The 70,733-nt window shown below is 35.2% G+C and overlaps 7 protein-coding genes across 10 annotated transcripts; 2 read left to right on the top strand and 5 right to left on the bottom strand.

The window, feature by feature from the left end:
* Positions 1–12,531: 12,531 nt before the first annotated feature.
* LOC107860743 (cytochrome c1-2, heme protein, mitochondrial) lies at positions 12,532–17,891 on the bottom strand. The gene is made up of 8 exons (XM_016706211.2): positions 17,756–17,891; positions 17,320–17,395; positions 16,255–16,475; positions 15,248–15,527; positions 15,071–15,142; positions 13,291–13,407; positions 13,116–13,181; positions 12,532–13,031 (listed from the first exon to the last, which is right to left on the bottom strand). The coding sequence occupies exons 2-8, from the start codon at positions 17,377–17,379 to the stop codon at positions 12,915–12,917; spliced, it is 933 nt and encodes a 310-aa protein (XP_016561697.2). The 5' UTR covers positions 17,380–17,395; positions 17,756–17,891; the 3' UTR covers positions 12,532–12,914.
* A 345-nt stretch (positions 17,892–18,236) lies between these two features.
* On the top strand, positions 18,237–21,358 carry LOC107860746 (kelch repeat-containing protein At3g27220). Of its 2 annotated transcripts, XM_016706216.2 has the most exons (8): positions 18,253–18,472; positions 18,588–18,667; positions 18,750–18,944; positions 19,114–19,343; positions 19,832–20,002; positions 20,257–20,362; positions 20,518–20,724; positions 20,906–21,358. In XM_016706216.2, the coding sequence occupies exons 1-8, from the start codon at positions 18,403–18,405 to the stop codon at positions 21,074–21,076; spliced, it is 1,230 nt and encodes a 409-aa protein (XP_016561702.1). In that variant the 5' UTR covers positions 18,253–18,402; the 3' UTR covers positions 21,077–21,358. The 2 variants fall into 2 exon arrangements, with proteins under 2 accessions (XP_016561701.1, XP_016561702.1); XM_016706215.2 differs by having other exon boundaries at positions 18,237–18,667.
* Positions 21,359–21,503: 145 nt separating this feature from the next.
* Positions 21,504–27,328, bottom strand: LOC107860745 (COP9 signalosome complex subunit 3-like). The gene is made up of 12 exons (XM_016706214.2): positions 27,290–27,328; positions 26,899–27,203; positions 26,072–26,187; positions 25,735–25,981; positions 25,072–25,129; positions 24,853–24,942; positions 24,127–24,192; positions 23,231–23,320; positions 22,933–23,091; positions 22,730–22,851; positions 22,015–22,087; positions 21,504–21,924 (listed from the first exon to the last, which is right to left on the bottom strand). Exons 1-12 carry the CDS (start codon positions 27,311–27,313, stop codon positions 21,856–21,858), a joined length of 1,419 nt encoding a protein of 472 aa, XP_016561700.2. The 5' UTR covers positions 27,314–27,328; the 3' UTR covers positions 21,504–21,855.
* A 469-nt stretch (positions 27,329–27,797) lies between these two features.
* LOC107860744 (sister chromatid cohesion 1 protein 2) lies at positions 27,798–34,951 on the bottom strand. Its single transcript, XM_016706212.2, has 13 exons — positions 34,589–34,951; positions 32,322–32,607; positions 32,137–32,174; positions 31,997–32,040; positions 31,443–31,501; positions 30,811–31,364; positions 30,393–30,504; positions 29,720–29,859; positions 29,199–29,647; positions 29,025–29,058; positions 28,874–28,895; positions 28,588–28,720; positions 27,798–28,162 (listed from the first exon to the last, which is right to left on the bottom strand). Exons 1-13 carry the CDS (start codon positions 34,710–34,712, stop codon positions 28,040–28,042), a joined length of 2,118 nt encoding a protein of 705 aa, XP_016561698.2. The 5' UTR covers positions 34,713–34,951; the 3' UTR covers positions 27,798–28,039.
* A 994-nt stretch (positions 34,952–35,945) lies between these two features.
* On the bottom strand, positions 35,946–39,491 carry LOC107860747 (transcription termination factor MTERF5, chloroplastic). Its single transcript, XM_016706217.2, has 4 exons — positions 39,085–39,491; positions 38,042–38,091; positions 37,698–37,913; positions 35,946–37,550 (listed from the first exon to the last, which is right to left on the bottom strand). The coding sequence occupies exons 1-4, from the start codon at positions 39,162–39,164 to the stop codon at positions 36,442–36,444; spliced, it is 1,455 nt and encodes a 484-aa protein (XP_016561703.1). The 5' UTR covers positions 39,165–39,491; the 3' UTR covers positions 35,946–36,441.
* A 972-nt stretch (positions 39,492–40,463) lies between these two features.
* LOC107860748 (ankyrin-3) lies at positions 40,464–45,323 on the bottom strand. 3 transcript variants are annotated; one of them, XM_016706218.2, is made up of 4 exons: positions 44,740–45,323; positions 42,918–43,193; positions 42,385–42,522; positions 40,464–42,184 (listed from the first exon to the last, which is right to left on the bottom strand). In XM_016706218.2, exons 1-4 carry the CDS (start codon positions 45,067–45,069, stop codon positions 40,652–40,654), a joined length of 2,277 nt encoding a protein of 758 aa, XP_016561704.1. In that variant the 5' UTR covers positions 45,070–45,323; the 3' UTR covers positions 40,464–40,651. The 3 variants fall into 3 exon arrangements, with proteins under 3 accessions (XP_016561704.1, XP_016561706.1, XP_016561705.1); XM_016706220.2 differs by lacking the exon at positions 44,740–45,323 and adding an exon at positions 44,602–44,727; XM_016706219.2 differs by lacking the exon at positions 44,740–45,323 and adding an exon at positions 43,724–44,564.
* Positions 45,324–62,592: 17,269 nt separating this feature from the next.
* LOC107861497 lies at positions 62,593–66,424 on the top strand. Its single transcript, XM_016706835.2, has 6 exons — positions 62,593–62,747; positions 62,826–62,905; positions 63,000–63,088; positions 63,344–63,424; positions 64,804–65,228; positions 65,655–66,424. Exons 1-5 carry the CDS (start codon positions 62,725–62,727, stop codon positions 65,191–65,193), a joined length of 663 nt encoding a protein of 220 aa, XP_016562321.2. The 5' UTR covers positions 62,593–62,724; the 3' UTR covers positions 65,194–65,228; positions 65,655–66,424.
* Positions 66,425–70,733: the final 4,309 nt, after the last annotated feature.

The following is a 70,733-nucleotide window of genomic DNA, read 5'->3' as shown; positions in this document are numbered from 1 at the left end:
AGAAGTTGCAAGTCCAGGAGCGCCCCTGAAGAATAGGGTAAAGAAATTGTAAGTCCAGGAGCACGCCTGAAGAACAGGGTGCAAAAATTGTAAATCCAGGAGCCTGCCTGAAGAACAGGATGAATAAATCGGAAGTCAGGAGCCCGCCTGAAGAATAGGGTGAATTTTCAAGTTCAAGTCATGAAGATTTGAATCAAGATTCTAGAGATTGCAATTTTCATTTCATTTTTTATTTTTGTTAGTCATTTGAATGTAAAAGGCAGAAGTCGTTAACCGGAAACTCGACGGAATCTCATTCGACTTTTAACTCTTTCTCTCTCCATATTACCTTTGAACTACATGTGACCTGATTTCCTTAAAATCCGGGATATGTAGGCGGTCCAAAATCAGGACTCGATCACATTTTTTCTTTTACTTTATTTTGTTTTATCTTCACTTTTAGAATAATCGGAGGATCAAAGATCATATCTTGTCTACTTCTTTATATGAAAACTCTTCGAGATTTCACACAAAGAGGGGCAAAATGTAGACACGTGATTTTTGACCCTCCCTGAGTGTAATATATTTATTTTTTGATATTAAATATATATATTTTAACCGATATTATATTAATTCTTATTTTATTTTTAATAAATTTTTAGTTAAAAATAAATAACTAAATGAAGTTAATTTTAGGATATTATTTATTTTTATTCCAATTTTTTTAAAATAATAATACAATTTTTTTTAAAAAAATATGTTTCTTTTAAATAGATAAATTAGTAGTGTTAGTACTATCTTAATTATATTTATTTTTGACTATTTTTAAAACTTTCATTGTATTTTTTTTAAATTTAAAAAATTAATTAGTTATTATTATGTTATTTTTATTGTTATTATTATTTTATTTATTATTTATTATTTTTATTTGTTTTTCTCTCCTTTTTTAAAAAAATAATAAAAAGAAAAAATTTAAATTTTGAAAATCTAATTCTATCTTATCTGATGACCATTCCCCCCAAATTTCTCCTATTTAAGGACTCTTATTACTCTAGATAACACACAGAAAACTACGTACATCACATTACTACACAGAATAAAAAAAACAGAGAGAACAACCACACAAAAATGAGATTAAAAAACAAAAAGAAAGAAGAAGATAAAGAGGAGAAAGAGTTGGGATTCAAGTTTCAGGATTCCGCTTGAATTTTTCGGTGTCGATTTTTTTGACTTCAATATTTGATTCAATTTAATAAACAGATTCTTATTCAATCTTGTATTTTTATTTTATAAGTCTTATTGTGAATTGAATTACAAACGGAGTTGTTTTAGTGATTTCATGAATTATTTAATGCATGTGATTGCTATTGTATCATGTTTTATTTGTACAATTATTTGAATCAGTGTGTATCTTTCTTTAATTATTCGTTGAAATATATTGATTCTGAATGTTGAAGTTTTCTTCTAAAATATATGATGAATTTGTTTTCATAGAAAAGAAAAACTGAAGATTTTTTTTTTTTTTTTTTAAAATATATAGACATACGCTTTCACACAGAAAAATGTATAAAGGGGAGGAGGATAGGAAAACAGTAGTATAAATGGTGAGATTTTAAAACTTTATTTTTATGAAAGTGTACAATCATATTGTGAATTGGCTTCAAGATTTTGTTTACTTTATTTATCTTTAAGTGACTCAATTATTTAATAGCATGTGTGGATATATTTTTGGGACTATTAAAAAAAATGATGAGAAAATTTAATGAAAGGAAATTCATTAATAAGAATACCATTAATGTCCCGATTTTTGGATTTAATTATTTTATGGGTTTTGAGATGTTTGTTTTAATACTATTTTTTTTTCTTCTTCTATAACAAATGTTTTGAACGAATTTTTGATTGATTTTAATTAACTATAAAAGATTTGTATATTTTATTCATTTTTATTTATTGACATTATTAGAATTTAATAAATTCAACGTTCTAAACGAATTTCACTCGGATTCATTATTTTAAGCTAGATACTGCTTTGAATAAGCAAAGTTTTTAAACGTTAGACAAATATAAAATAACTAATTTTTATTTTGAAATTATTTTAATTAAATATTGTTTAAGTTTAATGTTAAGATTAAGTGACATTCAAATAGAAAAATTATTATGAGTTTAGAAGAGACAAATCAATGTCTTTAACGCTAGGCAAGTTAGGGCACGTTTAAAATATCCGTCTCAATTAAGAATATGGTGTACTCATCTTTTTAAGACATTTTAAAATTCAAGGATGCGGTAATGCACCTTGTCAAATATTTTTCTAAAATTAATTTGAAAAATATTTTTTAACTTTCACTGATTTATTTAATATAAAATAATAGACGAGTTTTAGTATAATAAAATGAGCGATTTTTGGCCATAACACAATTCATCAAAATAGTTTAAGACAAGATAAGTCAATAAAAGCGATCGTGATAGAACCACGAGACTCGAGGGTGCCTCACACCTTCCCCTCGGTCAACAGAACTCTTTACCCGTCTTCTATTTTTCCAGACTAAAATAAAGAGTCATTTCCTTTTGATTAGGGATTCAAAAAGGTGACTTGGAACACCGTAACTCAATTCCAAGTGGCAACTCTGTAATTAAAAACTAATTCCTATTCAATACGGCCACTTTAATTGGAAAAATCCTTTGACCTCGATCTCTTCGGACGAAAAAGGGGTGTGACATCTCTGGCGACTCCGCTGGGGAATTAACTAGAATACGAACTTTTTATATTGACTTATACTTGCTTTAATTATTGTTGATATTGTGTTTGTTGGGCTTATGTGCTACTTGTCGCTAATTTACCGTTTTGATATTGATTGAATTGTATTATATACTATCTTCTCTTGCGCATCCCCTCTGAGTCTCTGAAATAGGATAGAAGGAATGCAGCACATGCATCCTACTTTCTTTTTGATATAGCCGGAGTGTCAAAGCACCTGGTGAAGGATTATAGTCACGCATGTTAGGCGGGGTTTTGATTGGCAACGAAGGCGGTGTTGCCCTGCTACCGACCAAGTTGTTCCTCCCCGGCTCGAGTGTCCGCTCGGGTAAGCCAGTCTAGACACCTATCCCTATTAGGCTTAAACTTAGAAGAACTGAAAACTCAGAATCTGGTTATGCCTATTAGGTGCTGCTTTATTTGCATCATATGCATTTGACTTAGCGGGACTCAGCACAGGGGTCGGGTCTATTTAGGACAGGTGACCTACTTTATAAAAACCAACATGTGCATCCTAAGTGCTCTTTGATATTTTTTTAGAAGACTAATTGTTTGTTGACTGGCTTTAGCCAACTTTAAAATGCAAGAGATTAAATTAACCTCAAATTTAGTGATTTTTTTTTAAAAGAAAAATTTTATTTTACAAGAAAGGAAATTTTTTAAATATATAGTAACATAGTTTTACGATTTTTATGAACTACGAGTGTCTGATTCTCACTCTTTATTGAGATACGTAGGAAGTCCTTTTTCGGGGTACGACCCTATCTTTTGAAAAATTATTCATAGATTTATTGGGGAATGTTTTGAAAATATGACTACTTTCATAATTATTTTTCTTATTCTCAAGTTCAATTTTTATATTTATATATATATATCTTAATAGCCCAGAATCTTTAGGGATCATGAGGCTAAGTTTTCAATAGCCCTGAATCTTTAGGGATCATGAGGCTAAGTTTTTACAAAAAAATATAAATAAATCTTAATAGCCCTGAACCTTTAGGGGTCTTGAGGCTGAGTTTTGTATGACATAATTTTCAAGAACTACGCACACATAATTCTCATCTTAGTGAGATACGTAGGTAATCCTTAATGGATTCGGTGATCTTAAAAAAATGATTGTCTTTCCTTCTAAATAAAAAAAAATAAAAAAATATTTTTTTTATAAATTAAAAAATAATAATAATAAATTGTTTCTCATTATTCAAATAATTAAAAAAAAAAGATATGTTTCTTTGTATCTCAAATTTTTCCGAACTACGCAAGATCTGATTCATGTCTTGGCATGATACATAGGCAACCCTCCAAAGGGTTCGATCATAACTTTTTGAAAAGTGCGCCTTAAAAAAAACCGGGATGAAACACAAAACCTTCCATGATAGGTTGGAGAATGCATATAGAAACATAATATACAACGTGGCATTATAATGTGTTAAATATATAACACTCACCCATTTGCTACTTGGTCATAGAAAGATAAAGTAGTTGATGGTTAGTTTGTGGTTTAAACTGGCATCACATTCGTACAACACTAGATACAAGGGAAACAAAATGACCCCAAAGAAGGTGTAGAGTCTAATAGTAAAGAAGAGCAAAATCAGTTGATTTCGCAGGAATTATCAATGGAAGAAATTAAGTTATTGAAACAACAAATGGCTGAAAAGTACCAAGCTTGGCTGAATGAACAAGACCCGCCTTCTTCAATTCCTAGACTTTCGACTATGAATGATCCCAATCCTGTTCAAGCTCAAACTAGCGATCCATTATACCCACCTGGATTCGGCCCATATGCTAATGTGACTGGCGTTTCTGGTACTTCTACCATGCGCCCATCAAATTCGTCTGTCATAAATAACCCATTTTTACTTCTGTAGCACCAGCTACTGCGGGTCTTCAATCGACAACACAGAAGAATATGGAAGAACCAAGTCATGATCTGCTGTATCCTCCTGAAATGACTTTCAAACCTCAAAATCCATATTATCATGCTCATCAACACGATTCTCCTATCGTGATTGAGAAAATTGTTAAGAATAAAGAACAAGAGGAGATGGCTAGGAAAGTAAGAAGCTTGGAGCAGAGTATGAGAAGTATGCAAGGATTAGGAGGACCAAAAAGTGTTTCATATAAAGATTTGTGCATGTTTTCGGATGTCCATTTGCCTATGGGATTCAAAATGCCCAAGTTTGACAAATACGGAGGGCACGGTGATCCAGTGGCACACTTGAGGCGTTATTGTAACCAATTAAGAGGTGCCGGAGGTAAATAAAAATTACTCATGGCTTATTTTGGTGAGAGCCTTTCGAGTCTAGCCTCAGAGTGGTTTGTGGATCAAGACATCGACAAGTGGAGTAGTTGGGATGACTTGGCTAATGAATTCGTGCAACAATTTCAGTACAAAGTCGATTTGATTCCTGATGAGAAATCCCTGACTAATATGGAGAAGAAGAACAATGAAAATTTCAGGGAGTATGCTATTGGATGGCGTGAACAAGCTGCTAGGGTGAAACCGCTAATAAAAGAAAGCAAGATAGTGGAGGTGTTTATTCAAGCGCAAAATGAAACATATTATCAACACTTGTTACCTGTATTAGACAAACCATTTATTGAGGTTCTCAAAATGGGTGAGATCATAGAGGATGAAATTAAGTCCGGTCGCATTGTGAGTTTTGCAATATTAAAAGTAACTACTCAAGCAATTCAAAAGGGTTCAGGAAGTGTTGGGGAGAAGAAGAAAGAGGAAGATGCATCTACTAATTTAGTTGGACAACAGAAATGGTCAAGAAGACCACGTCATCGTCGCTCTCAGGCCCAAGCCCACGTTTATGCCCAAGATCCATATAATCACTCTCTAACTCAATTATATTCCAGTCCCCTACCTTTATATCTAGTGTATAATGCACAACCACATGTTCAACCCCCAACTTACCCACAATGGAACACACCAACTCCTCAGAGTCATCCTCCAATTCCACAAATATACCAAAGCCCTTCTAGGCCTGATTTTCGATCCAAACTAAATGATGAAATGAGGCAGAAGTTGAGAGATAACTTCATATCAATTGGAGAGTCATATGCTAGTTTATTTCAGAGATTGGTACAGGAGGACATGATTACTCCTCTCCTTGGGCACACTCTTAATCCCCATTCAAGAAATTTTGATCCTAATGCACGATGTGCATATCATTCTGATGCTCAGGGTCATAGTATTGAAGATTGTCAAGATTTGAACAAAGAAATTGAAAATATGATTCAGTATAGATCAATTATGGTACAGAACATTGACAGTGAGGAAAGCTCTAGTCATGCTAGTATGCAAATTGGTGGCTAAGAGGTCAAGCTCATCAATTGTGAAGTCACTCTTCTTCCCTTACTTAGAAGGATTGTTGGTAGTTTGTTTTATTTATTTTTTCTATTTTTTTGAATTATTTTAGGATCGTAGTTTGAAATCTATCTTCTTTTGTTTGTTTGTCATTTTCGTTTAAACCCTTCTATCTTTTCTTTTAATAAAATGTGGTGTCCTTATTGTTTTGTCTTATCTTTTTTTAAGTTGTTTGTTTATCTTCTTTACAATACATTTTATGTTGATTCTAGTGTTATGACATGCCTGCAAAATTTTCAGTCGGATCTTAAAATCCATCTTAATCATGAAATATTGAATTGGAGAGCTAATGTTAGAAAAAGAGAGCATTTGAGAAAATAAGTAAAATGTTAAGGTGTTTGGGAATATAGTTACAACCTCACTTGAATATATTGAGACAATCACTTTGCGAATAAAAAATAACTTGATCTTCAATGAGAAACTTCAACTCAAGCATTTTTGAATGAGATCAAGCAGAGGATATATATAGTTTCTATTGTCAGAAGAAGCAAAAGGAAGTTAGCTAAAAAAAAGAGTCATCTGTTGTGAGAAAAGTACAATACAAGTAGACCTGTATGACTTACAAGTTTAAAAAAAGTGACACACGTGGTTATGCTTAGTCACTATCAATATTGAAAAGATGCGTATGATCTTCATGTTCCATTTCTAGATTGCATGTTATGTACTTGCATTTTTTAAGGATTGATATGACGAAGGCATTTCATTCTGCTATTCAAATGTTGTGTAATCCTTTGTTATCTCTTTTGAGCTTTCATTTTATTTCTTTTTATATTCCTCTTTTGGAATCAAAATAGAGTTTGAAAAAAAATTCAAAAAAAAAATGTCAACAAAAAGAATAGAGTCAGAAAAGTATCAAGAAAAAATGGAGTCGGAAAAAATATCTCTCTCTCTATAAAAAAAAGAAAGAGATAAAAGTCAAGAAAAAGAAAAAAAAAGAAAATCAAGCAAGAGAAAAAGATGTCTGAACTACGTTTGACCTGTTCTTGCTATGACAAGATGCGTAGGCAGCCCTACTTAGGGGTTCGGTCTAACCAAAAGAAAATTTAAATTACCCAGAATGAAATGAAACTGGGGCAAAGTTTATTTTCTTACAAGAGTCGATTCCAAAAGTTGCATGTTTCGCCCAATATTATGTAAATTTTTGAGCCACATGCCTCCCTTTCTTTCTAACCTTTTTCAAAAGTCAAGTTACAACCAAACAAATACCTTCAGATCAATCTTTGAGAATGTCAAGGCTAAACATGTTATGGGTGCATGATGTTTCGTATATAGGCATTATTTTAAAAAAAAAAACTGAATGAAAAAAAATGAATGAGTAAAAATGAGAGTCTTATTGGTGAAAATCTTTTTGGGCACCATAAGGCGACAGTGAGTTGAGAAAGAAATGAAAATGAGATAGGCGTTGGCAAAAACCCATTGAGGTGCCACTAGCCGAAGGAGGATTGTGATCTAGAGGGAGCATATTCAAAATTGATTCAATTTCAAACTCAATAAGAAGACAAGAGTTGTAATAATCAGTGTGGGTAGATCAAGTTGTTTACTTTAAAATGCATGTCATGATTGCTGGAATCGGCTACCACACCCAAATAAGTTTTCTTTTGTCGTTTTAAACAAAAAAAAAGATGCCTATTATTTTTTTCTTTTCTTTTTATCTTTTTATTTTTTATTTTTTTAATTTTTTGTATCTTTATCATCAAATAAAAATTATTGTCATTTTTCTTGTGTATCTGAGTCGAGTCCGTACCATACCAAGTGAGAAAAGATTTCAAAACTGGCTACCAGCTTCTTCATTTGCACAAAAGCAAGACAAAAAGCCAACACATGAAAGAGACATGATTGTGAGCCAAAATAAGGCATGCAGAAAATTTTTGTCAATAGAGGAGTCTGGAAACTCATGGAAATACCAAGGTTTAAAGGATTTATTTGAGGAGCATGGCAAAGCAATATTACTGTATTTGTTTCAGAGTCACTTCTAATGATCTGAGTTTGGGTCAACGATGCAGCAAGTCGGTGACAGATGATAATGGTTGGAAGCAAGGTTAAATATGACGAGAGCAAGAGTGATTGCCACGGAAGCTAAAGCCACAATCCTGCCACCATGCTTTTGAATCCACAAGTTTCATTTGATGAAATATGAAACATGTTACCTTCAAATTAAGGACTTCAGAGCATAAATATTAAGGGTTGCAATGCCTCATTTCTACAAATGCAGGAAACAATGTTGTTGCAAAGGTTTGATAATCAAATTATGGTAAAAAATTCAACCCCTAGGAGACGCACTTCCTAATCTAGATAATTCAAGTTTTATTTGTTAGGTGAAACACTTCCTAACCTGAACCATCACTCTTAGAAGACGCACTTTTTGATCGAGTAATTTCATTCAACCCCTAGGAGACGCACTTCCTAGTCTGAATAAGTCAGTTTTCATTTGTTAGGTGAAGCACTTCCTAACTTGAACAGTCACTCCCTTGATTCCTATAAGACGTACCTTTTAGTCGAGTCATCCCCTTGATTCCTATAAGACGTGCCTATTAGTTGAGTCATCCCCCGTGATTCCTATAAGACGTACCTTTTAGTCGAGTCATCCCCATGATTCCTATAAGACGTACCTTTTAGTCGAGTCATTCCCTTGATTCCTATAAGACATACCTTTTAGTTGATTCATTCCCCTTGATTCCTATAAGACATTTCTTTTAGTCGAGTCATTCCCCTTGATTACTATAAGACGTACCTTTTAGTCGAGTCATCCCCCTTGATTCCTATAAGACGTACATTTTAGTCGAGTCACTCCTCGTGATTCCTATGAGACGTACCTTTTAGTCGAGTCATCCCCTTGATTCCTATAAGACGAACCTTTTAGTCGAGTCACTCCCCATGATTCCTATAAGACGTACCTTTTAGTCGAGTTATTCCCCTTGATTCCTATAAGATAAACCTTTTAGTTGAGTCATCCCATTAATTCCTATAAGACGTACCTTTTAGTCAAGTCATCCCTCTTGGTTTCTATAAGAGGAGCCTTTTAGTCGAGTCACTCCTCGTGATTCCTATAAGACGTACCTTTTAGTCGAGTCATCCCCCTGATTCCTATAAGACGAACCTTTTAGTCAAATCACTCCTCGTGATTCCTATAAGACGTACCTTTTAGTCGAGTCACTCCCCCTTGATTCCTATAAGACATATCTTTTAGTCGAGTCATTCCCTTGATTCCTATAAGACGAGCCTTTTAGTCGAGTCACTCCCCGTGATTCCTATAAGACGTACATTTTAGTCGAGTCATTCCCCTTGATTCTTATAAGACGAACCTTTTAGTCGAGTCACTTTCCTTGATTCCTATAAGAAGAACCTTTTAGTCGAGTCACTCCTCGTGATTCCTATAAGACGTACCTTTTAGTCGAGTCATCCCCTTGATTCCTGTAAGATGAACCTTTTAGTCGAGTCACTCTCGTGATTCCTATAAGACGTACCTTTTAGTCGAGTCATCCCCTTGATTCCTATAAGACGTATCTTTTAGTCGAGTCATTCTCCTTGATTCCTATAAAACGTACCTTTTAGCCGAGTCATCCCCTTAATTCCTATAAGACGTACCTTTTAGTTGAGTCATTTTCTAAGTACAAACTGGGGCAATTTTTTTTTTGTGTTTATTAAATTTTACTTTCTGCACAAGACTCTCCTGAAAAATGGGAATTTATTTTATACTCAGGACCTTCCTGAAGAATTGGATGTTATTTTGCTATTTTACTGTTTACTTTGAGTCCAGGAGCCCGCATAAAGAACAAGGTGAAGAAAATCAAGTTCAAGAGTCCGCCTGAAGAACAGGGCGAAAGAAAAGCAATCCAGGAGCCTGCCTGAAGAATAGGATGAAGATTTTCAAGTTCAAATCAGAAGAAAATCTGAAAAATAAATCAATTGTCAAATTCCTCTCTAATGTCACAAGCAAACAAGGAGGAACATTTTGTGTTTCAAGTTCAACTCAGAATAATGACTATCTCACCATTTGAGAGGCCATGAAGATTGAAGACAAGATTCCAGAAAAGCAGAATAAATATGATCTTTCACTTGTATCTTCAATTTTATTTTTGTTAGTCATGTGAATGTAAAAGGAGAAGTTGTCAACCGAAAACTCGATGGAACCTCACTCGATCTCTAACTCGTTCTCTCACTATTTTACCTTTGAACTACACGTGAACTGATTCCCTTATAACTCGGGATATGTAGGCGGTCCAAAACCAGGACTCGGTCATATCTCTTTTTTCATATTATATTCTTTTTGAATAATCGGAGGATCAAAAATCATATCTTTATCTACTTCTTTGTATGAAAACTCTTCGAGATTTCATACAAAGAGGGGCAAAATGTAGACACGTGATTTTTGACCGTCCTCGAGTGTAATATATTTATTTTTTGATATTAAATATTTATATTTGATTCGATATTATTTTAATTATTATTTTATTTTTAGTAAATTTTTAGTTAAAAAATAAATAACTAAATGAAGTCAATTTTAGGATATTATTTTATTTTTTTCAATTTATTTTTAAAAAAATAATACAATTTTTTTTTAAAAAAATATGTTTCTTTTTAAATAAATAAGTTAGTAGTTTTAGTACTTTCTTAATTATATTTATTTTTGGCTGTTTTTAAACTTTTATTATATTTTCTTAAATATAAAAATTAATTATTTATTGTATTATTATTTTATTTATTTATTTATTATTTTTATTTGTTATTATTATTATCTTCCTTAAAAAAAAAATTGAATTTTAGAAATCCTATCCTATCCTATCCTAACCTATCCCAACCACCCCGTAATTTTCCTCTAACTCCCTCAACCTCGCACATCACACCCCTATATATATATACACACGAGAAAGACAACAAAAAACTTGAAAAAAACCAACAACAACAACAAAAAAAGAACACAACAGAACCAAAAACAAAGAGAGACATAAGGAAAAGAAATAGATAAAGATGGAAAAACAAGCAAAACAGAAGAGAAAAGTAGACTAAGGAATAAAAAAAGTGACGATTTGAGTTCAAGTTTAGATTCCGTTTGAGTTTTTTTTCGGTGAAGACGTTTTTTGTTTCTATTTCAGTTATTCTACCACACTGGTTCTTATTCGAATTCTTTATTTATAATTTTATTTACTTTTTGGGGTTAAAGCATGAATGAAGTTATTCCAATTGTTTGTTAAATTATTTCGTATGTGTAATTAATTATTTAGTTTATGTTCTACGTCTTTATTTGTAATTCGTGTAATATTTTTCGAAGATAATGTTAATTATATTGACTATGAATTTTGAATGAGATGATTTCAAAGTTATTAGTTTTAAAGAAGTAAATTGCGTTAATACAAATAATTAGTATGTATTGTGCTATAAACCACAACTTTGATTCATGAATGCAATGCATGCAAAAAGATTTTAAAAGAGAAGGGTTGAAAAAATAATATGCACATGCATATGCACACACATAAAAATGGAAGACACATAACTGAAAGAAACAAAATCTTAAGAAGAAAGGTAAGGATAAAAAAAAATAGATACATGAACATGCAAACAGACAAGACCCATCATATTTGACAATAGAAAAGAGAGGATAAAAGTAATAGGAAAAATAGCAAGCAAAAATATAAAACGAAAAAAAGAAAAGTATTTATTTTTGAAGTTATAAAATATGTTTTTGACATTAGGAATTGTATTATTTTTTATTTATTAATAAATTTAATAATTGTTTATTAAATTAATTAATTATTTTAGTTGAATATCTTTTAAGATTAAGTAGCATTTTTTTGAACAGATAAATTGTTTCAAGTTTTTATAAAAAAAAAAAAAAAAGATAAATCGATGTTTAGCGTTAGACAAATTTTATACACGTTTAAAATATTCATCTCAATTAAGAATGCGGCATACACATCTTTCTAAGATATTTAGAATTTAAGGATGCAATAATGCGCCTTGACAAATATTTTTCTGAAATTATTTTTCATTGATTTATTTAACATAAAATAATAGACTAGTTTTAAATAAAATGAGCGAATTTAGGTTTTAACATAATTGGTCAAAATAGTTTAGTTTAATTATAAGTCAATAAAAGCGACCGTGCTAGAACCACGGGACTCGAGGGGTGCCTCACACCTTCCCTCGGTCAACAAAATTTCTTACCCGATCTTCTGTCTTCGCAGACCAACAAAGAGTCATTTCCTTTTGATTAGGAATTCAAAAAGACGACTTGGAACACCATAACTCAATTTCAAGTGGCGACTCTGTGATTAAAAACTAATCCCTATTCAATACCGTCGTCACTTTAATTGGAAAACCCTTCGACCTCGATCCCCTCGGCGAAAAAGGGGTTTGACACTGATTTGTAAGAAACTAAAGAGTTCTGAAAACATACGTAAACTGCAAATCGACCAACCAATAGCAAAGAACTTTATACTAAAATTCTTATTGAATCAATTGTATTGGTACCTCTTGGAAAAGGATTTAAGTTGGAGAAAATTGAATGTTTTGTCACAAAACTACAAATTTGGAGAAAGGAAAAGCCAAGTAAAATTTCACAACAGCCAAACCAAGCTCCACAAACAGGGATTACAACCTCGAAACAAGGTGAGAATGTCTCCCCTATAAAACACAAACTTTAAAGTTACCCGATTCTCTTATTTTGACTTCAGGTAGAAGAAAATTTTAGCCTGTTCGCTTTACCAAAAAAAACAGGCCATTCCAGACGTCAAACAAACAAACGCATTTTGCGAAAGATAATATTATTTGCCTGCTCCACAAGCAATCAAACAGGGGAATGTTCTAATTGACAACATCAAGGACCAGCTTCCGTGACTTGAGAACAGACCACCTCAAACGCCTGTAGTAAGCAGCTTGAAGTAGTGCAAGGGACAGTACAAATATCCACTTGAAGCCCATCTGCGGTGGAAATGCAAATATATCGGAAACTACCATAAAATAACACAAACATCATCATCTGTACAAATACCAAAAACAACAAACCAGTTTTCTCTCTTCCATCTCTGGTTCAGCAGCCCAAGTTAAAAATGACACAATATCTTTCCCCATCTACACAATAATGCAAGGACAAATTAGCTCATTTATAGTGAAACAGAGTAGTGTAGCTCATGTCTATAAAACTACATGCAGCCAGCTCCAACCAAGTGAGGAGACCAACCTGAGCTTCTGTTGCAGGGGTACCATCTTCATACTCAACAGCACCATCATTAAGCATTTTCGGCATTGCAATGGCTCCCCCAGGGAAGTAAGGATTGTAGTGCAGTCCTTCACGAATCTACAGTATGGTTGTAGCATGACAGATCAGTCAAAGAGACAAGGAACGCCAATATTATGTGGACAAGATCTAATAATCTAATTATATTCAGCTAATAAAATGGCTGACTTTGATTAGATTATGTTCAAAAACAACCACAACATTTAGGAAGGCTAGGTAAGCAAGCAAACCAACAAATGCACCATGAGATGTTTCTCGAATAGAGATCCTAGATGGGATCATTTTAGGATCCCATGATTGGATCATAGTAGGACCGTAAGATCCAAGCAAATATACAAACAAGTATTATATTTTTTGATTGACAGCTCAAAATGAGATTAAGAAAAATAAGTTCACAATATATGTGGGTTGGTTATTATAGTATATGGTTTATCTGCACCTGTTGGTCTTGGAGTTTGTTGCCCAGCCCGTAAAAGTTAAGGAAATACAATATACTAGGATCAATGCGAGTGAGTGTAAGTCTAAAGATCTACTGTCTGGATTGATCTAACACAATCCTACAATCAGGCTCACAAATTCTCATGTGAGATCCTATGCAACTATAATTTGATCCAACATACTCTGATCCTCTCACTTCTCGATTTCCACAAGTGATTTGGTTAAATTAATGAATTCATACTGTACAATTATTGATTTCAATTCAGGTCACAGTTGAGACTACATAGAATAAGATGCCTATCAGTGTCAAAGCAGTGCACAAACCCTGCCCTCTCAGCTGCAGCATCGAACACATCACGACAAGGGCTGGAAATTTATCCATGACTATCAGTGTCAAAGCAGTACATAAACCCTGCCCTCTCAGCTGCAGCATCGAACATATCACGACAAGGGCTGGAGACTTATCCTACTTCGCTTACAGTCAGAAGCAAGAAATCACTGTGTAACCATGTTCTTGTGTCATGTTGCGGGTAATTTCATTTTTTGGACCATAACAAAAAGAATAAAACAACTTAGAGACAAACATGCGGATTCAAATGTTTTTAGAGAAACGAGAAGGAGAGCTAATTCCACTTCACAAAGTTGCTCACGCCACACAACCAGCTACAAAATAAAGGGGAAAATGAAGATAGGGGGAAAAAACATTTCATACTAAAAGGCAAACTGCCCCTTGGGGATTTCTTGGTTATCAAATGAAAAAAATATTCCATATGGAAATTGTAATCCAAAGGGCTGGAAATTTATCCATGACTATCAGTGTCAAAGCAGTACATAAACCCTGCCCTCTCAGCTGCAGCATCGAACATATCACGACAAGGGCTGGAGACTTATCCTACTTCGCTTACAGTCAGAAGCAAGAAATCACTGTGTAACCATGTTCTTGTGTCATGTTGCGGGTAATTTCATTTTTTGGACCATAACAAAAAGAATAAAACAACTTAGAGACAAACATGCGGATTCAAATGTTTTTAGAGAAACGAGAAGGAGAGCTAATTCCACTTCACAAAGTTGCTCACGCCACACAACCAGCTACAAAATAAAGGGGAAAATGAAGATAGGGGGAAAAAACATTTCATACTAAAAGGCAAACTGCCCCTTGGGGATTTCTTGGTTATCAAATGAAAAAAATATTCCATATGGAAATTGTAATCCAACAGTGCAGAAGGTATAAAAGCTTCACGATTCAAATTAGCGTCTAAGATACAGAGAGGACAATGATACTTACTGAAACACCAGCAGGAGGATCACGATAGCCAGTTAGAAGAGCAAACACATAGTTTTGACCATTATGACGTGCCTGAGAAACAGAATGTAAGATATATGGGCCAGATAATTAATGACTGAAAATAGAAATAGAAAGGACGTTCAATCTCAAAAACCAGAAACAAAAAGGAGGAAATACTTTTGTAATAAGACTTAAATCTGGAGGGTAGGCTCCCCCATTAGCAAATCTAGCAGCTGCTTCATTTGGATATGGCTGAGGAAAACGATCACTCAGTTTACCAGGACGAGTAAACATTTCACCCTCATCATTAGGCCCATCCACCACCTCAATTTCAGCTGCCATAGCCTTTACTTCCTCCTCTGTATATGCCACCCCGACCAAGTCACGATATGCAACAAGTGACATTGAATGACAAGATGCACATACTTGTTGATAAACCTGGTGACCACGACGAATCCTGTTTGCCACAAGAGCACCCAAAATGATTCAACTAAAATAATACTATGATACAGCTAGCTGACTTCTGAAGCAGGTCTCAAATACTTTCTTTTTATCCCAGCAGTATAAATTTAAACAATTGCACAATATCTTTTTTTTTCTTGTGATAGGTAATGCAAAATGCGGAATGTCTTGCCAGCTTAAAGATGCAAAAAGTCTTGATTTTCAAACTTCTATGTATTGACACCTTGAAATTAAAAGGACAAGAAGTACATTTGTAAACCAAATGACAAGCAGCAAATTTCATAGTTGGTGCTTGGGAATTTAATGATGCCACATCCAAATCTTATGGTGTTTTTTCCATATCATATCTGACGCTTCCATGTGTTTAGGCCAAACATGAGAATGGAATGATATTTCATTTAGAAAGGTCCTTCCATGCTATGCCAGATAAATGCAAATGGAATGCAGCGTTCTTTAAGTGATTGAGCCGTATAAGTTATAACTGTTGAAATGCACCTGGCAAAAATTCCTCTTATCACAAAATCAGATACCCTGAAACCCTTATCCTTTTCTTTAAAGGGATGGAAGCATACACACTACATAGAACATTCTTTACCCATAAAAGTCTTGACATTTTTATCCTTTTATCTGAAGGGACAAGTGGGGGAGAGGGCAACTGAAAGCAGAGAACAAAAAAGACAACAGAGAGCCAGGGGGCAATAAGAGATTCAGGGGAAACTCACGAAGCATGATCATATGAACTAAGAATGCCTGCATGAGGCCAAGGATAGCTTGGACATTCCAAACCGTGTTCAGCCTCATCAGCCGATGCTACTGTCGACAAACCTAAGAGTCCAGATACACCCGCTCCAACGAGTGCTAATGTTTTGAAGGACTTCATGCCAAAAGATCCAAATTCTTCTTGCGCTTTTTTGGAAAGAAAGGGTGACAAAATTGGAGAGGCCTGCAAATTCATGTAGTTTAACAAAAGATTTTGGACAATTTGAAATTGATAGGACGCAAATCATTCAACTAAATCTATTTTTAGTCAATCTAGCCTTGGTGGACAGATGTGACTCTTCACATCTGTCCTAGCCTTGGTGGACAGAGTTACCTCATATCTGTTGCTGGTGGGATGTGGCAGGTGTCCGTGGATTTCGTCGAGGTGCGCGAAAGCTGGCCCGGACACCACGGTTGTCCAAAAAAATAAAAAAATCTTTCAACTAAATCAGTTACAATCACAAAATTTCCCACATCATATATGAGCTCCAGCACAGTCAGTAGTGATTTCTCAGACTACTTTTTGGCATAGTGCCGCGATAAGGATGTTACATGATCAGGCAGCACAACACTTTTACCTATATAACCGTAAATACAAGCAGGAAAATGCAGACCCCATTCGCAAAAAACAATTAAATGCAGGCTCACAAAATGCTTAACCTCTTTCCAATTTGCATGGTGACAGAAAGCTTTCCAAATTGCTAGATTGGATATATTTAAAGAACCCACTTCTACTAGGCTTAAGAACATTAATCTTCTATTCTAGTTTATTCTTCTACGCACACAGAAATCAAAATATGACCTAACATATTGTCGAACAAAAATAAACAGCTTTGAAATGTGCTTCTAGTAAGAGCCAATGAAATGCATTTCAAATACGAAACATCAGTGTACAGAAAAACGAGAGCAGAAACATATTTTGAAGAGATAAAGTATGCATTTTGAGGGCAATAAAATCTCCTTATATACATAAACCAATGAATCAGAGTACAAACATAGGCTAAGAAGAAAGCGATGCACAGCCATACCTTGGATTCAGATTGAAATTTCCTGCCTAATAAGCGATGGATTGCTCTACCTCCCAACATTATTAGTCAAAGCCCCCTGTCAGTAAAATCAGAAAAGTTAAAATAGGAAACATAACATAAAACATTAACTCAGAGATTTGATTAAAGGGCAGCCCATTGCACTACAGCTCCCACTATAATAACAAAGATCCATTGTACACAGCCTCAACAGATTTGATTATTTGCTTCAAAGTCAATACGCCTAAAAGAGGACTACAAATTTAATAAATCTCCTACTACAGTCCCCTAATTCCCTATAAAACAACTTTCTGCCATCTGCAAATTCCTTTTGCTCAAAACAACGTTAACAAGTAAGACGAATCCTAAGATGTTTTTGAAAATGAAACAAGCTAAAGTTTCGAGGAAATTGAGGAGAAAAGGAGGACGAAAAGCTCACCGGAGAAGGACCGTACGGAGGATTGATCGACGGCGATTGGACAAATAGCTCCTGAGAGAGAGATCCGGAAAACCAGAATAGTTTTTCAATACTGTTCTGAATATAGTAAGAGGAGGAGGCTTTGCTCCAGTACGAGCTGTTCTAGCTTTTTCACTGGGCCTTCCGATAATAAATGAATTTGGGCCCAAGGAAGAAGATACCCAGCTAATTTGATTGGGCCTTCGGAGGATCGAAGAAAGTTGGCCCAAAGTAGAAAGAAGAGTTTGTTCCGTGTGTCCCATTTTTCCAATTTAATCACTCAATTTGTCCTTCAAAAGGACTGGTCTAGAAATCGATTTTATACAAAATATAATTTGTGATTAATTCAATATATAAATAGAGCTAAGTGGCAGTTAAGATAATCTATAGTATGATTTATGTTTAATTTTGATACTTATGTATATTAGTCTGAATTTCATTTACTATAAAACTATATTAAACTTTAAAAAGGATAGTTTCCATTTTCCACGCAAATAGAAAAATGGAGGCAGAAAAAACAACGGTGAAGGGAAACCAGAGAAGTGGGAAAAAAAAAAAAAAAACCATTAGCGGCCGCGCTTGTTCCTCTTTAAATAATACATCAACTAATATCTATCATATTCATATATATGAATGGCAGCACAAATGAAATGAGTATTCTTTCAGCTTCTGTATTTCTATTATTACTACAACAGAATGGTAAGATCGACGACAGCAAAGCACGGTTTCGCAAAACCCATCATTATTCTTCTTTCCTTTGTTGCTCTTATTGCTATTTCCTTGACCCGTGATTTCCATTCCGCTTCTTCTTCAGCTTACCTTTCTCGTGCTGCCACTTGGTCTCCTCAAAAATACCATATTGTTCCTCCTAACGTCTCCAATGATTCTCCAAAGGTTGGTTGGTTAGTTACTCCACAATAATTAATGCTTTTATTTATGATGTTATGATTCAATATTGCATTCATTTTGTACGTAGATTGCGGATGTTGTAGGAGGAAGTAACAGGGATCGTTACCCTGAGAGAGCGTTGTCCATGACCTATGCTGATTTGCCTGCTCCTGCATTGATATGGGAACAGATGCCATCTGCACCTGTCCCTCGTTTGGATGGCTATTCTATTCAGATCAACGATTCCCTTTTTGTTTTTGCAGGTTATGCAAATCTAGACCATGTAAACATTCTCATCTCCCTTGTTATCCCTTTTTTTCTTTTGGTGACGTTGGGTAATGCTAACATCGTGCCATAGGCTAGGGTGGCCCTGGTTTAGTCCTGATGGAACATGGCGCTTACTCGCTTAATCCTAACAGGGAAGTTAACTGATACTATGTATGCTTATATAGGTGCATTCTCATGTTGATGTGTACAATTTTTCAACAAATACATGGACTGAGAGTTTCGCAATACCAAAAGATATGGCAAATTCACATTTAGGGGTGGCTACTGATGGAAGATACATATATATAGTGACAGGACAATATGGTCCTCAATGCAGGGGACCTACAGCTACAACATTTGTTTTGGACACACAGAACAGAAAATGGGAAAGCTTGCCACCATTACCAGCACCAAGGTATGTGTCCTAACTGGCTGGCTATTCCTAGAACACATCTCTCACAAGTCTATTGTGACATTAAACCTAGACTAGGTTGTGTACCTTATCTCTTACAATAATCACCTATGAAAATGAGGGTTGTTGATATAATATCATTTTCTCATGCCGCTAAGGGCTAGTGCTCAATGAAGTGGTTTGAGAAACTAGGGTTTGTAGATCTAATATCAATTTCTCATACTTCAAAATCTTCATCTGCTGAGGTTAGCACTGCCCCTAGTGGTAAGGTACAACAGCTAATGTGTGGGTTAGGCACATGTCACGGTTTCAAATACTACTGCAGACAAAAGCTAATGCGTGCATCTTGGGCCCGCAGAGATTTCTCAGTTATAAGAAAAGGAAGGTTCAAGATTAGCATTACATTCTAGTGATATCATATTGAAGTAATGAAAACATCATGGATGAGTTTGATACCCAAAGCTAGAGTAATGACTAGGATTTTTTCTCAGGTATGCACCAGCAACTCAGCTTTGGAAAGGCAGGCTCCATGTGATGGGTGGAAGCAAAGAGAATCGCCACACCCCTGGAATAGATCATTGGAGTCTTGCAGTCGCAAATGGAAAAGCCTTAGAGAAGCAATGGCGCAAAGAAGTTCCCATTCCTCGCGGAGGACCACATAGGTTTGTCAATTATTCTTACTAAAGCTATAGCCTCTTGTTCCATTTTATTTTTGTGAGGCGATTCTAAGTTAGTACTATGTTGAGGTCAAGTGGTTCAAATGTGAGTATTTTGAGAATGTTCATTACATGAACTTTGGTGCAGATCAATTCATAATGTCTAACAGGTCCATATTAGAAAATGTCCTCTCCTTTCTTCGAAGCTACACACCAGAACAATTTATTTCAAGACCTGATTTTGAAACTTTTCTCTACAGGGCCTGTATTGTTGTTGATGATCGGCTTTATGTAATTGGTGGTCAAGAGGGTGATTTCATGGCCAAACCTGGCTCACCCATCTTTAAATGTTCACGAAGGCTCGAGGTACATGTTGCTAAAGTTTTTATCCATGTTCAGTTATCTAATTATTAAGCATTCGTGTTTCAGTATGGTTGGCTAAATTTGAGGTTTTGTCTTCCTTCTAACAGTCGTATCTAAAAGGTTTTTCCTTGCTCTTATTTCTATACCTGTGGCCTAAGGTGGTTTATGGAGATGTTTATATGCTGGATGAAAGTACGAAATGGAAAGCGTTGCCTTCTATGCCAAAACCGGATTCACACATAGAATGTTCTTGGGTTATTGTAAATAATTCCATTGTTATTGTTGGAGGCACAACAGAGAAGCATCCTGTGACCAAAAGGATGATTTTAGTTGGAGAGGTGTTCCAGTTCAACCTAAATACACTGGTATTTACCTTTTCTATTCACTGCAAACAATCATCTTTTATCTTAAACTGCATAATTAGTTTTCACCATAGAGCCTTCACTACTCTGTTTCATTGCCTTCAGTTCGAGATACTGCATCACTTATTTCCATATTTAATATTGTTGGTTACTGAGATTGTTTTTTGTTTTACAACTTGTATAGACATGGTCTGTCATAGGAAAGATGCCATATAGGGCGAAGACGACACTGGCAGGATTTTGGGATGGATGGTTGTATTTCACCTCTGGACAGCGGGATAGAGGACCAGATAATCCACAGCCCAGGAAAGTAGTAGGAGATATGTGGAGAACCAAATTGAAACTGTTACATTGATGCGTTGTTTATTCCTAGCGACCATGTCGCTTTTCAATGTAATTGAATGTCAATGTCAACTTCATTCATTATTTGCAAAGAGAACATATAGATTTAATGTCAAGGTTAGGTTCATACACTAGGCAGTATCATTTAGGCAGTCGTAATTAGCTTATTTGGCGACTCATCGCCATCTCTGACTTCCAATAGAAGTTTGTCAAAAGCGCGTTGATTCCAATTGTACGAAAAGACTACAAACAAATATATAGTGAAGCCCAGAACATCCTGTTTGCTTTTAGCATACTTTGTTGAGTTCTACACCTGCTCAAAGTCTGCATCCGTTGACCATGCAGAGCATCTTATTTTGCCATTACATGCTCCAGTTTTAGCTAGGCAGATATCCGCAAGGCATAAGGAAAAAGGAAAAGAGGCATTCAACGAATAATGATAGAAAGAAGGGTACCCATTTTTGTTATAACTCAGAACTGGGAGATCTCTTTAAACAAAGTCCACCAAAGAACATAAATATTATGATCCTCCTAGCAGCCAACTGCAACTAGAAAGTTTCCTTGCCAGATCAACTAAAACTAGAGCAAGCAGTTGAACCTGGCCAAAAGACAAAAGGCAGAAGGGCAAAGGGAACAGACATGATACACCACTGACTGAACCAGGAGTTAACTACACCTATTTCCTTATCTTATCCATTTCTCGAGGACAAAGAAACAAAGTTTGCTTATATTTCAAATGAACATATCAGCATCATTTGATATATTTACTCAGAGAACTAGACTTGGCTCATCTCAGATAGTGAATTTCTGAGGAACACCATCAAAATCATCAAAATCAAATCTCTGTCTCTCCTTACCAACCTGAATAGCAAGGAAACACAATTTCAATTAGTGAAAATACAGTAGTTCTATTAAGTAGCTAGCTAAAGAGGACTTTGACATAGTTTTTACCTTCCCTAGGTACATAGGATCACATGACATAAGTTCATCCATAGAAGTCAACTTTTTCGACAGCACCATCAATCTGCAGCAGATAAACAAACTTATATCATTGCAGTTTTTAGGTAAACTTTCTGTAGCAATTGATAGAACAGTAACAATAAAAGCAGGCTTCACATATTTGTTGGTTCTTCAAAACATAGGTACACAAAGAGCGTGATAGAGATGTCAAGATTAAAGTAACGTAAAAGAGAACCCTAGTCTTATACAGTGGTAAGACTCTTTTACCCTCACAGTAATATCAATAATTGATGTAAAGTAAAATTCTCAACCTATTGTTATATCTTTTTGATAACCGTGGTGAATTCTCAACTTATTTATGTACAACTACTAAATTTCAGTCTCACCCACCCTTACCAACTCGTTTTATTAGAAACACCCTGCTTATGTAGGTACAATGGTGCAGATATCCACTGCTGGATGGAAATTGGCATCCCTTTGTACATATCACCCATCATTAATAACACATGCAAAAGTTTAAATTCATTCCAAATTTATAGGGAGTTAGAAATTAAATGTAAATTTTTTAAAAAACCAAACAGTAGCTATAGCCACCACATTGGACAGAAAAATGACAGCCTAACTACAAGAAAATTGTACTCCTGCTTAACTAAAATTACATTCTAGAATATCTGTGTCCAATGACCAACGTTAACAAAAGTCTCACCTCTTAATTGATGAATCGATGTGTTCAATCATTCCACATGTTTTATATTGCTCAGGATCCTCCAGAAATCTAACCATACCATCCTTCTGATTGATTGTTGCATATATCTGACCATCTTCAATCTGTAAACAAAAGAAAACATCAGCATTTCAAGATCCAATGTTGAAAACTTACACAATCCAGTAGATTAAAAAGCAGGATACCATCTGAAGCACATGCATTTCTGCCTCTTTAGGACCTCTTAGCTGGACAGTGTTAGCAATATCTTGGAGGGAAAGAGTTAGGTATGTTTGAGTTAACCGCTGAATATTGCGTTTATACATAGAAGACACTACTTGCATTACTAATCCAAGATTATTATCCTGAAAAATTAGGAAAAGAATATTTAAACTTTCACAAAAGATAGACTAACAAGGGAGTTTGAGAATTGAGAGCACCCATGCTTTCATCTTAGCTGCTAGAAGATCAAGAAATGCACCAGTTCACCTCAAGAAAACTTACAGTTTCAAACTTTTCCTGGTTTGTTTGAACAAATGTCTCAAGCTCAGAGATTTTTCCAGTGCCATAACTGTTTGACAACTCCAGGTAGGGCTGCTCAAAAGGGAAAAATGGAACAAATAAGTAGTTCAAATTAAATTCCACACATGCCAGACACTATCCTTGATATAGGTGTCTCTTCAGTCTCCTCCCAATTGTACACTAAACAAATTTTGACGACTCTCAACATTTACTTTTCCAATACATCAATTTTTATTGTATTAAATCACCAATGGTGCCAAAACATATGTAGTAATGTACACAACGTACTCACGATCTCCTATCAAGCCTACCATATATCTATATACAAAAATACATTCTTCCTTTCACTTCTACTCCCTCGATTCCAAAACAGTTGTCATGTTTACTTCTCGAGAAACAATTTGACTAATTTTCAAAGATGAATTAAATTAGACTGATTCAATAATTTAAAATAAAATGTACATATTCAAAAACTATACGAGAAGTCTTATCAATTGCAATTTTTTGACACATCAATATGATGAAAAAATACACCCTAAAATGTTGGTCAAATTTCATATCATTAGACTCTCAAAATGGAAGTTGTCCCAGGTATTTTAGAACAGAGGAGTATTAGATATTGATCTATTTTTGTTTCATCATCATTTATGCAGTCCTATGCCCAGCCTACTAATACAAAATAATGCAATGCTTATATTTTGAAACCGCATTTGAATCAGTACCAGATTTCTAACATCAATATTGTAATGCCAACTGTGTTTACTCAACTGATCTTGTATTGTCACCAAATCATTTGAGGGAAAATATTCCTTCCATTTTTGCTTTGGGAAACCCAGACACACGACTAGGAACAAATGTTTGCACAGTGAAATAATTACCTGGCAGTAGTTCTTTAAGTTCCTTTGAGCCACGGAAGAAGTGTATTTTGGAAAACTGGTAGAGAACTGTCATCAGAAGCAAACCTCAATTTAATCAGGAGAATGAAACCTGGAGGAATAAACACCGGAAAAATGGCCCTAAATATTCTTTATTTCGTTGAGAAGATTTGTTGTTGTTCGGTGTGTGTGTGTGGTGAGGTTGGGGGGCGCTTAAATCTCTGCTCAAAGTGCATATTTACAAGCCAAAATCATTTTAAAAAGTTGACTCTTTGCGACCCAAACTAAACGAGTCCAAGGGTGAAACTCTTTGTAAAATAAGAAGGTTATACTGTAGTGCAAGCTCAAGCCCCTGAAATGAGACTCGCATAAATCTCACTAACTGCCCTCCAACGGAGACGTAACACTGTTACTAAGATAGTACTCCCTCCGTTTCGGAATAAGTGAATTGTTGGAGTATTTATTGGTGTTTCAAAATAAGTGAATCATTGAATTTTTTTCCAAATTTGCCCTTATGATTTGACAACCAATTAACTTTTGAAAAGGTATTACAAGGTCAACTTTTTCTTTTTTGGGGTAAAAATGGAAAGTTATGTTAAATTTATGTCTTTAATGGTTTTTTCTGTGCCAAAATCCAACAATTCATTTATTATGAAACGGAGGGAACATATTGCTTAGGAGGATAAATATTATCACCAAAAGTAAGTAAAAAATGGTGGAAAAACACACCTGCCCAAGATGAATCAGTGAAACCAAAATGTACTTTTTGTAAGCTTCAATTGCAATTGCATTTAGAGTAGACATAGGCGCTGTCACAACCTAGAAAAAATATAAAAGCTGGAATCAGCACAAACTAACAATTATGTCAATATATAGTAACATGCAAAAAGGGAATAACAAAAGCAAATACAAGTAAAGGAAACATGGAATGAGAAAACAATAGCATACGTTGTGTAAGAGTTCCAATGCTTTGAGGAACTGCTTTTGTCCAATGCAAACCATTCCCCTGTTATCATGTCCAAAATGATAAGACGTGTCAACAAGAATAAGACACAAATCCAAGAAAATCCAGAGAGTGACTGAAAGATCACATCAGTGAGTTTAATTAAGAAAATATATTACTCAATGCCATTTTATAATTGATGCATCACTCGTGATTAACGTTCCTTCTCCAACCCTATAGCTTCCCTCAACACACTTTAAACTACGGACCTTCAACAAAGGCAAGGTCAGCAAAAAACATTTCTGCTGATGGGGCTGTTAAGAACTTGGATAGCTTGGAGAACTAAACACTGACAAAAGTAAAATGCAGATGTAGATTAATGTAATACCAATACAATGGGCGAATGTCAAACCCCTTTTGTGAGATAACTATAAAGGCATATACAATATTCATATGCGAGCTAAGATTCTCCTATTTCCTAGATTAGAAAACAAATTGATGGGAAAGCGCGATGATTTAAATATGTATTGAACTATCCTATGTCCACAGAACATATTCCAATTTTTTCTTTTTTAAAAAAGGGATCAATAAGAGAAATTTTAGCAAGGCATGGAACAAGGGCACGAAACCACCACAACTGAAATAACTTCAAAGCTGAAACAACTGACCCGTAGTAACAATAGAGAAAATAGTCTCGTGGCTGATCAGTTTCATAAATGTCATCCTCCAGCACAGAGATGCCAGTTTTATAGCACTTTGCCAATATACATAGAAGAAGAAAATCGGCATGCAATGTTGTTAATTGCTCAGAGGAGGATTGCAGTTTCCGAATAGCAGTCAGCATTGAAGCCACACCACGTATTGGAGCTTCCAGCGAGATAACTAGCTCCTTAAACCTTTTACAAAGAGTAATGACTGCAAACACAAATTGCGGACATGCCTCTATAAGTTAGACCAGAAACAGGAATATTCACAAAAGCTATTCCAGAAATCAAAGAAAATTACATTTATCGGGCGCCATACGGATTTGTTCTACGTCACATAAATTGATAAATTTAGCGATAGGAACAAGCAGTTCGTTTATTTGCTCCTTTGCAACTGGGAATATCGTGCATGCCTCCCTGTCAGTTAACAAACACAACCATATGAGTAATACACACTAGACATAGTACAAAAGCACCTCCCACCGGTACAAGTACCCGAAAATCCTATCCCATCTGTATGAGTTTCATACATAACCTACTGTGTGTGAGTTTCCTACCTGAACTATGACCTATTAATTATTTAATCTACCTACCCAAAATATCACCATTGTTCACTTAGGAAAAGTGAATAATTGATAGTTGATGTATACTTTGATAAATAATTGGTGATAGCACAGGTAGTGAACTCGCACATCAAATTGTTTTTGACCCTTCACTCTATAATCTACCGGTGGTTAATATAAGGAGTGTAGGATGAAAAATACACCTAATGCATTCTGATTTTTTGAGCTTCCTACCTGAACTATCACCAACAATTTATCAAAACACACCTCAACTATTAACTATTTGAGTTTTGCATCCGAAATTTCAAGTAGGAAAAGTGAACAATGAATAGTTGAGTTGTGTTTTTTTGATAAATAAATGGTGATAGTTGAGGTAGAGAACTCGCACACCTCAGGTAGGAAACTCAGACACATGATAATTCAGGTATAAAACTCATAAAATGAGACAGATAAAGCATAGTTTTTGACAATTATCTCAAATTAACGCAAAAGATGTTCACTAAAATTAAATCATCTGTTCAACTCGTAATAGAAACCCTAAGTAGAGGTTATAAAGATAACATACAAGATATAGAGAAAGCCGAGGGAGTGTTGGGAAGGATCGAGTTGAGGGAGAGAAGAGAACAATAGAGAGAAGTCGGAATGGAGTAGCTCTTCCGATTGTTTGAGAAAGCTGTGAAGCTGTGCTTGGTCTGACGCAGTGCTCGATAGTGCTTGGATTTGAGCCAAAAGCGATTCCATTGAATTCATGTTCAGATTCATCTCTTTTCGCTCACCAATTCCACTGATGAATTGATGGTACGAGCGGATTCCTCGAGTGTTCAACACCTCTTTGATATGAGCAACGGGCTGAGGGGCCTTCAACTGGGCCTGCAAAAAGTTTCATTTATATAAAAATACATTAAGCATGTTATTATCAAAAAAAAAAAAAAAAAAAATTGATATATGAATCAAACTTGAGTAATTGTAACCGACTTCATTAACTAATTTTAATCATGTAAGAACTAATTTTATTTAAGAAAAATATATTTTCATTCTAAATGACGTGAATAGATTTATATTTATATGATATATGATTCATGTATTTGGAAATGATTTATTTGACATAAAACTTAAAAAGATTGTACCGTGATATAATCATTTATGTGATAGGAGAGATTTGGGAAACTTGCGACATTTGTAAGTAAAAAAAAAATTCAATAACAACCCAATACAAAATACAATATTCTTTTAAAACGATAGTAGTCTCGCATCCTTTCACACTGTTGATTAAAATGCCTAGGAATTGATTAACTGCTTCAAATCCTGGTGGAGCATATTTTCACCATTTCCTATTACCACCTCCATATATATTTATCTCGTAAAAGCACCTTTTTGTCTTGTTTTATTTTGTGCATTGATCTTATGATAACCTAAAAATAGAACAGTTATAAATTGAAGTAAGTTTTAGATGACGCCTTAAAATAAAAGAGGAAAAAAATTAGAGTAATGACTATACACAAACGGTAGCCACGAACACTTTAACCAGAGCTACACAAATATTGACAAGTCCAACTAAATTAGCATTCATAAGCTACAAAGAGTTAGTAACCAAACAAAACATAAAAAAAGCATTATATGCATGTTGCTTGATTCATCTATTACTACTCCTCTACGGTCAGTTTCCTGTGCTACTATTTACCGACACTGCTCTCCTATGCGAACATTCAGGATTTTGGCCCAAAGCCTTCGGCTTCAAAGGTCTGCTTTAGTCTAGGGAGTTCTTGCAAAAGGATGTCACTATAGGCATCTTCCTGCTGCACGTCTATCCAGCTTCCAGATTTCAGAACCTGCAAGAAAATTAAGCGAATAGGTAAATGATGCACTACATCTCTCTGCATATTGCATTGGATCTAGATATACTCGCAGACGAATGCATAAAATGAAGTTCTGATGCATGTGTGGGGGGAATCTTATAGGTCAAGAACAGTACTGGCGTTTAAGAATGGGTAGGTAGTATATATGGTTGGATGTTTTTCAACCACAATAGAACCGAGGAAAATCCTGTTTAATGACCAAATGGAGAGCACAGAAGAGATCCAAATGGGACTACTCTCGTGACTTCAAGATTCAATGACCAGCCGAAACCTAGCTAACGCTATCATTTACTGCCAATGCTCTTAAATATATTATCAACCACTTCCATTCATCCGCAAGTTCCATATTTGACAGACCTAAAATCACCGGAAAGATGAAAAGAACCGAGAAACGATACCAGTATCTCGTAGAACACCTTTGCACTATCTCTCTTTGTTTTCCCCTTCAGAAGCAAGGACAAGTTAACAACTTCTACCTCCTCCTTCCCTTTTCGAGCAGGAATGCTTTCAAGCAGAAATCTTGCAACCTTTCTGCATGCAAGAAAGCAACAAATTGGATCTCCAGCAAAAACAGAAGAAAGTAATCTTCAGCAAGTCTCAAAAGAGTCGTAACCAAAAGATCCCATAGATCCTGGGAAGGGGGGATCGCGAAAACTGGGAATGAGATTTCCTAATTCATCATACCTTGTTCTCAGGGAAAATTTACCTGCAACCAAGACAAACTTGTGAGAACAGCAATCCTACTGAAATAATAATGCACCACTAGAACATATCCCCCCCACCCCTCCCGGGAAAAAGAAAAAGAAAAAACCTTAAGAGCACATTATTGTCTTACATTTTTCGGAGGTCCCTTCAGATGAATTTATCTCCTGAAGAAAGAGGGCATTTGTAACAGTTAGCACTTGTTAACATTAAAATAACCGATATGGACAACAAATTTTTTTTTAAAAAAAACAGAAGCAATTTCCTCGAGTTATGCCAGGAATCAGACTAGTCAACCACGACATACCTCATCTATCAAATTCATTTCAATTTCTAGATCCTCCACGGGACGTGTTCCTTTCTCTGTGCTTTCAGTTGGACTTGCTGGTTCTATGTGTGATCTATAAGTTCCTTCCATATCATGAAATCTCAACGAACTTGAGCCAGTGACAGGTGTTGCAGGAGCAATAGGGGTGTGTTCATCATATTTGAGTCTATTAGGAGATTCAGGTACACCCACATCCAGAGATGCTGCAGGAGCATTAGGTATTTGTTCTCCACATCTGAGGGTACCAGGAGATTCTATGTCCTCATGCAGAGATGTCGCAGGAGCAATAACTATTTTTTCCCCAGATCTGGGTTTATTAGGAGACTCTGGTATATCCTCACGCAAAAGAACTTCTTCTGTTTCTGCAGGCCCATACCTTGTAGATCTAATTTTGCGAATTGCAGATCTAATATCAATCGAAAGACCCCCTGCGTTGCCACAATTGGTTAGTTAAATTTCCCAAAACACAGAAAAGGCAGTGCCAGTGTTGGAAAGCTTACCACAAGGAATTAGAGGCTCCTCAAAACTCTGAGGAAGTGAGGAAATTTTATGTGCTTTCCATGCAAAGTAACTGGAAAGAGGAGCTTTCCTTCTCTTGCATACTAAGTCACTTGCATCACCAATCCAGTGCTTGAATATCCTGCATGTTTAGATCGTGTTGCATCAGTCTCTTCTAACTATGCAAATCGGACTGCACTGGACTAACTAAAGAAGGTTGCAACAAAAAAAATCATCAGCAGAAACCCAAAAGTGCCTCTGGTGAGTGCATCCACAACTTCATTGTTGTCATACTAACAACTAACAAGATACCATTTGAAAACTCTCATGTAGAATCTCATGAGCACAATAACAAGAACAAGAGCATCTAAATGTTCAGACACAGAACTCCAGTGGCAATAAAGGTCCAGGTCTAAAGAAATGGATAGCACTAGAAGTTGTCTGAACTCCAGTGGCAATAAAGGTCCAGGTCTAAAGAAATGGATAGCACTAGAAGAAATTATGACTATCCATTAATCTACATGCATAGATGACTTTCCACACTGCTATAACTTCATCAGTTATTGTAGAAATAAAACCACATTTGAAAAGCAGCATTTCTCTGAGATCAATCCTGCATACAGTTATCTTAGTGCAATGAACCTTGAATGGTTGAATGGATAAGAAGGATCGTACCGATTTGTAATCACAATAGACTCATCAAATATACATTTCCGCTTCCTTGAAATCCGAGTACGCTCCTTGGTAGCTGGGGTGCGAACAGATATGAATTCCGGTGAAGTGGAACCTGAATTGAAAGAAAGTGACGCTGGTTAAATAACCAAGCAATTTAAAACATGATTTGTTTGAGTATCCGAGAGGACAAATTAGATTGTATCCAACAAGTGACAAAAATTAGAAGGGGCCACGCACCAGTTCCTCCTCTTCTTTTTTTTTTTTTCTTGGCTTGGGGTAGGGAAAAGTGGGGGCTGTTGCCCTTTTGGGGGGGGTAATAGCTGATTCTATGTCCAATAAGATTCAGCTGTTCAACTTAAACAATAGTGAAAACACATAATAAGCACAAGGTAACAAGATGAGGATCCACCAGAATCACCTGAAATCTTGGTCTCTGGATTCACATCAATAGAGAGGGACACTGATCGATCATCTTTAGTCTGATCCTTCTCATTTCTAGAGGAAAATGCTTCAACAATTTTCTTTTGCTCAAAACTACAATGCTTTTCCACAAGAAATGATTCGCTAGGGCCTGCTGGTCCTTCGTCTACATTCACTCCTACATCAGGGTGTTTTAAGAGCACAACTGGCTGATGTATTTTCTCAGATTGTTGATCAATGTTGATTTCTGTTTCAGCATCTGTGATAATCATCGGTTCTGCATGTTCTTCTAGAGATGGCCTCTTTTCACAAAGATGCTCGTCATTTACCAAGTTCCCAGCATTGGATTCTCTCATCTGCTCATCATCAGTCTTGTGATCATCTGTCTTATCAGAGGTCATCTGAATTTCAACATCCCCAAAGGTCATAGGTTCAAAGCGCTCTTCCAAGGAGAACCTAGTCTCATTGAGGTTCCACATAGCAGCCACGTGGCCTGACCCAGGTGATGGGTGGAAATCAAAACCTTTGTCCATCAGGTAAGGTGAACGTATGCTATACAATGAAAAGTTAAATTCTTAGCACTAGCACTACATCTATGTCTATTAACAGAGGTGTAGGATCAGTGCATACTCTTTAACTGGAGTGTGATTTGTGGTCAAAGACGCTGAATGAGTGACATCTTCCTCGTACTGAAAAAAGCAGCTTATATGTCATGTATGCAAGAAATTCCATACAAAAAACTAATAAAGGTTAATTCTTAAGGCTCTAAGCTCATTCTTATTCAAGTACCATCAGAAATTTGAATGGCTTGATGAATCAAATAACTTCTTCAAATTAAACACAGCACTTACCAGTACTTGTTCAAAGAAAAGAAGTTACATCAATCTATGATGTATCTTGGCAAGTACAAATCACACTAACCAGTTTGGAGAAAACAATTTACAAATCAATCAACTGATTCGATAATATGTGCTAACACCAACTCTAAGGATCTAATAGACCTCTAAAATTTGTCCTCAATAGAAAAAAGAACTAAGAGATATTCAGGGAACAGACATATCTCGCTAAGCAGTGAAAGTGATATTAGTGAACACAAAGCAGAAAGTGAGCTATGCTGCCTTCTTTAGTAAGACAAGTTCCACATGAAGAGATATGCTTTTAAAAGACCAAATAAGTGATAATACCTCGCTAGATAAGCCAAAAACTGCTTGCTCATTTTCCCGGGTATCTGAAACAGAAGGCAGAATATTTTTTTTAAAGTAACGTGCAGCAAAGAAGTTAAACCAAGTAACCTTGAATAAATAAACACAACAATGTACCAGACCTGAAAGCATGATTTTTTCACGGGATGCCACATGACCACTTCAAAGCAGTATAGTTGCAAACCAAGATGAAATGATCAACCCCAAACCAACAATCAGAAAAAAGAATTTAAGGAAAAACGAAAAAAAGGTAAATATACAAATTGACACTTGACACCACGTCATTCATGGCAAGTACTTATTTCACCTGTTTGCTTCTTGATCTTCCAAGACTTCCAGATCAAAGGTATCCAGTTCAAATTTCTTTGGTCGGGTGATAACACGGGCAGGAGCATACATACCCTCAATCCTTAAAGCTGATAATTTGCTAGTTGGTCTCTTGTGAGTTGAAAAATCAGCAAGTTTAATAAGAACATGATTACAGTCATGGAAAAGATATTCCACTTTTTTCGAATATATCCTAACTACGCCCAGGAGCAAGTGACCTAAGATTCTGTATGTAACCACAGGAGCTTGATCCAGCAGAATTTTGTCTGAGAAAAATAGCAGTAAAGCAAATCTAAATCACTCAAGTAACGATTAAAACTTTTAAAAACTACTTTTACGTGCTGCAATTATAAAACAGAATCGGAGAGCATCAAGAATCTGAAATCAAAAGGATTCAACGGCAATGAGCACTTCATTACATACATACACAACAAACCATAAACATGTGAACTAAGATCAAGATTAAAGAACTTATTTAACCCCGCCAGGAAACAATAACCCATATCATCAAAGGAATTCACAGGAAATAACATTTGACACCACCTATAATCACCCAAGTTAGCAGTGAACATTCACAATCCGACATAAAGCCAGAAACCATTTTCTGTGGTTTGGAAGACATGCTTGTTCCCATGTAATTATATTGTTTACAGTGTCTTCCGAATTCCGTGTTACAACACTCATTACAGCTAACACAGCAGAAGTTGCAAACTAAGTGAGATTTTCAAACAACCTGTCAGCCACATTTGAACCTATTCTTCTTCATGGCCATAATTACAAAATCAAACCACAAAATGTATGGTTAGCACTCAACTGGAGAAGCCCTATCCAGCCATTCCAACTCAATCTGGAAATAGAAGAATTTATTTGATGTAGGGATCGACATTAGCAGCTTGTTTGGATGATTGTTGCCTATTCTATTGAGATGTGTTGTTAGTTTAGATACAATGTTTGTTTTGATTGTCACTTAAATTTATTGTATCGAATCTTTAAACTCATCGTTATATAACTATGAAAAGTCCTATTTGTAAAACGACCAATTCAGTGTGATCGCGTTGTTACCTTTTTTTTTCTCATTTTTGTCTTTACTAATTATTTAATAATCATATTTTATCGTTTACACAAACTTTTCTATAATTGCTCTATCCTTCAAAATCAATGTATGAGATTACATAACGACGAAAAATGATATTTTATCCAACGTTATATTCATTAAAACAATATAATACGATACAGTACAACACAACACAGTATGAAACAATATGTAACAACCATACAAACAGAATGTAAACACGATGGAGACAAAAGGTAACTACTAGCTGCAATTTGGGATAAAAACAAATTATATGAACTATGCATTCGACAACTATGTAAAGAAATCCGCCAAAGTCATCGCAGCCGCACTTCTTTTTTCACAACTAAGGGTGTGTTCGGCTAATGTTTCTTTGGTCCAAAAATTTGAAAAATATTTTCTTTAGGAAAAAATACTCCTTAAAAGTAAAGAAAATGACTTCTATAACAAGAGTAAAGAAAAAGACTAATATTGTCTCCTCCACACCCTCAGAATCACCTACCACCACCAACCCCAAACACCCCCACAGAAATCTCACCCCACGCCCCCCCCCCTGCCCACCACCCACCCGCCCCCCCCAAACCCTGCCCCCTCCCCCCCCCCCCCCCCCCCCCAAACACAAATCCTCGTAATTTTGTCTCAGATATAATATTTTTGACTTGCTTACCGTAACGAACAAGTCTTTTGTACCTCTATTACATCTTTGTCTAAATTGTATTTGGTTTTAAGCTGAGGGTCCACCGGAAACCGCCTCCCTACCTCACTTCTGAGGTAGTGGTCCAGACTGTGCACACTCTACCCTCCTCACTTCCCACTGTGTGGGAATGGAATACACTAGATATGTTAATGTTGTTGTTACCGAGCCAACAAAATAACTAAGAAGCTACTTGCATTTCTAAAAAATAATTTCTAATTAACGACACTGTGGTTAGAACATACGTCAGGGTTCACTAAAGGGTAAAAAGAACTTGCAATGTTACCATAACCTGTTTTCTCAAGAGAATAAAATGCAAACAAACATATACCCTTTGGAGAAAAAGGGGTTACAGAAAAAGAACAAATACACAACCCCAACATAAAAAGACCACATTTTTTTTCTTCTTGTAATAACTTTCTATAAATGAAAAGGGGCAAACTAAAAAGGGAAAAAGAGAAAGTCAAAAGGGAAAACGCACCGACAGAAGAAGTGATATTAGTTTGCTGAACTTGCTCTTTCTTGAGACGCTTATAACAATGAGCAGCAATCCAAATGGTGCCTAAAGGCCCCTTCTTTGATAGAAGTAACTGCGAGTAAAACATGTTTTTTTTCTCTTTACCTATCTTTGTTTTTGTAGAAAAAGAGAGACAAATGCCTCCCTTTGCTTATATATATATGTGTGTGTAGGTTGTTGATTTTAGAGAATTCAAATACAGAAAAACCGCTTGGGAGAGAAAAGAGAGAGAGAGAGAAAAGGAGGAGGGAGTTATAAGAGTTGCAAGAAGAATTGTAAGAGAAGTCTCTCTATTTCTTTATTTTTTTTTATTTATGTGTTTTTGTAATTTTGAAATATGTTGTTTCATTTTTGGAATGTACTGGGAGACCAAATAAACCCTACCAGACTGACCATAATGACCCCAACGCTATTTCCATTATCATTAAATCGAAACATAGTGCATAGGTACTCTTTGATGCAAATAAGGACCAGACGATTTGACATACACAAATATTTTCTTTCATTTCAACAATATGTAATCTTTCAATAGCTTCATTTTTTGATGAGATTCTATCGAGATAAATGAGCTCATATAGCTGTTCATCCATATTTGAAAACTATTTATATTTTGTAGAAGAGTCGATTTATATATGAAATACTTCAATTTAAAAAAAAAAAAAAAAAAATCTAAGATACATTATCATTATTTTTTAAAAATAACGTGTCTATTAAAATAACTGATGATAGCTATACATGAGAACTTAAAATATTGAGAAGGTTAAGTGATCTCTTTTCTGATAAATAAAATTACTCAATACCTATACTAACATAATAGGTACTCTATAAAATCAATTAATATAGGGACAAATTGGCTTGTTCTGACATTCAATTAAAGTTAATCCTGTGAATTTTGAAGAAAAAACCGAGAAGGATAAACTTGTAAAAATGACATATAATTCAAATACTGTACTTTTTTTTTCCCTTAGTCTGATTTATCTACAATAAATATATTTCTATTTTCTTTTTTAAAAAAATCCATTTTTGTTCTTATCAATTTTATGGGGTTTATCACAAACGGTAAGTTTAATGTACGGTGGGGTTATTTACTGGGCAGCTGCCAGCTCATTAACTTTGACTGCACCACGTGTCACTTTCACTCAACCTTATCAATTTTATTCCAGAACCATTGCCCTATTATCACTACCGAAATCATGAGAATGCTCCTTGCCCCGGAAGGGCTATTATAGATCTCTCTTTTCCACATGTAAAGAAGCAGTCAAGTTGAGTTGTAGGCCTCATTAGTACATACATAACAGCAGGAAAATAAAATTTTCCATGATTTCTCCAAACAAAAAACCTGAACTAATCAATGACTAAGAGGGGTTTCATTGTCTAGTTTATAAAAGAAAACATAGCTCTTGCAAAGAACCCTGTTGAAAACTATATGTCCTCACAAACAGTGTGTTGATCTCCCAAGACTGAGAAATCACTTTGTAAAGAACCTTGACGACTGCAAATAAATCCTGTCAGCAAAACTTGGATCATATTCTAAAGGCCTATAAACACAACGAGTACGAAATACAAGATAAAATACATTGCCTAAAAGCTATTCCACCAACATTTTCGATTACTTTAGCCTATACAGTTGTACACCAGGCACATGAGATGTCTACTGACTTAATAAGATTCCTCTAGCATCCATTGAGACAACTTTGTCACTGCTATCTTCACCTAGCAATATCTGAAAACCATAACTTTTGGCTCAATGGACATGAAATCTTAAAATCTCCAGACCTTTAATAGTTGGTGAATTCCATCAGAGACGTCTCCAGTGGCTAATTATCTAACAATTTCTGCATTTTTTTCTCCAAAACCTTATCGAAAGAATCATGCGACAGTGACAACATCTGGTTCAGTAACAACCTTACACCTTTATCAGTCATAATGGCAAACCTTGGCTTGATTCTCTCTTCCAAACTATAACCAAAATACTGAGGAAACTTGACCAGTTCTGATCTCGGATAACCCATGGTCAAAAAGAACTCCCACTTCAGCACAAACTTAGCCAAGCTAAAAGTATATAGAGCACCGTATCTTGACACCATTATGGCAACTTCATTCATACTGAATCCCTTATCCTTGAAGAACTCGGTGACAGGCTTAAGGTTGGCCTCAATGCTAAGACCAAAAGTTTGAGGAGATCGGTAGAGAAGAACTCCAACATCAACCCCCAATGAACGGAAGTACTTTGTTGCAGGCCTTAGCTTGTCTTCCACGCTGTAACTTATGATGTTTGGATATCTGGTTAGAACCTTGCTCACATTCTCAGAAGATAGACCCATTTCATAAAGAAAGTCCACTGTTGCTTTCAATTTAGGTCGACTGTAAGTGGGAAGTGCAGGAAAACGGTAGATTACTTTAGCCCACTGTTCTTTATCAATGCCCAGTTCTTCCAAAAATGCCATTGTTGGAATAAAATTCTCTGAGAGACTAATTCCACATAGTTGAGGCCTTTTGGTTAGAATGGTTGGGATCTGTGATCTTGGCACTCCAAGATCAAGAAGAAACTCAACTACTGGTTTGATTTTTCCCTCAAGACTATAGTAAGCAAAAGCGGGAAACCTGCGTGTGATTACTCTAATCTTTTCAATGTCCATGCCCAATTCAACAAGGTATAAAATATGTGGGGGAAGCTTCCCAGTGGGTCCAATGTCACTCACTCGTGCCAGGGCCTTCAGCTTCTTGGATTCAAGGACAGCACTAGGAGGTGAAGCTGGTGTGACAGGAAGGGGCACTTTTTCAACAGTTTCTTCTATTTTATCCACAACGGGTGGGTTTGGAAAGCTCTCCACAACATCCAACAGAATGCTTCCATATTCCTCATGGAGGGCCTCAAGGTATGGGGTGAGAGCATCCCTAATCTCAAGAGTTGTTAGTTCTCGTCCTGCAAATTAAAGCAAATTCACAATTTACAAATGAAATTAAATGAAAAAAGCGCTGTGAATATGCCCGTGCACATTCTGCAGATTCACAGATGTACAAGCAAATAAAGAGAGGGAAAGAACAGGGAATCAATCTGCTTAAACCATACCTACTAGGTAGCGAGACTTGTGAACAGAATGCAGCCGCGAGACTAGGTGATCGATAAAAGACTCTGATCTGTTGATAGCTCTTGCTGCAAGAGCAGCGCTTAAACCCTGTTTCTTCAGAAACAAGGTCAAGACAGCCTTTGCTTCTTCCTTTTCAGCAGCTACAAGGGTTGGGGAAACCACCCTTACGTTAAAAGATCCGTCTATCTCAGATTCAGCTGTCAATCAAAGATAATGTACAAATATTATGGCAAAACCATAGCAACACTGTGAAGAGGATACACGGTGATGGTTCCAACAGTCTACTGGAGATAACACGATTGATATTCAGAGTTTAGAAACTTACCGTACTTCGCTTGGCAAAAGAAAATCTTCTGAGGAAACGACAGTTCAATCCTGAAGAAAGTTTAACTAATGATTTAACCCCAACTTAATGAGAAAACAATATCCCACAAAACCACGAATTACAACAACATACCCAGTGCGATCCCACAAGTGGGGTCTGGGGAGGGTGGCGGTGTACGCAAACCTCACCCCTACCCAGCGAGGTAGAGAGGTTATTTTTGATAGACCCTCGGCTCAAAAAAAGCGTTTTCAATAACAGATTTGACAAATTCAAGTAAAAGCTATAGTGAAAATATCGTAGAAAAAAACACGAATTACATGTCTACAAAATTATAATCGCATCATATGTTTGTGCAATGGCAAAATTAAATGCTTCTTGATGTAACTTCTTCTATTCATATGGTTAGGAAAAAAAGGAGGCATATTTAGAGCTCTGATTCTGCACAAGTGCTATTATAATGTATATTATGTTACAAAACCACTGGAATGTTGCTAAGCTGTGATAGATATTGCCACAGAACAATCATATTCATCACAAACAAACTAAGAACAACTACGCCTCAATCTCAAGCAAGTTTCAGGTAAGCTATATGAATCCTCACTATACGTATCGCTCCATTTAAGTCCATCTCAGTACAATATTACTAAAAATTAGTTTCTCCGGCACTAGGAGTTCCCTGCAATCCTAAAAACATACACTCTCAGTTCCTAGATAAGTGGTGTTTTTAGCTTGGACACACACCTTAAAAACTACTCACTCAGTGTTTTCACTAACTTAACCTTAATAAATAGATGTAACTCTTTAATAGTTTCTTCGTCACGTAAAACTCTCTGTCTTGTAGATTATCTAAAACATGAAATGCTAAAACACAATTTATTTAGGAAGGGAGGGAGTATAAAACAGGTTGTTCTCATGTTCAAATTGAAAGTGGTCTCATAGGTAACATGTCACAGCATCTAAACATCAAGTTTCATACAGACCCACAAAGAAAAAACATTAGAAAAGACTGGAAATTTAGTGATATTAATAGAAGATGACGTTACCGATAAAGGGGTATTGGGGAAGTTCTTGAAAGAAATGCAAGGTTTGTGTTTGGGGTTCGTAGTTGCATGAAAGATATCATTTTTCAGCTGCTCAATGGTGGTGGCGGTGGTGGTGTTACTGCGAAAAGTATTTTGAAGCATTGATTAAACAAACAAGGTTAAGTAAAAATGAAATTGTAAATTGGGGGTGGATTTGAAGATTTTTGGGGGAGGGGGCTTTTGGACCGCATATGTTATGTGGTTTGTTCTCTAGTGCCCAATACAATCTTTGAAACAGCAATAACATGAAAAGCCGCACGTGACTAGGTAGGAGGACATGTTTATGAAATAAAAATTTGATTTCGTGTGTATTTTCTGAAAAATATTTATTTTTTTCAAAAAATAAATATTTTTTTTTTTTTTTTTTTTTTTTTTTTTTTTTTTTTTATATTTGACCGGCAAGCAAGAAATATTTATATATAATCTAGAAAATTACAATGGGTAGGGGTGAGGAGGTGGCTGGTGAGAGCTCTGTGGGTCGGGTGTGTTGGAGGGCAGGAGGAGACAATTAGTTTGAAACGTCCCTTACGAGCTTACTTTTTGGAAATTATTTTTCTCTGATTCATCACTTTATAGAGGTTTTTCTTGGGAAAACGCATCGTTTCCACCCCAAACTATACCCGAAAAGTCGAAGCCACACCTAAATTATACTAGTGACCTATTACACACCTAAGCTATAAAAAAGTGAAACCATTTACACCCTGTCAGGCTACCACCACTTGCAGGTGGTGTAGTGTTTTACACGCGCTGTCACATCAGCACCACGTCAGTAAAAAGTATCACTTTTTTATAGTTAAGGTGTGTACTAGGTCACTTATATAGTTTAGGTGTGGATTCGACTTTTCAACTATAGTTTGGGGTGGAAACGATAACTTTTCCCTTAATATTTTTAGCCGTTTACTTTTGTTATTTAATAGGCTGGACGCGCCTAAAATAAGTGTAATACACGCGCCTTAGAATGGGGATTGCGGGGAGGTAATAATATCACTTTTTTATAGTTAAGGTGTATAATAGATCACTAGTATAGTTTAGGTGTGACTTAGACTTTTCGAATATAGTTTAGGGAGGAAACGATGCCTTTTTCCGATTTTTCTTTGTCAAATGTGGTGGTGTGAAATTGATGACAAAGATAGTTTCATCATCTTGTTCTTCCTTTTATCTTGTGTTTACCCATTCGATTAGTAAAATAGAGAAAAATTGTAGAGACTCGACTACTCTGTAGTAGAACAAGTGACCTTCCTATTATATGTTGGACAACAATTATCTCAACTAACTGAAGCTTAAAAGGAAGAGAACTAAAACCCAACTCCTATATGGTGAAGCTGGGGAGCGGTAAAAGCTTTGATCTTCTAAAACTTACCTTTTCGCGTTAAAATGGCATTTACAAACGAAGTACTACAAGATGAAGTACTACAAATACTAGTAAGAGAAACTCTACAATAGGAATTCTTCTAAGCATATGACAAGATGAAGTAGTAAGCTAATAACTCTACATCTACACTCTTGTGCTTATCACGGGGGAATGTCTCTACTTGCAAAAAATAGCTTCTCTTGTCACGAGCTTTATTCCCCTCACCCAAAGTTCTGCCATCTCGGAACCACCCTCACACACAAAATGCACTTCCTTGTTCTTGGTTGTGATCACCCTAAAGATTCCAGGAAGCTCAGCATCCCCTTTCCTTTGCCTGATCTTCTGGAACCTCAAGCTTGGTCCCACTTCTGCCTCTCGGCATACAACATTACGCCTGCTTGATTTTCCCCAACGCAATATTCCAGCAGCTTCGACCATTGTAAGAACTTTCATATGTGGAGACCCCTTACCTCCCTTAATGTGCTTTTTCACCTGAGCGCCAGTTAAGACCAACTTCCTAGCAAGCTCATCCAGTATCACCCGTTCTGCCTCGTTTTTCTGCATCTTTCTAGCAAGTGAAAGTGCAGTTTCACCCATTGTGTTCTTGATATCACAACGTGCTCCGCAGGAGATCAAGAATTCACATATGCGGCCATGCCCTTCCCTTGCTGCCAGCATGAGTGGGGTGTAACCATCCCCATTTGACATGTTTACGTCATAACCCCTGGTTGTTAACAGCTTAACTGCATCCAAGTCACCACAACGAGCAGCACAATGCAGTGCATAGAAACCTGCAGCAATTCGATTACCCTGTTCAAGAGCAAAGTCGAGCAGAACTTTTTCAAATCGATCGCGATTTGGATTTAGCGCACAGAGGGTAACAGCAGTCTCCCCAGACTTGTTTTGCAGCTTGACATTAGCCCCAGCATAAACAAGCAACCTGAAGCCGTCGACATGACCCTCTGCAGCTGTGATCATTACAGCAGAGAAACCTTGGTCATCTTGGCTATCCAGATCAATATCTCCTCTTCCAATCAGAGCCTTCAAGGATAAAACGTCCCTGGATCGAGCCACAAACAGTAATGGTGAAAAGACAGACATGTCGCTTGTGTTGGGAACTTTTCCACTCTGTATGACTTCCAGAATTGCACCCTGAAAACCAAGCTTCCATCGATTGGATACAGCAATGGAGCTTGCAGATTCACCAGCAACATTAACCAAACCAAAATCAGCACCAGCTCTAGTCAATACTTTGAGGCAGTCTTCCCTCTTGAATCTCGAAGAGATCATTAAAGCTGTATCTCCTTTGTCTGTTCTTGCATCCAGATCACAGCCAAAGTCAATCAAACATTTAAGAACACTTGAGAATCCAAGTCGGGCAGCCATGTGTATCGGGCGAAACTCAATGTTCCGGGTGGTTTTAACTGGAATTTCTGCATAAGCACCACATTTCAAAAGCACTGAAACTGCTCCTGCATTACCACAAAGAATAGCATGGTGGAGAAGAGTTCTTCCACAGTGAGATGTGCTGGGAACAAACCGCTGGAGGAGCATTTGCAGAATAGAGCCACTTGCTTCGAAATACTCCACAGCACACCAAGTAATGGCATAGGGATCTGCTAATCCAGCACCGACTCGAAATTCTTCACCTGAAGCTGCATCCCAGGACCAGGCTCCAAGTTGCACAGGTCCATCGGTTTTTGCGCCAGCCTTGAGAGTCCAAAAAGGGAGGGGGAATCCTAATTAGTCAAGTGCTGAGTAAAACTAAAATGGCTCAATATTCAGTTTTTAATAAGGATAAATTCGAGAAGGGTGCTTCGGTAATTGTTGAGACAGTAACTGAAAGAAGTCAAGTGTTTCACTAGAGAAGCAGTTAATCAACAACTAGTGATCAATTTTAAGTTAATTACCTCAAGCAGTACACGGACTACAGAGACTTGCCTACTGACGACAGCAGCCACAAGCGCTGTGCAGTCAACATTTGTATGTAGAGAAGGTTTGCTTGACTGAAGCAGCACACGATTTGTAGCGTCCACATTCACTCCAAGCTGTCATCAACAATGCAGCAATTTATCAAGATATTAATAAAAATGCATACTTTAGCCATGGTTGCTCCCCAAAAAGGATACAAGATCAACACACAAGCAATCAAGGAAAAGTAGATGGGCAAACGCTTAAAAGGGTATCTGTACATCAATATTGTTCCCACCTACAAGTATATCAAGCAGCTAAAAATAAAAGAACACATTTGAACTTGCAAATTAAAGGCAAAATAGCGTCTAACGGCATTGACAAGGAGAGTAATGTAACAATTGAAATCTCTAGATTTTTCCTAACCGTAAATGTTTCAAGGGTTCAACTTTTGTTGGAAACATCTGACTTAATGTTAGCAGTGATATCCTGCATAAAAGTAGTATCTTAAATAGCTAGCTTAATTTTTCACCTTAAGGAGAGTGTCCACCACATTTACATAACCCCGGCAGCATGCAGTGAAGAAAGCATTTATAGCAATACGTGATCGAATCAGGTCTGATCCCATGAGCACCTCCACAATTCTTGCGTGCCCATGACAGCCGGCTTCTAACAGAGCTTCCTCACAAGCCTGCTGAGATGCCCCAGCTTTAACTAACATCTCCAAGATCTCAAGGTGCCCCTCCCTCACAGCTGATGTGGTTGGGAATCCCCAGAAAAGTTTATGGTTAACATCGGCTCCAGTACTCTGCGAAGTTCGAAAAATGTCAAAATATGTTACTCTATAAGTTTCTTGAAATGCATAGTTTGATTTGATGAGAAAAACAAGAAAGCAAAAATTAATCCTCAAAGTTTAAAAGGAAGTTTTTCAGCTTCATAACCAAGAGCTAAAAGGACCAAGTAAAAATAAGCCAGCAGATATATAATCTGCAATAGTTCAGTTGTGCCCGGAGATGACAATAGATAAACAGAGGATAGAAACTATGCTGTTCACTTTCAGCACTAGTTGCTTGCACACTTGTATATCCATTCATTGAAAATGATCCAGTGGAAAAGTACGGGAAGGACCAATTTCTGCCATTGTTCCGGTATAAGCAGCTGAATGCTTATTCCATCATTCGTCCTGATCCACTCGACAAATATGATTAACAATTTTCTTTTGATTAAACATCCACTTACAAAGGTGTTTTGGATTTTTCACAGTTGAGACCGACTGTGAATTTTCATTGTTATAGTCCACTAATGAATAGAACATATTTAGGTTCATGTTTCTCTTACCATGCTAGGAATTTGAATTTTCAAATGACTTCAGCAAAGCCTTTTCATCCTATTTTCTAGTCAAGGTACAAACATCAGACTGGTGCATCTGATCACTCAAACTGAGGGTACAAAAAGGTTTACAAAGATTCAAAATTTACTTGTAAGTGTTGACAACGAAATAAACTCCTAACAAATACCCCCATATTAATAGTTTATTAAAGCAAGTTTCTTTGTAGGGAAAAGTTGGCTCAAGATTTTTTTTCTCCAAATATTCGTAAAGGATATACTGCGATTTGCTAACCGAAAACCAGGCAATACTAAAAGACAAGTTGCAGTGACGATAGGCAAATCAAGTATTAAGAAAAAATGACATTATTTCTTAAAATTTTAAGTATAATAGCTGACAATACTTTAGGCAATTTGAAAATAAAAATTACAGTGACGATGGATAAATCAAGTACTGGAAAGACATTTTTCCGAAAAATCAAGTAAAATAGGTTACTTTTTTCTTGATAGGTAAGAAATTTCAAACGAAGGATGACGACAGAAAACAACCGATGGTATGGTCAAAAGTACAAAAGAAAAAAGTTTTTGACTAGAACAAAAAAGTTTTCAAATGCAGAATTAATAAAGGAAAATTGTACAAGGAGAAAAAATTGATAACAACTACGAGCTTTTTCAGCTACTTTTACAGTACGATAAAATTTAGGTCGTATCCAGCAAAATTCAAAATTCAAATTTCTTATGACATACGATGCAAAGCGTAAAGTTAAAGTCACCAAAGCCTTCAATTTTCAAACGAGCATTTATTATACCAGAATAGCTAGTTGAAGGACTCATAAGTCATACAGAAAACGCTGCATTTAATATAATATAAAATGTAGGTGGAGAATTACCAGCTAAATATATAGTCAATGATCCAAAAACAGAAGCTTTCTCTTGCGTGAAGAAAAAATAAAAATCAATTCAAATCATTAGGCATAAAACTGGAACTTTAAAAAAAAAATTATTAGCGTTTTGAGTAGAAACTTTACCAGTAGTTTTCTGACTAGAGCAACATTTCCATTATGAGCAGCGAGGAACAAAGCCGTAACGTCAGTTTTGAACTCCTCATACACAATCCTAACTTCATTCGGTAACTCATCCTGAGTCACAACCTCTGCTTTTCGAACCTTCAAGCAAACATCCCCGACGAAATTCACATCAATAAACGGATCGGCTATACATTCAAGCGCTAAACTTAGATCGTTTGAATGCGACGCTTCAAGTAGACGACGGGAAACTTCAACCTCGTAGTTCACCGGAAACACCTGTTTTCCGGCGAGGAAACCACCTCCGACACCAGAATGACCGAACACTGTCATTTTTCGGACGAAGGAGGAACCAGAAGTTACTTTACTATCTTGTCCTCAGTGTATTTTAGCGTGCATCGGCGACAGAGGGTACAGACAGAATAGTGCTGCAAGGAAGGAAGAAAAGAGCAGAGAAAAAGGAATGGAGCAGTGTGAGTTTTTATTTGTTTAATGGGACACGAACATCGAGGGGCGAGGGGAAACTTGAAAGAAGTGAGCGCCAGTGTTAAAGGAGAGTGGAGTGAGGGTTGAGTTGAGGAGGCAGTCTTATATTGGGCCTCACTTCACTATTTCACCACTGTAAAAACGTTGGTGTTTTTCTAGTTAGACCCACACAAACCAACTAGTAGTAATTTAACATTGGGTATATTTTAGTTTTCATTTTAGATTTTTATACTTGATTGGATAAGAAAGAGAGTGATGGAATAATCGATAAAGTTTTTGTTATTTAGTGGTGTGTTCAAACCGTGTAAATATTTTCTTGTAGAAATATGGGGTAGGATAAATTCTTGTGGTTCGTTCCATCTCCAGATCTCGTGCATAGCTGGAGTTTAGTGTACGACTTGTCCTTTTTATATTTGATTGGATAAGAAATTATAGGATGTTAATTTTTAAGTTATAATAGTAAGAAATTTCGAATGATGGATAAAAAATTGAAGGAAAAAGTCCAAGTTGGCTCATCTACATACCAAATTACTTAATTTTACTATCCAACTTTGGATCCCTTTGTATTCTTGGTGTTAGCAATTTATCTCATTTTTCTCTTGGCACTAACATAACTCTAGCACAAAAACGAAATAATTAGCTAACAACAAAGGTATGTAATTGACCATAAAAATTGAGGAACTACGTATAAAACAAGTTTGGAAAATTGACCTTTTCCAAAATTTTCTATTATATTATAGTACTACTCCCTTTGTAACAACTCACGTGACACGTTTTTTAGCCAACGCCAAAAAAATTGATACTTTTCATATCTGATAACTATTTAACTTAATTTAATTATTAATGAGCTAATTTATAGGCACATAAATATATTTGATTTATTTTAAACCGCATCACTAATAGTAAGTGTAATATTTTACTCAGCAGTGGAAATCCCCCAATCTTGCTTGTCCAAAGGATGGAGAATCTAATGTGGGACATGAATTTGTTGCTGGGATTTTGGAGGAGAGTGGGGAGAAGGGGGGATTATGAAGGACGGCAAGTGCGTGAACTTTGTTCTCGTCAATTATATTTGCATTTTGCAGGCAGCAGCTGTAGGGACGGCTTCCATCCATCCAGGCTCCAGCTACTATGCCCGCAGCCTATCCAAAGTCAGAAATATTAGGCCATATACTGATCATCATACTTTTAAAGATATGCTTTGTTTATGTGTCAAAATTTTGACACACATATCGTACTATGCTCTTTTAGGGACTCAATTATATCTGCATTTAAGACATGGAATATAAGTAATGAATTAGCCAGAAGAAAACACGCTTCCCAATGTCAAAATAGTAGTAGTAGTAGTAGTAAATTATTAAGTGGCCAACGTGCTACTCTCAATGCCTATTTCATCACAATAAAGTTTCCAATCTACTATAGTACTTGTTTGTCGTTTACTTGTTAGCTTACACAACAAAATTGAAAACTTTATATGTATGAGTTTGCCGGTATTTCATGTTCCAAAATTTTGATATACGTGGAACGTATGTTAAATTTAAGTATTTCATGAAGATTCCTAAAGTACATAGTATAGTGGCCATCTTGACTAGCATTGCATCGACTTGGCCTGCAAAGGAACGTAAATAAAGAGATATAATATGTGAAGATTCATTACTGATCCTAATTTGTTTGAAGTAGAGACAAAGTCATGGTGCCTTTATCAAGACATCCAACTGAATAATTTATGAAGATTTCATAGAGCAACATTATATTTGAAAATTTCTATTATTAGAGTCTATAACTTGTTTGAAATTGAGACGTTATTATTTGTTGTTGTTGCGTTCAAAGTATATGAAAAAGTGTGAATGAAAAAATAGAGGGAAAATGGTGGAGAAGGGAGACACCAATTTAGAAAGTGTACTCCCAAATTGAAAAATTCACTCTTTCTCCCACATTGGTGGAAGAAGAGAACTTGTGAGTGTTTAAAATAAGGAACACTTACTCTACATGGTAAGTGAAGCAAGAAATAAGAGATACCTCGCGCTGTCATCGTTGCTTTGCTCAGCTTTGAGTTTGATTTGATTGATCAATGAGATCTATATTTTCGGACAAAATTTATTCGACAGAAATTTAATTCGAAGGAAAAGTAAAAATGCAGTAAATTTTTCTGTGTTTTGATCCTCCAGTTACTGATGCTTCTGAGAGATGCACTGTTTCGAACTGATACTTCAGAAGGATGCAATTCTTCAACGAAATGATACACTGATTCATGAAATGGTCTGCCTGTTCAGAAAAGATGCAATCTTTGGACGAACAGACATGATTTTTCAGGAAAGATCACACCTTTTAAGTGAATCATTGCCACTTTTCAGAAGAGCCAGATGAAGTCTATATAAACCTGTTTTCATCCACAGGTTTAGAAATGAAATTTTTCTGAAATAAAAACTCTCTTCTTGTCTTAAAAACATTCTGTGTGATCAATCAAACTGTTGAGTGAGCTTGTAGAATCCGACAATTTGAGGTACCACTATTGTTCGGATTGTAGGCCATTTTATCCTGGGAGGAAGATTCCATAACCTCGGGTTCAGTGAGGAGAATTATTCCTTAAGGATACTCCGTGAAGTCGGGGGACTTGACCTTAAATTCTGTTTCATCTATTATCTAAAATCTAACACACTTCTTGGATAGATTATTAAGTAATCTTGTGTTGAAGGTGTTAAAGAACTTCAAAGGTATTCTTGTTTATACATGAACTATTGTTGAAGTTGGTGTTGCAATTATACAGATTCTTGTACCCGAAACTACATAAAATAACAATTTTAAGGAACAAGTTGCAGAATCTGTATTGCTTATTTTTGGAGATTAAAGCGTTAAGATTTCTACTCCATTTGAACTTAACTAGTGATTCGAAGACATAAAATCTTCATCAAAAGTTAAAGATCACTCGGTTGACGATTGGAAGTCATAAAAACTTCATTGTTAACTAGAAACAAGAAAAAGAGTTCAATTGCTTAACTTTATAAGTAGTATTCTGAAAATACTAAATTTTATTGTCTTGTGGTGACAGAAAAAATGACTAACGAAAGTCAAATGCAAGATGCGGCTACGACTGTGGGGGCAACTAGTATTGCCTCAACAAGCCGAGCAAATGCTCCGCAACCAATGGCACCTGCGGAGAAGCCCAAAAAATTTGCGGGCATTGACTTTAAATGATGGCAGCAGAAGATGTTCTTCTACCTCACAACACTATGTCTTCAAATGTTCACTAGTGAGGATGCTCCTGAGGTGCCAGAGGGAACCTCGGACAAAGAGCGTTTCATAATTGTAGAGGCTTGGAAACACACAAACTAACTTTGTAAGAATTATATCTTGAGTGGTCTCCAAGACGACCTTTATAACGTTTACAGTGGAACTAAGACATCGAAGGAATTGGGGGGAGGGGGGCGCTAGAACGAAAATACAAGACAGTGGATGCGGGAATTAAGAAATTCTTTGTTGCAAGGTTCCTGAACTTTAAAATGACAAATAGCAAATCGGTTGTGTCTCAAGTGCAGGAATTGCAAGTAATCATCCACGATCTCCTAGCGGAAGGTATATCTTTGAAAAAATACCTTAGTTAAACAAATTGAAAATGTTCTTAGTACTCACATAAACTATTTTGTAAGTTTGATTGTGAATGATGCATTTCAAGTAGCAGCGATCATTGAGAAGCTACTACCTATGTGGAAAGACTTCAAAAACTACTTAAAGCACAAACGCAAAGAGATGACTGTTGAAGATCTTATTGTTCGACTGCGTATTGAAGAGGATAATAAGGCTGCCGAGAGAAGGTCAAAAGGGAATTCTACAATTAATGGAGCACATATTGTAGAAGATGACCAAAACAATTCTAAGAAAAGGAAGAAAGTTGAACAAGGAAGCAATTAACCCAAGAAGAAATTCAAGGAAAAGTTTTTCAATTGTGGCAAGATTGGTCATAAGTCCACGGATTGTCGTGCCCCTAAGAAAGGCAAGAAAAAAGACCAAACAAATATGATTGAGTCCAACAAAGAATGTGATGATGTGTGTGCTATATTTTCAGAATGCAACTTGGTGGGGAATCCTCACGAGTGGTGGATGAATTCTAGTGTCACCCGCCATGTTTGTGCCAACAAAGAGTTGTTTTCGCCATTCGCTCCAGCTCAAGTAGAAGAAATGATCTACATGACTAACTCCGCTACGGCTAAGGTAGAAGGAACAGGAAAAGTGGGCCTGAAAATGACTTCAGAAAAGGTCTTGACACTTAACAATGTCTTGTACGTTCTGGAATTATGTAGGAACTTGATTTATGTTTCACTTCTAGACAAGAACGGATTCAAATGTGTAACCGTTTTTGGAAATTTGTAATTAGCAAAGGAGAAGTGTATGTAGGAAAAGGCTATCTCACCGAGGGGCTTTATAAGATGAATGTAATGAATGTTGAAATCAATAAAAGTTTAAATTCTTCTTACTTGCTTGAGTCTTATAATTTATGGCATGAACGTTTAGGCCATGTTAATTACAAAAATTTATGAAAACTGATTAACTTAGAGGTTTTGCCAAACTTTGAGTGCAATAAATTAAAGTGTCAAACGTGTGTGGAATCAAAATATGCAAAGCATCCTTATAAGTCCGTTGAAAGGAATTTCAATCCCTTAGACTTAATACACACTGACATTTGTGATATGAAGTCAACACTATCACGTGGTGGGAAAAAGTATTTCATAACTTTAATTGACGATTGCACTAGATACTGTTATATCTACTTGCTAAATAGTAAGGATGGAGCAATAGATGCGTTTAGGCAATACAAAACTGAATTAGAAAATCAGTTAGAGAAAAAGATAAAAATGATAAGAAGTGATAGGAGCGGAGAATATGAATCTCCCTTCACCAAAATATGTGTAAAGAATGGAATTGTCCATCAAACTACGACTCTATATTCACCTCAATCTAACGGAATTGCGGAAAGAAAAAATCAAACTTTGAAGGGAATGATGAATGTCTTACTTATAAGTTCTGAGTTACCGCAAAACTTATGGGGGAGGCTATCCTTACAGCCAATCATATACTCAATAGAGTTTCCCATAGTAAGACAGAATCAATTCCTTATGAAAAATGGAAAGAAAGGAAATCCAACTTGAAATATTTCAAAGTGTGGGGGTGTCTAGCAAAGGTCCAAGTTTCTATGCCTAAAAGGGTTAAGATAGGACCTAAGACGGTGGACTGTGTGTTCATAGAATATGCTAAAAGTAGTAAAGCACGTCAATTTTTGGTTCATAAATCCAAACATCCGGATATAAATAAAAATATGATAATTGAATCAGATAATGATGAATTCTTTGAAAACATTTACCCGTATAAAACTAGACATGAACAGTCTAGTGGAGGATCTAAATGACCTTGAGATGAACCAAGTGATAATATACATAATGAAGAGAATTCAAGACGTAGTACACGTCAAAGAATTTATACTATGTTTGGATTAGATTTTGTAACATTTCTCTTAGAAAATGAGCCTCAAACGCTTAAAGAAGCGATGTCGTTGTTAGACTCATCCTTTTGGAAAGAGGCAGTCAATAGTGAGATTGATTCAATCTTAGGCAATCATACGTGGGAATTGGTTGATCTTCCTCCAGGAAATAAACCTTTGGGTTATAAATGGATCTTCAAAAAGAAAATGAAAGTGGATGGTACTATTGACAAATACAAGGCAAAACTTGTAGTAAAAGACTTCAAGCAAAAAGAAGGCCTTGATTACTTTGATACATACTCGCCAGTAACAAGGATAACATCAATTCGAATGTTAATTGCCTTGGCTACGGTATATGGTCTTGAAATCCATCAAATGGATGTGAAAATCATATTCTTAAATGGAGAATTGGAGGAAGAAATTTATATGGAACAACATGAGGGTTTTGTGGTTCCAGAAAAAAAGAATAAGGTGTGTAAACTTATTAAGTCATTGTATGGACTAAAGCAAGCACCTAAACAATGGCATGCAAAGTTTGACCAAACCATGTTGTCAAATGGGTTCAAAATAAATGAATGTGATAAATGTGTTTATATTAAAGACACTCCAAATCACCAAGTCATTTGGTGTTTATATGTAGGTGATATGTTGATCATCAGTAGAGACATTTTTGATATAAATGCAACAAAACGAATTCTCGAGAGCAAGTTCGATATAATGAGACTGTGACAACATTTGGCATTGTCACAGTCTCATTATATCGAAAAGGTACTTGAAAAATTCAAGTATATGGAATTCGGTATTGCCAAGACTCCATTGGATGTGAGCTTTGCACTTGGAAAGAATGAAGGTGAAAGTGAATCACAATTGGAGTATGCAAGAGTATTGGGATTTTTAATGTATATAATGAACTGTACACGACTAGATATAGCATGCGCTATTAGTAAATTGAGTCGGTACACGAGTAATCCCAACAAAACTCATTGGATGGCAATGAAAAGAGTTTTGGGGTATCTTAAATACACTCAAGACTATGCCTTGCATTATAATAAATATCCCGCAGTACTCGAAGGATATAGTGATGCAAATTGGATCACCGGATCGAACGAAATAAAATCCACAAGTGGATATGTATTTACTATCGGTGAAGGAGCAGTCTCTTTGAAATCATCCAAACAGACTTGTATTGCTTGCTCTACAATGGAATCTGAATTATCGCATTGGATAAAGCCGGTGAAGAAGCAGAATGGCTCCAAAATTTCTTGGAAGATATTATTTATTGTCCTAAACTAGTGGCACCAGTATGTATACACTGTGATAGCCAAGCGGCAATAGGTAAGGCAAGAAGCATGATGTACAACGGTAAATCTCGTCACATACGACGGAGACATAATACCGTTAGGGAGCTTCTCTCTAGTGGAATTATCACTGTTGACTATGTTAAGTCAAAGGATAATATGTTGGATCCACTTACAAAAGGCCTATCTAGAGAAGGAGTGGAAAGGACATCCAAGAGAATGGGTTTCAGGTCCAGGACAAGTCAGCATGGCGGTAACTCTACCTAGCAGACTGGAGATCCCAAAAGTTAGGTTCAAGGAGATCAAACAAAGTTGTGTCTGACAGGTTCAACATTGTCAATTACCCAACTCATTCTCATGGTGTAGACAATGTTTAGTAAACAAGGATAAGACTTAAGGTAAAAAGTCTTTTAATGATTATTTAAATTTGGCAGATTTGACCAAATAGTTTAATCTATAGGATTGAACGTATAGAAATCACCTATGTGAGGGCGAAGTGGAAGCTGCTTCAAGGAGAATGTTAGTTAAGGCCTATTCTCTAAGCTCTCATGAAATCGAGAAGTGCTCATGGCTGAAAAGAACAAAACCAAGAGAACTATAAATGGTAAAAGGCTGGTTGTGTGACATGTGTTGTCTAGGTGTACACTAAATCTCGACGGTTCAAAGATATCAAATCTACCGATTGACCGAGTGCATTTGATGCATGTTCAACTACGGAAAGTTCAAAGGAAAACTCACTTATCCAGATGCAGTCAGTCTTTGCTTAATGATCACATACTTGTCCGTAAGATTTTTACGAAAAATAGCCATTTCACATTCATGTGGGGGATTGTTGGGTTCAAAGTATATGAAAAAGTGTGAATGAAAAAATAGAGAAAAAATGATGGAGAAGGGAGACATCAATTTAGAAAGTGTACTCCCAAATTGAAAAGTTCACTCTTTCTCCCACATTGGTGGAAGAAGAGAACTTGTGAGTGTTTAAAATAAGGAACACTTACTCCACATGGTTAGTGAGACAAGAAATAAGAGATGCCTCGCGCCATTGCCGTCGTCGCTTGGTTCGGCTTTGGATTTGGATTTGGATTTTGTCAAATGATCGATCGATGAGATCTATATTTTTGGACAATTTATTCGACAAAAATTTAATCCGAAGGGAAAGTAAAAATGCAGTAAATTTTTTTGTGTTTTGATCCTCCAATTATATGCATGCATGGCACTGTTTCGAACTGATGCTTCTGAGAGATGCACTGTTTCGAACTGATACTTCAGAAGGATGCAATTCTTCAACGAAATGACACACTTATTCATGAAATGGTCTGCCTGTTCAGAAAAGATGCAATCTTTGGACGAACATACATGATTTTTCAGGAAAGGTCACACCTGTTAAGTGAGCTATTGCCACTTTTCAGAAGATCCATATGAAGGTTATATAAACCTGCTTTCATCCACAGGTTTAGAAATGAAATTTTTCTAAAATAAAAACTCTCTTCTTGTCTTAAAAACATTCTGTGTGATCAATCAAACTGTTGAGTGAGTTCGTAGAATCCGACAATTTGAGGTACCACTATTGTTCGGATTTTATGTCATTTTATCCTGGGAGGAAGATTCCATAACCTCGGGTACAGTGAGGGGAATTATTCCTTAAGGACACTCCGTGAAATCGGGGGACTTGACCTTAAATTCTGTTTCATCTATTTTCTAAAATCTAACACACTTCATGGATAGATTATTAAGTAATCTTATGTTGAAGGTGTTAAAGAACTTCAAAGATGTTCTTGTTTATTGAAGTTGGTGTTACAATTATACGTACCCGAAACTGCATAAAATAACAGTTGCAACTTGCAACAAAGGGAAAGAATTTATAGAATAGTCAGGGACTCAGGGTACCATTTTTGGCAGTGAGGTGAAGCCACGAAGTTAAAACAAAGGTACTCTCAATAAATGTAATGAGTCCCTTTGACATTATTGACAAGATAATATGGGCAGAAGTCCGATGAGTTCACCGCCCAATGTACTTGTGTACTCTTGGACAATTTGGTATGGTTGGAGGATAGGGCTTGTTCATATAATAAGGCAATAGAGATTGAGAGAAAATCAAGATAATAATGAACCATCCAAATTGGTGAAAGTTTACACATGTCCAATTGCACTCTGCACTGTACTTCTGAACTAACTTTCACTTCCATTTACAACTGTGAAAAAAGCTAAATATTTTCTGTGTCTTGCACGCCACTAGTCAATACGTAGTACTGGAGAAGCTATTTAATTCAATATCTTTCTTGGGTCTTCGGTTGAACAAAGAAAGAGACAAGAATATAAATCGTGTTGGAGCATTATTTAAATGTAATGTTATAATTTCTCTTATAAGTCTTTAGTAATCCACTAATTAAGATATTTTTTGATTCATTGCATTAAAATTGAGATGATGGATAATTCAAACATATGTTTTTGGTTTTAAACTAGATAAATTTTTTACTTCCAATTTAGGCCAATTGATGAAAATGGCTTGGGCAAAATTGCAATTTTGTCATTATTTTACTTGTTTCGTCCAGGTATAGCTAATCTTTAATTAGATTGTTACATTAACAATATTTTGACATAAAATTCGACTAGTATTAGTAATTATGCCAAAAATAAATATACTGAAAGAAATGAAGTTACAAAATACTATGAAATTTATACCAGAATTATAATCTTGATAACCAAATAAGCCTTTACTTTCTCCTTTCTTTTATTTCTTTTTTTCCTCGTTGCATGAAGATATATACTTCATGCCTAAAACTACATAGAGATTCCATTTCATGGCTAATATTAAATTAGTGGAAATGTAGCAAGTATATTGAACAAGGAAGAAATGTTGGAGCTGTGGCATGTGCCAAGAACCAAGTTGAGTATTTGACTCGACAAAAATAATTTGTCTCTATTCATTTCACATTGCTTAGTAGTCAATATTTTTCTAGTAGTCATGTGCTTTATGTGCATGTCACAGTTTTTGTGTGTATGTATTTTGACAAGGCATGTGCTCTAACCTGAGAAATAATTTATACAAGACATGCATGTTATAATAATTAGCATAGTTTAACTTTTATGAACTTTTTTTTTGGCGTTATAACATTATATACTGGTAGTTACTATTGTATGCCATGTTTTGGCCACCCACTTTTTGGAGTCAACTAATCATTTTCACTATGTATACATAATTTTCTTTCTTTTTCTTTTTCCTTCTTTCTGGGTGAAACAATTCCAGATGCCATTTCCAATAAAAGTTAGTTAAACTTAATTCGACCACAATTGTTAGGCGAAAGAAGATAAAACATGCGTGGGTAAGTCAGCTAATGATTGTGTTTAATTTAGTTAAAAAGTTTAGATTTTTCAACTAAACGAATTCAACTAATTTCTCTTTCCTAATGTAGGTATCAGTCTTGATACATGATCTTAATTATGAGTTTGTGTATGTATATGTTTTTCGATTAATAATCGTGCGAAACACGTACAAGGCTATTTTCAGTGGTACAACCAAACTTTTTTGAAAAGGGTATTCGAACTTTGAATAAGTAAATTAAATAAGTTTCATTTTTAAAATAAAAAATGAATAGGCGCACTGAAAATCTTAGTATTAAACTACACGTTTTAATAAGATTTGTTTATTCTCAAAATTTAGGAGGAAAGATACAGTAATAATTTAAAGACACACCAATTGTGAATTGGGTAACTGACACTTTTGGTTTTCAATAGGAAAAAAAGTTGGTATTCCTTTTAATTAAGATATGTACAAGTGTAGGTCCATTCTTACAAGCTTTAAAAACATTAGCGCTACTGGAATATGAGAATTGAATATAAAATGGCCACAAATTTAAAGCCCTACCGATAATTAGACCTACGCTGCGGAGTATTATAATGCTTTTTGAATTCCGTTGACCGTTGGGCTTGTTCGTTTAGTTGTGCTTAAGAGTGTTCAAATCATAATATGTCACAACACAAAATAAACTTTGACCTATTTGAATAACATAAATTTTTATCGAAGAGTGTTTATTTTACTATCTTTGATGGTTGTAGCTCCGCCACCGACTATTTTGCTGGTTTCTTTAAGAAGATAGTAGTCTCACGACATTGATACTTGCTCATGATGATTGATGGCTTTAATTTTAGTTTTAGGCACTTGAATTGGTCCCATTTCAGGTTTCCACTGACTTACAAGACATTTGAAATTCTCAAATTCTGACCCAATTTGCCAATTACTACTTCAGTGGAGCTAAATCCATTTGTCATCCGCACATGGGACAAAAGGGACCTTTCTTATGCTCATTGCTCTTGTTCAAATCAAAGTGCCGCCCCCTCCTCTCCCTCCGGCCTCTTTTTTAAAAAATAAAATAAAAATTGTTATGGCAGTTTCTCGATCAATTTGCAAGTACCTCAATTGTTTAATCTGTAACTTATTATTTGTGATCATTATAAGCATTTGATAATTTTGTTCATTACGACTTGAATATTTTGTCACAATTGTAATTTGAACTTAGAGTCAAAGTTTGGCTCACTCTTTTTCCCCCTTCCTTGGAACTCTCACCCCTTTTGTTTACTTGGTGACTCAAACTTATAATTTTTGGATAGAAAGTGAGAGGTGTTTACAATCCGAGCAACTTTCTCTCGTGATATTTGGCTCACTTTATTACACATTTGTCTTTTTCTAGAGTAAGATAATACTATCAAAAAACAAGTGTCCATGGAAACTATTCAACATAATTTTAAACTGTTTAACCGCTACTTAATAAAGAAATTTATAGTATTTCATCCCAGCAAAGCATTGTCTTTTTGTCGAAGCAAAAGCAAAATGATCCTGCCTAACTCGTTTTATCTTTTACTATAATTTGGAGTTTGGATTGAAAATTAGGCATCGAAAAGGGAAAGTAGGTAAAGACTTTATTACCAAAGAGTGCACCATCATGTTTAATTTAACAAACATTTTTGTACTTATTTGAATTGCTTAATCCTCAAAGTTCCCGTTTTCAAGCAAATATGATTTAGTTTTGCTTAGTGCTGTGTTTATTTTTAATGAGACTTTGGAGTATTTCTCTTTTCTTCTAATAACAAAGGTAGCCCATACTTTAAGCTATGTACAATGTTTTTCTCATCTAAGAAATACTCAACTTAGAAGCAAGAGGGGGATACCCACAATCAATTCATAGAGAAATTATATGCATAATCCTATTTATATACGAAAGTAATCATTGTCATCCAATTAATTACTTTGATACTAATAATCTACTATTTTTGGGACATGATTGCTATCTAGACCCACTAATCTTTTAATTATACCAGTTATTAATAGCCCGTGCAAGGCACTGGCCCAACAAATATTTTTTAAAAAATTATTTTAATTATTGTGATTTATAATTTTTTTAAAAAATATATAATAGATTTTTTTATAGATATTTTAAGTTGTTAATTATTGTAATTTATAATACTTTTTATGTAATTTTCAAATAATATATATCACTCTCGTTGTCCAAACTTTTGTGGCATTGATGGTCAATTACATTTTTTAAATAATTTAAGTTTTAAATTATTGTGATGTATAATATTTTTTCTTCTATTCCAATTTAATTTTCATAATGCTTAGATGAACATAATAATTAATTATGGGTGATATGGTAAAGTTACGATTGAAGTAGCGAAACAAACATGTCTTAATGACTCACAAAAACTAATTAGAAGTGATATAGGAAAATTACTGTGAAAAATACTTGTGAAATTTTTTTGATTAACTTATCATTTTATATCTATTTTACCTTTTTTATCAAATATTATTAATTGATACAATGCTTAAATGGTCATAATAATTAATTAGGAGTGACATAGTAAAATCACGATTGAAACAACGAAACAGACATATCTTATTAGAAGTGATACAACAAAATTACTATAAAAAATACTTGCGGAAAAAAATTAAATGGGTCTCATATAAAATGTCAAGTAAATTTAACTTTAAATATTATTAATTTTTTAATACTTAGATGACTTTATAATAATTTTTGAATATTTAGATGACTTATAGTAATTAATTATGGGTAATACAGTCAAATTATGGGTGAAATAGCTGAAGCAAACATGTCATAAATATCTATTTTATTTTTTTATTAAATATTATTAATTTTTTAATACATAAATAATTTATAATAATTAAGTAGAAATGACATAGTAAAAAATTATGAAGAAAGTAACTTATGAAACAGGAGAAGCAGGCATGTTTACAAGACCCGCCTGCTTCTCCTTGTCATTCCCTCTTATAAGATATAATATAATTGCTATATATATTGCAATTGAGTGCAAGCTAAATAAGCAGTTGATTTTACTGAGATCTTATTTTAATTTTTTTTTCATTCTCCACAATGCTTGCGGATAGACTCACATGCAACTTATAATACATGAGTTCAACTGAATTCTGTATTTTTGATAAATGCAGTTATACAAATACACATAGATGTGTTCGAAAATTGCAGAAGTTTCAACAAATATTAAAATTTTGGACTCATAAATTCAAAAGTATAATATTATTAATATTAAGTTCAGTGCACAGGGGTTTCATAGGTACGCCAAAATGCTCCAATCATGCAATAATTACGCTAGAATGTTTGTTTCACTTTCCCTTTCTCACATATAGTAATACAGTAATTTTTTTTTCTTTAATTGGATCCTAAATCCTACTCATAGAGATAGAGTGTTAGAAAAGTCACAATATTATAATGCTTATTAAAAATGAAAGTTGATAATGAGCAAATTGAATGATATTTGGATAAAATCAAAATCAGTAAATATGATACCATATTTGGCCAAATATTTGGTCGGATTAGGATGATTGGGTCGATATTGGCTGTATAATTGTAAACTGATTTTTTTTTTTAAAATTTACCAAGACTTATATCAAACAAAATCTAAATAAATAAATAATTTAAATGCTTAAATAAGTTTTCTTGTGGGTCAATATAGAAATTCTTTTAACTGACTAAATTCGGTCTGCTAAAATATGACCATCGACATACACATACCAAATCCAACTTGTTCAACCTAGATAAATTAGATGAATATATCGATAATCCTAATAAAAACTACTCCGAAATAATTAAAAAAATAGTGCATAGTGGAAAAGTTAAAAAAAAAAAATGTATAGAGAACCATATCAAAAGTTCCTGGTACGTAGCACAAACTCCTAAAATTACTGAAGTGTCAGATTAGATATGTATATGCAAATATGCAAAATATGCAATGCATAGTATAACATATTCCAACAACTGTGTCAGATTAGATATATGAATAGTAAGGAAAATATACAACAATATGAGAATGGGCTACAATAATTTGCTCGTCGTTTTTGTCCTCCTCTTGTTTTCTGCCTCTATTACTAGCAAGCATAGTACAGCTACAATTTGAATATAAAAAGTGTGAGCTCTAGATCCTACTTGTGTAAGAAATATTGCCATTGCCATGCCCCCTGCTATATCTGAAAATTACATATATACACTAATTAAAGTTACATAATTACATAAAATTCTCAATTAGTAAGTATTTACATAAATTCTAAAATAATTACAAAAATTCCTTTATTTGGTAATTTCTCTCTCCTCAATATTATACATGTTAAAACCGATTTTGGCTTCCGTCTTTTACTCCCTAATGCTCCCATTATCAAGCCGATTTTTACTCCATTTTTGAAATCCCTCTTTTACGGCATAGTTGAAGTAACCTCTACCTTGTGCCTTCTGGTTATCAAATTGTAAGTTATTCAAGATTTAATTGTTTTTAATAATGTACTTCATTAATTTTTTGAAATTTTTTTTCATTCAACTATGCCAATTCAGGGATTTTTCGTTTTTGGTTTTTTTGCATGTTCAAATTATAGTATTGTTCAATCATATTCAAGTTAAGTAGTTCGTTTTTTTCGTTATTTTTCAGATTGTACAAGTTAGATCTTTGATTTTCTTGTTTTGTAGTTCGATTTTTCAATACTGTTAAGTTAAAATAGTGTTAATTGGTAATGGATAATCCTCCAAGTTTTAGTTTAGGAATTACTCAGTTAGATGCAACTATAGAAGATATTTCACTTGGATTTGTTCCTGCTACATTTGATGAACAAGATCCTGATTGGACAGAGAATCGCTCAAAGCATAGAAACGACCCCGTTACAATAAAAAATTTGACGGATAAGGCCGTTTCTAAATCGAAGAAGTCGACTTCAAAAGCAAGTAAAAAGAAATTTGATGATTCCTTCCGACCACGTCTTCCTAAGGTATTTATTATGAGTGTATGTATACTTTGACATAAGTATAATAAGACACGATACGTTAGTTTTTCATCACAGGAACGTATAATGTAGTTGTTCTGAAATATTATTCTAAAGGTTATACATTCTAATAAAGCTGATATTAATTTTTGAAATGTATAAGTTACCCTCATACATGTGTAATTGTTGTTTATGTTTTGGTCTGATATAAATTGTTAGATGTATACATAACCATCATACATTTGTATATGTTGTTTAATTATGGCCCTCTTTGAAAATTTTTTGTGTATAAGTAACCCTCATACATGTTTAAATGTTTTTTTTTAGTATAATAAGAACTTGTTAGATGTATAAGTAACCATCATACATGTGAATCGATAGAATGGTTAGGATTGGATTTTATTATACATTAACACAAGTTACTTGTTAATGAATAAATAACCATCACAAATGTCTAACAACTTATATTGGACTGAATTTATTATACATTTAAACAGTTTAATTGTAAATGTATAAATAACCCTCATACATGACTAACAGTTGTTTAATGTGGGTCTGATTTAGTTAATGAATAAGTAACCATCATACATGTTTAATAGCTTATATTAATTTTGAGATGTATAAGTTAACCTCATACATGTGTTAATGTAGTGTATATATTGGACAGTATTTATTATACATTTAAACAGTTTGCTTGTAAATTTATAAGTTACCCTCATACATGACTAACGATTGTTTAATGTTAGATCTGATTTATGTTTTGAAAGTATAAATGACTATCATATAATCAGTAACTGTTAGCTAATTATGTTATATTATTTTTTTAGGGCATGAAATACCGAATTGATAAAGTCCCACCACACCTATTGCATATGGGGAGCTTATGTAACTGTGCTTTCGAGGAAGAGATAAAGAAATATTTTGGAGAGGATGTTTTAGGAGTATTTAGAAATATGATTTTTGGCATATTTTTGAAGTTGCCACGGTGCAACTGGATAGGAGAAATTTCAAAATGCCTATTCATGCTTGAAATTCAGCAGATAACAAGGACGAGATTCATGTTTGGGTACAAGGGGAAATCCTTAAATTCACAATGCTTGAACTTGCCATTATTACCGGTCTTAAGTGTACCAATAATATTGATGATTATATATATATATATATATATATATATATATATATATATATATTTCATCATCAAAATCATTGTTGATGTCGAGGTATTTTTTCAACAATAAAGGAGCAATAACTCGGTTAAAACTGATAACACGGGTGTAGATGAGAAACTTCGATAACGCTGAAGATGCTCTGAACATGGCGATATTGTTCTTTGTTGATACATTTATGTTTTCTCAGCATAAAAAAGCACCAATCAGTGTTTTGCACTTTCAGATAGTCGAGGACGATCGGTACATTCTCTTTCCATGGGGGAAGGTCACATTTGAAAAGTTAATGAGTTTCTGGCATCAGGATTTCAATATTGCGAAGCAGTTATATTCATTGGGTGGAATGCCGAATGTTCTAAATGTTTGGATGTTTGAGTGCTACTCCGAGGTAGAATCAAAAATTATTTTCCGTCAGTGAAACGTTATTCCCAGAATACTAAACTGGTTGGTGGAGTGTATAAGGCCTAAGTACAAATCTTTTTTGTCTGGCATGTTCAGTAAGGTAATTGTTTGACTTTGTACTTATTTTGTTTGTTCAAGTCATTTATTTATGTGCAAATATTTTATTTTGAAATTATTCTTTTCAGTATTCATACAAGAATATACAACCTACAACAGAAGAAGTTAATAGGTTGGATTTGTCTTTTCCAAAAGATTTTGAGACATCTGATCCAACAACTTATGTTTCAACATCTGTTTCTGAAAAGTTGAAAAGGACAGCAGATGAAGATCAACAGTGTGTCGGTACCATTGCTGAAGAATTTGGTGATTTTAGCACTACCACCACGGAAAATCCTCATAAAGGCTGATTTTGCATCGCCTATATCACCTGACCACCCTTTGAAGAAAAGAAAGACTGTGATGTTCGAGCAAGATAGTCAAGCGCTGATGGATGATGATACATCTGGACGTGATCATCCAGTGCATCATGTGTCTGATTTGTATAGTGAAATGCATAAGGATGCAGCAGACAAGGGAAAAATTGGGGTGTCAGAAATTCAACATCATCATCATGGAGAAATTGGTGTCTCCTCAGAGTCACCAGCATAAGTCTGTTCCTTCATCTTCCACACAGCCTGAAGGGACTTCTAAATCAAGTTTAGATGGTGACAAAATAAAGAATTACATCAACAAATGTGTAAGTTTACTTTCTTTATCATACATTTTTTTTAATAGCATAATGTGTTTCTACAAACTTTTTTTCATTAGGTTCTAAGTTTGCTGAAAATATGGCTGAACTAGTTACACTAATATCAAAAATATCTGCCGAGGTCATCAAAGCATTGAAGAATGAAGAAAATAAGCAATCACAGGTATAACAATTTAATTTCATTATATTTTATCTAACGTTGATGAAATGTCCATACATTCAAATTATTCGTGTTATATAGGAGGAGAAAATTGATGAACAACAATAAAGTCAAAAAGATGGATCCAAGAAACAGGAGAGTCCACACAAGGAGGATATGCGGTACTTTTTTGTCAATTATTTTGTTCATTTACTATAAATCTACATAATTACCTTATCAAAATCAAATGTTGTTTCTTTTAAATACAATATGAAGATTATGATAAGGGATCACTCAACGATATGGAAGAGTCTCGTGATGAAGAATCTAATAAGCAACACATTCTTGAAGAGCAACAGTTGCTGGTATTTTTTTTCTCCTAATAATTGTTATGTACTTAATTTGGGCAGTTTAATTTTTTATCATACATTAACTTGAATGTATAATGATCAGTTACACATTAAACCTACTATTTTTTCCTTCGACAAAATACATGTTATTTATGAATATCTTCATAAATATGCATGTCATTTACAATTAGATAAATAACATCATTCTAGAATCACCTAAAATAAGTTTATGAATAACTGTTCATTAAAGCTAATTGTTATTTAATTTAGGATGTGAATGTGGCCGATAAAGAGGCAGGTCGTGAGGACGCTTTTGAAAATGAGGACTGTTCTGATTTGAAAGCTTTGGAGGTATCTTTTTGTACATCAAATTATTTTTTTCCTAAAATATATGTCTATATAAATGTAGCTTCTGTTATTGGTTGAAAAAAAGGATATTAACCTTATCAGCTGAATATAAAGTTATATGGATTTTGACGCTTTTAATATTTTGCACATTGTTTAACAGTTGTCTTAATAACTACAATTTTTTGTCTTCATGCAAATTGGATGATGATAATTATCACATAAATAATCGGATGAGATAATGGCATATGAAGAAGAAGGTAGCGATGAAGAATTGAAAAAAAAAAAAGAACATTCTAGATGTAGAAGATTTGTCGGTATTTTTATGTCCCTAATATTGCTTAATTACTACTAAGTGTTTCTATACACATGTAGTTTCTTCTAGCTTCTTCATATTAGGGCAGTTAAATGTACATAAAATATTCAATTAAATGTATCAAGAAGAGTCATACATTCAACATACAAACAGTTTCTTGAGCATAAAGCTTGTAGCTTATGAATAGCATCATACATATTTATGTTATTACTGTTATAAAATCGTTTGTGCATCACATATGACATCGTTTCTTATTACTGATATATTTATATATTCATATGCACCCATTACAAATAGAAATTTCTTATCATGGGTGTAAAACTTCATCTCAATCTTTTATCTTATACTTTGAATAAATGTTAATACACGATAATTGTTATTTAAAATAGAATGTGAATGTAATTGCTAAAAAAGATGGTAATGAAGTGGATTTGAAAAAATAGGAATCTATTGACATGACAGATGTGCAGGTATTTTTTATCCCTAATATTGATTTCTTTTTACAAAAATATATCTATCTACGTGTTCAACCTTGTAAAAGTATATACTGACTTAATGTTGTTTCTCTGGTGCATATCAAATTTTTTTCTGTGGATTTGAACAAACAAAAATGTATTGATTTTTTTCTCTGGTGCATATCAAATTTTTCTGATATTGATATTGTCATGATTTCTAACATTGTTGTACGGTCGTTCTCTTAAGAAGTAATTTTACACTTGATGCACATTGGGTGATCATGATTTCTAGATAATTCATAACTTAAACATGTTGATTATGGTAATTTTGTTATGTATTATCTATTACAAAATATTTTTTTGTGAAAGGACATTAAGTAAATGTACTAAAAAATGATGGTTATGCACAAGTGTTTCCAGTGCAAAGATAACTGTTCCACATTACTAATTATTCTGTATAAATAAATGAATAACATTATACATCTACAATTACGTTTTATGTAATATGTAATAACAAGTATCATTCACTTTAGACATAAATGTCGTAAGCATTAATATAGTTACAGATTCAGATATTATATCTATACATTACAAATTCTTATGTGTACACGTAGGATGAAGTTGGTGGGACAATAACTGATTCAATACAAGTAGTTGTAGATACAATTTTATTTGATCTATCAACACCTTCGACTACAAAGCCATTGAATGTTGGTGCTTCAAATAAAATGACCGAAAGCCAATGGGACCTTCCAGTCAGTCAGATTCCACCTGACTTCCCTGATGCTCAAGTTCGGGAGCTTGAAGCATCAAAACCAAAAGCACCTACCAAACGGGAAAGAAAGAAGTCCAAGGTTTTAAGGTCACCATACATTTCAAAGTATGGTTTTGGCTCTAAGAATGCGAGCGATTTCGATACAGAGGAGAAGCTGAAGTATGCTTTTGATGGGTACACCATTAACCAAGATTTACCGAACGAATTGATGATCGATTACTCCCACTGAATTGCCGTAGGATTACTGAAAACTCATTCTGCCAAGTAAGAAATTTGGTATTATTTTTATTCTAACAATACTATGTCATCATAAACTAAACGGTAATTGTGATGTGTAATCAATGATATTTTTTCAGAAAAGAAACGAACAACCACTATCGAGTAAATGCTTCGGGGTTAGGTTACAAACAATTGGACTTTATCGTTGCACACCCACAGTCCAAAAATTAATTTTACTTGATGTCCGAACACAAGACATGTTAACCAATGTATAATAACATATCATACATTGATAACAAGTAACATGTCATGTATTTTTCATTATCAGTTATTCAACTTTAATCAACATGTCATGTATAATAACAAGTAACACCTACATAGCTATACATCATACATCTAATTAACAAGTTGGATCAAAGCTACTGATTTCTTTCAATCATTTTTATCTTTTTACCCTGTTTTCACTTGTAGCATTTAGATGTGATCTTCTACCACTTGAGAAAGAAATCAAAGATTCAGCTGGGCAATTATAGATATACAACTACAGGCTGTTTCTTCAAAACATATATTGAGAGGACACATACTCGCTATTATCCAGGGGAACCGGCAGTTGAGCTATCCACGCAACAAGATTATGCAGAATCAATTGTGGTGGCTAAGAATGAAGATGCTATTACAAATATAATTCATGAATTCTATATGATTGTTGGATTACCATGGTATATGATTGATGAGGTGTATGTTTCAATTAAATGTGGTAAAAATTTTTATTGGGTATTGGCTGTGATTGTCTTGAAGGAAAGATTGATACGTGTGTATGACTCACTGTCAAGTAAAAGGAAAAAAGAACCACCAATTGAAATACAAAAGCTTGCAGTGATGTTGTCTACTTACTTGTCAGACAATGGCTTTTATGATAACATCGAACGAACTGACTGGCCATCACTTGAAGCGTACAAACAGGGGCAGAGCTACAGCTTGCGAAGGGTGGTCAGATGAACACCCTTCGTCGAAAACTTTTTTTGGATATATAGGTTAAATATAGATATATATGGTTATATACTTACTGTTGAACACCCTTGACAAGCTAGAGATGCACAACCTAGTGGTCAAGGGTGTACAAATTCGCATTGGTGATGTGGGTTCGATTCCCATCAGATGCAGTTGCTTTTATTGTCCTTTTAAATTTGGAATAATTTTAAAGAAGGAACAGATCTTGGCATGGAGCCCAAATGCCCAACTAATGTGAAAGCCCACCGGAGTTTTTATTCTCCTTTTTAATTTTAAAGAAGGAACAGATCTGGGCAAGAAGCTCAATTGCCAAACTAATGTGAAAGCATTGGCTATTGTTTTGCTGCTAAGCTGACTTTTTTAAAAAAATAATTAAAGCACACTTTTTTTTTTAATTTAAAAAAGAATAGGTCAAACTTAAATTATAAAGTTAAACCCATCCCTTTCCCTTCAGTTCATAACCCTTACACAGTTACACTTCTCTATTACTTCACCACAAATCCATAATCTTCTCCACCTTATTGTTAAAAAAAAAAATTAAAATTTGGTGTTAAAAGTCTTCAAGCTTCAACGGGCTATTATTATAATTTTTCTTCATCGACTATTGGAGTGTGAATTGTAAAAAGGTATTCTTTAATTCTTCTTATCTTTTAGTTTAATTTTTTTCCCCTTAAACTTGCTTTTGTGTATATTTTTTTGGTTTTGAATTAAGTAATTTAATATTCTAGTTTTATCTAGTAGATAACTTGCTAGTTAATAGTATTTGGGAGGATGAAACAATGTTTCAAGCATTCATAATTTTTTTATTTGTTGAAATTGAATAATAAGTGTGATGTGCTTGATTTTTTTTTTTTAATTTGAGGTTTCAATGAGCTTGGAGAAGTATTTTTGTAAAATTTCAAAAATAAGTTCAACGTCTCAAAATCAATTCCAACGAGATGAAGATGTTGATCAAATAGAAATACCATCTCATTCTTCTCAGAGACAAAATTTTGATGTAAATGATCTAAAGGCTGACCCCGCTAAAAGACCTCCGATTTTGCATTATCCTCCGAACATTCGTGATGAAATAAGAAGGGCATACATTCTAAAACGTCCTTGCCAACCTCGAGATCAGTAATGATGTCGGTTACCAGAAGCAAGAATACCGGTAAGCAAGTAGATATAGCTGTCGGAGAGGGGACTAGTAAGTCACCCACTATACCAGCTAATCAAAGTGAGGCTCCAGCTGAGCATGGATCAGAAACTTCTTCCACTCCGGAAGAAATAAGGGGAAAGAGAACTATATCCCCATAGCCACCTATTAATGCTGCTGATCAAGATCTTAGAAATGCAGTGCAACTTTTGACTCGTATAGTTGCTGGGTAAGCCATTCCTACCACGGATTCTAGTGGTACAGATAAGGCGGCTAGCCTTCGAACACAAGATTTTCTTAAGATGGATCCTCCCATTTTTACTGGATCAGATCTTAACGAGGACCCATAGGACTTTATTGATCAAATTTAGAGGGCCTTAGATATTATGCATGTAATGGGTAGAGAGACAGTGGACTTAGCGGCATATAGATTTAAAGGGGAGGCTATATATTGGTACGAGGGATAAAAACGATCTAGGGGTATTGATGCACCCTCAGCTACTTGGAAAGAGTTCAAAGAGGCATTTCTTGATCATTATCTTCCATTTGAAATTCGTCAGGCCAGTGCAGATCAGTTTTTAAATCTTCGTCCGGGGAATATGAGTGTAAGGGAGTACAGTCTCCAATTTAATTCCTTGTAGAGATATACTCCTAATGTTGTAGCTACTATGGATGACAGAGTTCATCAATATGTGGATAGGCTGGATCCATATCTGGTTAGATATTGTACTATTGCTGCTTTGAACAAAGATATGGACATAACGAGTATCCAAGCTTTTGCACAGAAAATGGAAGATCAGAGGCAGAGGAGAAGAACACAGAAATTAGAAATAGGATATTCCAAGAGGGCCAAATCTACAGGGCAGTTGATGGCATCTTAAGAAGGGTTCAGGCCACAGTTTTCTGCTAGACCACCTAGGCCATTATCATATTATTTTGCAGCTAGTGCCCCACCATAGTTCCAAGGGTCCAGAGGAAATCAATTTGGGCACAGAAGTGAGAGTCAGAGTTCGTGGACAGTGGGGTACCAAGGGCAAGGGAATATGAGCCAATCGAGACCTCCTCGAGAGCCATGTAATAAATGTGGAAGGTATTATTTGGGTGCATATCGGCTGGGTACCAATGTTTGCTTTTGATGCGGTATGTCGAGGCATATGATGAGAGAATGCCCATAAAGGGGCATAGGGGGTATGGCATGACCTACGAGGTCATTTATTGCATCATCATACCTTATTCAGGAAGGGATGCACAACCAATAGGTCATGTTAGAGGTGATAGAGGAGCCACGAGTTCTAGCGGGGCTCAAAATCATACGTATACTCTAGCGGATCGACAGAATTTAGAGGCTTCCCCAGATGTGGTTACGGGTATGTGTTCTATCTTTTAATTCGATGTATATACCTTAATTGATCTCGGTTCTACATTATCTTATGTTACTCCATTGGTTGCTGGAAAGTTTGAAAGAATACTCGAACTGTTAGTTAAGCCATTTGACGTGTCCACACCAGTTGGGGAATCTATTATAGCTAGAAGGGTTTACCAAAATTGCATAGTAACTGTTTATGATTGTGATACGATGGCTGATCTTGTAGAGTTAGAAATGGTAGATTTTGATGTTATAATGGGTATGGACTGGTTAACGTCTTGTTATGCCACAATCGATTGCTGCACGAAAAAGCTAATATTTTCATTTTCCAAATGAATCAGTCCTTGAATGGAAAGGTGAAATTGGCACGCCAAGAGGTAGATTTATTTGTTATTATAAGGCAATAAGAATGATTTCCTAGGGACACATATATCATTTAGTTAGAGTAAGAGATACAGAAGCGGAGCCACTAACTCTTCACGCTGTTCCGGTGGTAAATGAATTTTCTGATGTATTTCCTAAAGATCTTCCAGGTTTGCCTCCTGAACGAGAAGTAGAGTTTGGTATTGATGTAATACCAGGAACCTAACCAATCTCCATTCCTCCGTATAGAATGGCCCCAGCAGAATTACGAGAATTGAAAGACCAATTAAAAGATTTGCTAGAGAAGGGATTCATAAGGCCTAGTATGTCCCCCTGGGGAGCACCAGTATTATTTATGCACAAAAAGGATGGCTCACTGAGGATGTGTATTGATTATCGGCAATTGAATAAGGTGACTGTTAAGAATAAATATCCTCTCCCAAGAATTGTTGATTTGTTTGATCAGTTACAGGGCGCCAAGTGCTTTTCTAAGATTGATTTAAGGTCAGGTTACCACCAAGTGAGGGTCAAAGAGAAGGATATACCCAAGACAGCTTTCTGAACACGGTATGGTCATTATGAGTTTCTAGTTATGTCATTTGGGCTAACAAATGCACCCGCAGCTTTTATGGATTTGATGAATAGGGTATTTAAGCCATTCCTGGATGTATTTGTGATAGTTTTTATAGATGATATTCTAGTTTATTCTAGATCAGAAGAGGACCATGCCAATTACTTACGACAGGCATTGTAGACTCTTCGTGATTGTAAGCTTTATGCAAAGTTCTCTAAATGTGAGTTTTGGTTAAATTCGGTGGCATTTTTGGGTCATATTGTATCTAGTGAAGGGATAAAGGTTGATGCTCGAAAGATAAAAGCTGTGAAGAACTGGCCAAGACCCACAACGCCTACGGAGATTCGTAGTTTTCTCGGGTTGGCCGGTTATTATAGAAGGTTTGTTGAAGAATTTTCTTCCATTTCAGCACCCTTAACCAAGCTAACCCATAAAGCATCCAAATTCTAATGGAATGATGCCTGTGAGAAGAGTTTTCAAGATTTAAAGAACAAGTTGATTTCTACACCCGTGTTGGTACTTCCAGAAGGCATCGAAGGGTATACAGTGTATTGTGATGCTTCCATAATTGGTTTAGGATGTGTATTGATGCAGCATGGTAAGGTAATAACATATGTTTCTAGACAATTGCGGCCACATGAGAAAAATTATCCTACACACGATCTTGAGCTGGCAGTAGTTATTTTTGCTTTAAAGATATGGCGCCACTACTTATATGGGGTTCATGTTGATATATATACTGACCATAAGAGCTTGCAATATATTTTTAATCAGAAGGATCTAAATTTAAGGCAGCGGAGATGGCTTGAACTATTAAAGGACTATGATGTTGATATCTTGTACCATCCAGGGAAAGCAAATGTGGTAGCTGATGCGTTAAGTCGTAAGGCTATGATGGTGCCTATAGAAAGGCAAGGGATGATTAAAGATCTTCACCAGTAAGCTAGTTTGGGAGTTCGCCTTCTTGAAACTTCGAATAAAGAGCATATTGTACATAATGCTGCGGAATCTTCATTAGTAGCTGAAGTGAAAGAGAAGCAATATGCAGATCCTATTTTATTACAGCTTAAGGAGAACATTCAGAGTGGTGCGACCAAGGCA

This window comes from Capsicum annuum, chromosome 2, assembly GCF_002878395.1.
Source record: "Capsicum annuum cultivar UCD-10X-F1 chromosome 2, UCD10Xv1.1, whole genome shotgun sequence".
Lineage (NCBI taxonomy): Eukaryota > Viridiplantae > Streptophyta > Magnoliopsida > Solanales > Solanaceae > Capsicum > Capsicum annuum.
The sequence above is the reverse complement of the archived record's forward strand: the minus strand, read 5'-3'. Positions and strand labels throughout refer to the sequence as shown.

Coding starts and splice junctions, on each gene's coding strand:
- LOC107860746 (XM_016706215.2), top strand. CDS start 18,470: ATGGTAAGATCGACGACAGCAAAGCACGGTTTCGCAAAACCCATCATT. Junction 18,668..18,749: donor TCTCCAATGATTCTCCAAAG/GTTGGTTGGTTA, acceptor TTTTGTACGTAG/ATTGCGGATGTTGTAGGAGG. Junction 20,003..20,256: donor CCTCGCGGAGGACCACATAG/GTTTGTCAATTA, acceptor TTTTCTCTACAG/GGCCTGTATTGTTGTTGATG.
- LOC107860745 (XM_016706214.2), bottom strand. CDS start 27,313: ATGAAGTCGGTTACAATTACTCAA. Junction 23,321..24,126: donor ACTTAAAGAACTACTGCCAG/GTAATTATTTCA, acceptor CCTTTTGAGCAG/CCCTACCTGGAGTTGTCAAA. Junction 22,088..22,729: donor ATCGATTCATCAATTAAGAG/GTGAGACTTTTG, acceptor TATCTGCTGCAG/ATTGATGGTGCTGTCGAAAA.
- LOC107860748 (XM_016706218.2), bottom strand. CDS start 45,069: ATGACAGTGTTCGGTCATTCTGGTGTCGGAGGTGGTTTCCTCGCCGGA. Junction 42,523..42,917: donor TGGTGGACACTCTCCTTAAG/GTGAAAAATTAA, acceptor TGTTGATGACAG/CTTGGAGTGAATGTGGACGC. Junction 42,185..42,384: donor TAGTCCGTGTACTGCTTGAG/GTAATTAACTTA, acceptor TGGACTCTCAAG/GCTGGCGCAAAAACCGATGG.
- LOC107860743 (XM_016706211.2), bottom strand. CDS start 17,379: ATGTTGGGAGGTAGAGCAATCCATCGCTTATTAGGCAGGAAATTTCAA. Junction 16,476..17,319: donor AATTTCAATCTGAATCCAAG/GTATGGCTGTGC, acceptor ATGAATTTGCAG/GCCTCTCCAATTTTGTCACC. Junction 13,408..15,070: donor ATCCTCCTGCTGGTGTTTCA/GTAAGTATCATT, acceptor ACCATACTGTAG/ATTCGTGAAGGACTGCACTA.
- LOC107861497 (XM_016706835.2), top strand. CDS start 62,725: ATGAAGAAAATAAGCAATCACAG. Junction 62,906..62,999: donor CCACACAAGGAGGATATGCG/GTACTTTTTTGT, acceptor TACAATATGAAG/ATTATGATAAGGGATCACTC. Junction 63,425..64,803: donor CTGATTTGAAAGCTTTGGAG/GTATCTTTTTGT, acceptor GTGTACACGTAG/GATGAAGTTGGTGGGACAAT.
- LOC107860747 (XM_016706217.2), bottom strand. CDS start 39,164: ATGATATCTTTCATGCAACTACGAACCCCAAACACAAACCTTGCATTT. Junction 38,092..39,084: donor TCCCCAATACCCCTTTATCG/GTAACGTCATCT, acceptor AACTTTCTTCAG/GATTGAACTGTCGTTTCCTC. Junction 37,551..37,697: donor CAAGTCTCGCTACCTAGTAG/GTATGGTTTAAG, acceptor TTTAATTTGCAG/GACGAGAACTAACAACTCTT.
- LOC107860744 (XM_016706212.2), bottom strand. CDS start 34,712: ATGTTTTACTCGCAGTTACTTCTATCAAAGAAGGGGCCTTTAGGCACC. Junction 32,175..32,321: donor GAAGATCAAGAAGCAAACAG/GTGAAATAAGTA, acceptor ACTGCTTTGAAG/TGGTCATGTGGCATCCCGTG. Junction 30,505..30,810: donor TCCAGAGACCAAGATTTCAG/GTGATTCTGGTG, acceptor CTTTCAATTCAG/GTTCCACTTCACCGGAATTC.